Source organism: Leptodactylus fuscus, chromosome 10, assembly GCF_031893055.1.
Source record: "Leptodactylus fuscus isolate aLepFus1 chromosome 10, aLepFus1.hap2, whole genome shotgun sequence".
Classification (NCBI taxonomy): Eukaryota; Metazoa; Chordata; class Amphibia; order Anura; family Leptodactylidae; genus Leptodactylus; species Leptodactylus fuscus.
The window spans coordinates 45,721,981-45,794,069 of NC_134274.1; the positions used below are offsets into that span (position 1 = coordinate 45,721,981).

Consider the following 72,089-nt stretch of genomic DNA (forward strand, 5'->3'; position numbering starts at 1 on the left):
GAGTTTTCAATCTTTTGTACGTGGTCTTTTCTAAGGCTCGGGATCTCTAAATGGATGCTACAAAATAAAAGTGAACCTGACACGACGACCAGGTGGCCTTTGTCTGAAAATGTTATTTCTGAACGATAAATGCTGAAAAAATGTCTTGCTAACCTTTATTGTTGGAGCAATATATCAACACTACAAGGAAAACCATGACTAGGAAATACGGCTGCTTTCTAGGAACTGGACCCCACCTGCCCATGCGTTGTGTCTGGAAAGCAGCTCAACTCCATGGAAGTGACTGGGGCAATCCTGAAGAACCACAGATATGTCTCAACCTTTTAGGGTAAGTTCATACGGGGTTTTTTGGTCCGGAATCTGAGGCGGAGGCATCCAGTTGAGCACTCCACTCCGGATTAGGCCCAATGAATGAATGAATGAATGAATTGAGAGGCAAAACAGCCTGAAGAATGAACATCTCGCTTTTTTTTCCGGGAGCTGGAAACCAGAACTCCCCTACCAAGAACCGGACCTAACACATCGTTAATGAAATTTTGGAAGAATGCTGGGGCATTCATTAGACCGAACGGCATGACAAGAGTCTCAAAATGCCCCTCAGGGGTATTAAAGGCGGTTTTCTATTCATCCCCTTCCTTGATTCTCAAAAGGTTATGGGCCCCCCTCAGATCAATCTTTGATAACCATTTGGCCCCCACAACTTGGTTAAACAAGTCCGGTATCAAGGGCAGGGGATAAGTGTTCCTTACTGTAATTTTATTTATCTCCCGGAAGTCTAAACATGAACGTATACCTCCGTCCTCTTTACAAAGAAAAACCCTAGCGCCACGGGAGATTTTGAGGGTCTAATGTGACCGGTTTCAAGACTTTTGGTTATATAATCCTTTAATGCCTCGCGTTCAGGTATAGACAAGTTAAAGAGGCGACTCTTGGGCATAGACGCCCCAGGAATAAATTCTATGGAACATCCATACTCCCGATGAGGCGGTAAGGTCTTTGATTCAGATTCACTAAAAACATCATGAAAATCAGATATTTCAGCAGGTAAGGTACAATCAGTTAATGTGGCAATCATGGCGCCACCACACTCTAACACATTCTTTGCCCCAGGACAAAACAACATTATTGGGCCAATCAACCAAAGGATTATGCTTCCTCAGCCAGGGAAGCCCAAAAACAATACTGGCAGGCAAATTAGGCAAAATAAACAGTTCAATCTTTTCTTGGTGATCAGGCTTTAAACATAAATCAAAATCAGCAACCGAATGGGTAATGGCATTAAGACCCAATGGAGAATTGTCAATTGCGGACACTGGAATAGGCTTGGGGAAAGCGACCATAAGATCCTTAATCTTATTATTCAACCCAGTCAGAAAAAAACTTTTTTAGTGATGACGAATTCCAAGTGGTATCTGCTGACCACCTACGGAACTCCAAGCAATAGGTTTCAGCGTCCATCTTTCCTTGACACAAGGACCACAGCATAGATTCTGTTGTAGACTCCCGATCAGGGTCCTCATATAAAAGGCCAAGAGCCCTGAAAAATTCCTCCACAGACTGTAGGCAAGGAGCAGAGGCTGGCAAAGAAATGCCCAAGTCTGTGTGGAACCCCTAAGCAGAGACATGATAATGCCAACCTGTTGTGATGCATCACCAGAGGACTGAGGCCTGACCTGAAATACAATTTGCATGCATGCTCAAAATGAAAAAAAATCCTGCCGGTCCCCGGTAAAAGGTTCCGACAGGCCCACCTTAGGGTCCGTTGTCCGTGGAATGACTACAGGCATGGCTTCCATACGCTTGTCCATTTCAATGACCTTCACAGTTAGTCTCTGCATCTGTGTCACCAGATCTTCCAGGGATGCGATGATACAACGGACAGATGGGTATTTTTTGGGCCGGTTTTACTGTTACGTTCGTGTCTATGCCCAGACCCAGAACCTGTACTGCAGTCTGCACCGCTAAGGGAACAGGAGAAGGAGACTTTCCCTGACGCTACGGCGGCTAGCTAGGCCCTGCCTGCGGGTGGTGGTCAGCTGTTCCCAAGCTAGTAGCAAAAAATATAAAAAAAGCGCAGGGCACTCTCCAAACAATGGGTTCTTTAAAAGCAGAGGGCTTTATTTCATCTTTTAAAAAACATCCAGTGCATAGGGATAGAGTAGATGGTATAACAAACAGATCAAGCGACGATCGTTTCATGCAGTAAGCATTTCATCAGGCTTACTGCATAAAATGATCGTTGCTTGATCTGTTTGTTATACCATCTACTCTATCCCTATGCACTGGATGTTTTTTGAAAGATGAAATAAAGCCCTCTGCTTTTAAAGAACCTGTTTGGTGAGTGCCCTGCGCTTTTTTTCTATTTTATGCTACTTTTTGTATGGACTTCTTATGCAGAGAGCACCATTTGGCAAGCTTGTTAGCTTTTATATTTGACAACGTGGTTACCCGTACTTTGTGCTCCACCTCATTGCATCTGTTTTTCTCAGGAACAAAGAACTTTGTGTGTTGGGTAGTGCCGCTTTTTATCTACTTTTTTCTATTTGTTCCCAAGCTAGCCTTGGCCCCGACAACTCCTGGCTCTCTAACACGAAGGCCTAGCCGACAGATAGGGCAAGAGCTACAAGAGAGCTAGGGACTGGGGATACTAAGGTGGCCACCCCTACAGAAACCAAGGTGCAGCTGCAGACAAAACAAACAGGATGGGAAGTGCTGGACAACAGACACGCAGCACAACACAATACTCAACAAGAGAATGAGGAGAGGGATAGTGGAGAGGTGAGGAAAGGGTTAACACAGGACTGGGGCAAAACAAACTGGAACCCAAACCTCAGAAATAACCAGATAGTGCCAGGCAAACAGAACTGAAGGCCAGGGTAGAGTAGAAGTGTGGAGGGACAAACCAGACTCACAGAAAAGGCAACACTCACACCACTTCCAAGTCAGTTGTAATTCCACAAAACAATATTCCTCCCAGAGCCACAAATTCCAGTTGGTAACAACAAAAACCGGCAACTAGCAAAGCCAGCCCTCCTCCTTATAAAGGCCCCAGGATAGTCCCATAGGATAATGGTAACAACCAACACCTGAGGTTCGATCCAAAAACCCTCAAGTAAATTCTGAAGACTGCTACTCAATTCCCAAACAGATGGCCCAATGGCAAGGAAACTACCAGAAGACCCCAGACCACCAGATCAAAACCCCAACCAAACACCACCAGAAAAGCACACAATTTTTATACAAGTCTTCGGGTCGTGACAATTGTCATGCCATTATATGCAGAAATTGCAGTCAATTTCTTAAATATTTAATAGTTAAAACTGCAGTTCTCCTGGCAGTGTATAATCATGGACCTGCTGTATCTTGGTCATGGCTATGTATAGTTAACCGCTAGTTAGTATTTAACCACTGATGTTAGAGAACAGTGTGGGGAAATGTAGATGTCTCTAGCTTACTGTAAGGGGAAGCCTGTTAAAGGGGTATCCCCAACTCGCCTGTTCACCAACTTGCAGGTTGTATGCTCTGTTCACTTCCTGGTTTTCTCGGTAAATTGGTGGGTGGGGTTTCACTTGCTCTGCTAGCTTTCTTCATAGCGGTATATGTTTGCAGTCATTAATGAAGGATGGTTGTAAATAAATTAGCACAGTATCACTGGAAGATGCAGAATATGAAGCTGATGTAGCAGAGCTGGATTTCATAGGTGATGAGTATCACAAACTTACATGCTACAGGACCAAGAGTCAGTTTGCAATAAACTCAGTTTTAGGTCTGTGCTACATACATAGGTAACAGACTCCCTGTCTCAGCTCATATCAGCAAAATTCAATTAGCCGACCTGATAACTGGAAGAGGGAGATAAACAGCTTAGAAATAGCAGCTCATTCCAAGCACTCAGCTCTCCCTCTCTCCTGAGAACAGTGAGCTACGTCACTTGTCCTGGACGGAGAGATAAAGAGCTCAGAAATACAAGCATGGAGCACTCAGGTCCCCCTCCCCTTCCTGAGAGCAGGGAGCTACATCACTTGTCCTGGGCGGAGAGATAAGATCATTTCCAGGTCCGTGGTTATGGAAACACAGTGTAAACAATGAAGTGAATAATCTCAGATAGTGGCCAAACAAAGCAGTTTTGCTGAAGCAATGTATTTAGGAAAAGTGTTAAATCCGCATAAGCTATCAGTATAGATAGGATCCTTGAGATGGGCCAACCCCTTTAACCTTCAGTGACTTGGTGTTTACATCTCTATACAGTGGCGTAACTACCGTAGTAGCCGCTGCCATAGGGCTCGGGACATTAGGAGCCCGGTGACAGCCGCTAACATTGCTATCATTATACTCGGGGGTCTTTTCGGAGCCCTGAGTATAATGATCGGCGGCCCGGGAGAGGTAAGCAGGGCCGGCGTTAGGTAGGGCAAACTTGGCTATTGCCCAGGGCCCCAGCATTAATATAGGGAAAGTATATGTCCGAAGCTGCAGCAACGGCTGATACACAGGAGTCGATGCAGGAGCTGCAGATCTGGCTCCACTCAACGCTCTCAGGACGCTTTCTCTCCCCCTCCCCTCCCTTTCTCTGGCTGTCCTCTGTCCACCAATGAGAGGGCTGAGGAGAGCCCGGGAGGCGGGGCTTATCCCTATATAGAAAATGGCCCCCTGCCGAGCTCCTGCCATCCTGCAGACAAGAGAAGCAGCAGAAGAAACTCCAGGTAAGTGAAACTAAAAAAAGAAAACACAGGTACACAGGACATACTGGGGTTACTATGTTTAGTAATATCAGGCATTTGGGGTTATTAGCTTTGTTTTAGCAACTCCATGTGCCTCATATTAATACTAATTAACCCCATCATGTCCCTCACATTAACCCCTGTGTGCCTCACCATAAGAGTTATTAATATGTAAGACATATGGGGGTAATAATAATGAAGACTTTTTATCCACAATTGTCCTGGTATAGTGGTCTGTGGGTGATGTGACAGTATTTAGTCCTGTAGGAGCCACTGAGGGACATAATAGTGTGTGCAGGGGCCTCTAAGGGACATAATACTGTTTGCAGGCACCACTATGGGGGATAATACTGTGTGCAGGGGCCACTATGGGGGATAATACTGTGTGCAGAGGCCACTATGGGGGATAATACTGTGTGCAGGTGCCACTATGGGGGATAATACTGTGTGGAGGGGCCACTGAGGGACATAATACTGTGTGCAGGGGACTCTGAGGGACATAATAGTGTGTGGACGGGCCACTATGGGGCATAATAGAGCGTGCAGGAATGCATAGGAGGGGCTTGGTCGAGTTCTTCAGTGTCGGGGGAGGGGGGATCCCATGTCAAAAGTTCGCCATGGGGCCCCACCATTCTTAGTTATGCCACTGTCTCTATATAATACTTCTGAGGCCTTTTGAAAGTTGTTTACATGGAAACATGGTTCGCATGCGCCAATTTTTCTTGAAAAGAACGGATTAGTCTGTAACCAGGCTTTGTGTGCCTTTATTTGATAGGCAAAACAACATTGATGCTAAGACTAAACTCATCTCTTTAACTAAATCATCTCTTGCAAATTCATTAATGGAGAGGTTCACTTCCTTTTTTCTCTTTGCACTGCGAATGTTTTCTCCTCATGGTCAATAACCACACAACTATGTGTTATTAGTTTAGTTGGATTGATATTGTCTATAATTTCAAATGAGATAACTATCAGGCCATATTTAATTAGTAATAAATTGTTATAAGAGTTATTGTGGAACAGTGTAAGTCAATGTAATCCTATGATGAGTAGATAGACTAGATGATATTTCTCATCTAAACTTGTTTTTTTCCCGATGAAATTCATCTCCTTGGAATCTGGCTTCGGATCAGTCTGTCATGATAGTTTACTTTAATGTACTCATTAAATTAGTACTGACATTTGAACAGCTTGCCTGACCCTGACTTACATAATAAACACTTTGGGTGAAGGAAGAGAACGACTGTTTTGATGTAATGTACAAAGTTTGCTACTCAAAATTTGACATTTTTAATCTTTGGCATTGCTGACTCACGCGCTCAGACATATGTATCCATTGGCAACTGTAAGAACACGCCAAGTGTCAGTTCTGCCATTTGCTCTGCATTGCAGCTGCTTCTACATTTCCACTATTTTAGATATGTATTGTATACCATAAATGATGTTTTTTTTTTTTTTTTTTAAGTATGTAGACCTTGACATTTCATAACTGTGTAATTCTAGATTGAAAGTCACTTAAAATCATGGACTCCATTGTTCTAGTTTTGTTTTGACTACAGAACAGTGCCATGAAATGGCATGTCCACTAAGGGCTTGCAAGTACTTAAGACGTCTTTCATCGCTTTCATTATTTCCGAGAAACCAAATGACTCTTGTGTTGTTTGGAAATACAATTTACATTGGGCTGTGAACAGTGTCCATTGTTCATGATTGTGTCTATTATTGTTTTATTATATGCAAATCTTATACTGTGGCTTTAAGAAATTTCCCTGAGAACGGGAATGGGTATCGATATTAAAAAATAATACTGTTCCTCATCTCCCCTAATAGTCAGATCAAACCTTTTTGATGTTAAATGTTTGCTGCACTGACTATTTTGTGTCACTTTAAGCATTTGCTGCTGAATCATTGCATTTTCTGATACAAGGGCAGTGCAATGATTCTTTCAAATGGGCAGGACCCATTTGCTGTGTGGAGGGTAGTGAAAATTTTGCACCACTGAAAAGGTGTCCTTAGTATACTACAGCCCAGGGCTGTGGCCTGACCTCGGATGGAGTGAGATGCACAGCTCTCCTGCTCCATTTCCCCATCGACGCCTGTGGACCTTCAGACTGCTCCATTCATTGCCATGGGCAAAAGAATTGTTAAAAAGGTGCCTCCTGGCCCCCCGATTGACCTGAATGGGCCACCATTGAGGGATATTTGGCTCCACCACCCTCCCTGCCGGACTGGGTCTCCCTGCCTGCACTTTCTATCTCAGTCAGAGCACTGCTCCCACGTGCACCTAGTTAGCTCCTGGGTATCCGCGGACTCCTCCATCCCGGAAACTATTAACAACTCCTCAATCAGGTGGATTACCGCTGGCATCACCTTCTCTTTCGGCCTCTGGACCACCTGTTGCTTCCAGCTCCCACTCCTCGGACCTCTCCATAGCTCCCTAAGTTAGTGCCTTTCCTCCTGCACACCATGTCTCCCTGCCAAATAATGTGCTTGTTTCAACACAACCCCTTCTCCTGCCTTCTGTTGCTACTCCCCAGCCACTCAAACTGAAGGGGACATTGATTCAGAGAACTCTGATTCTGGGGTTCCCTCTGCACAAACGCCCCATATGCTGAGTAACCACTATTCCCCAGCAACTTCACCCTCCACCAAGTTCTCAGGACTGTGCTCCTAGCATTTTTCCAACACCACTGCCATGGTCAGATTTATTTTCTCATCTGCCCACAAAGTGGGATTTCAAATCCCTCGTTGCATTAGTCACAGAGACATTCCACGCAGAGATCTCAGTCCTGTGCTAAGATTGGCACTCCATAGCTTCTAGAGTATGACCATCACCATACCAGGGCTTATATTACGTGTCTCCATGGTACTGCTGCTGACCAGTCTTCATACGCAACACCACCTGGAGGATCTTGATAATAGGGGCCAGCACAATAACATCTGCATTAAAGGCCTCCCAGAGATCACTCACTATAAGGATTGGTACTCTACTATGGAATTCATATTCAACTCTATCTATGAGAAACCCTCGACTTATAAAATCAAATTGGACAGAGCTCCTCGCGCCCCTCGCCCTAAACGTCCCTCCGCTCCACATGATATTATTTGCTGTATTCACGACTTCACTTTGAAGGAAGCTATCATGAATAAGGTTTGGAGGCTCAGAGACTTTGACTAACCTGCAGATTTACCACCAAGTTTGTCGTAACCATCAGATCCCCCTTGGGCTTCCTGTTTGCTCTCATTATCCGCAATGATGAACGCTTTGCCATACTTCATTCCTACGTGGATCTAACCTCCTTCTGCGATCTCCTGGAAATCCCTTTACTCGAACTGACCGACTGGGAACTTTCTACTCCACTTCTGCCTCCACCCCTGATGTGGCATCCACAGAGGTCTAATACAGTGGCTCTCAGAACCCTCGCCTGGAGGGCAATCCTTGGGGATCTCTTGTAGCTCTACTGCCCTCTCTGACTGTGCCGTGTATTCCATTGTCCTTATGTTTCACCATGCCTTTTCCTTTTCTTACAGGACCACAGGTTATTTTCTCGGCTTTAAATGTTTGACTATTGTGCGGGATGGAGCGGAGCTCACTTAACTCAATTTCCAATGATCTTTTCTTACTTTTTCCTCCCATTGGTTTACTGCCGCTCCACATCTATCCCCCTGGTCACCTGCCTCATAGTAGGGGTCATTACATTGCATTTCTCACATTTTGTAGTGTTTTATGGGATTTATGTTTATGGGATTTCCCAAGTACAATACATAGTACTGTATATTGTATTTTGGGATATGCTAACGAAAGGCTAAAACCTGCTTACATGAACTCCTATAGAACCTATATTGAATAGACTTGTTTTTTTACAAGGTAACTCAATGCTGTCCTACAAGTATCATTGAAGCCAGATATCTACTAAGAATACATGCAAACTCTGTTCCGTCCGTATTATTAGATACTAACTGTGCTCGCTACGATAATAACACGGTATGGGCTTTGTTTTTCCATCACATTAAAATAGTTGTCCTCTGATGTAAAGAGCTCAATGTCAGACCAGAACACTGAAAGAATTTGATTTCTTCATCATTGTACTCAATGGGAGTCACATTGGGAATATAGAATTTTAATAGAAAACCTTCACAGACGTACAACATACACATCTATAACATATTCATAGCTAGTGTTCATTCAGAAGTTAATGATGTATCTTTGTTCATAGACGTTATTCAGAATAAAATAGGAAATACTGCAAAAAGAAAAAAAAAAGTGATACATATCACATTCTACAATAATCGGCCATAGTAAAAGACATATCTGGTGCGCTGTCATTCACTGTAATCTACCTAACCTTACAAATACTTACTATAGTAGCTACAATACCAACTTTGTATCTATGAAATCTTTGGTGAATTACTTTAGTGCGAATGACTTTTAATGGTTTGTCCACCCATGGGCACCTTTTTACAGCTGATACCTCTGTAGAATTTGTATAAAGTTATTACACTGCATATGCATTGCTTTATATATGTTGCACTGAGTTATATACTGTGCTATAGCCCAGAGCTCAATTCACTATTCTGCTAGTTCTTATTTAACATAGATTTCTCCGCATCCGATTACTGTGTAGTCTCTAATGTAAAGATATCAGCTCTCAGAATGCAAAGCAACAGAGCAAGTCCATAGAGAATTTAGCTCCAAAGTCAAAAGGCTTATGAATGCAGCAACAATGCAACCTATATGTCAGGGACAAGATAAGCAGTGCACTTAGAGATGAGCGAACACTGTTCGGATCAGCCAATCCGAACAGCACGCACCCATAGAAATGAATGGAAGCACCTGTGACGCTGACTTTGCCGGCGTCCGGCCGGCGTCACAGGTGCTTCCATTCATTTCTATGGGTGCATGCTGTTCTTATCGGCTGATCCGAACAGTGTTCACTCATCTCTAAGTGCAATGTGTTTTCAAAGCTACCTACCATGTTGTGTACCTATCCATGTAGAACTGTTAAAGGTTGGGCACAGACCTAAGTAAAGGTGTTCCGACATGTAAGGCCTCGTTCACATCTACGTTGGTATTCCGTCCAGGGTAGTCCGCATGAGGACCCCCCAAATGGAATACTGAATGCAACTGCAAGCAATGTGCCAGTGAAAGCACACGGACCCCATAGTTTATAATGGGGTCCATGTGCTTGCCACCAGATCTCCGCAGGGATCATGCGGACAGGAAAATAATTCACAATTACTTTCCTGTCCGCACGATTCGTGCGGGCAGCGTGCCGTCAGCACATGGACCCCATTATAGTCTATGGGGTCTGTGTGCTTTTACTACACAGCACTTGCAGTTGCGTTCGGTATTCCCGGACAAAATACCAACACAGATGTGAACGAAGAGTCAGAGCGAGTCTGGGATTAGAGGACTATTTTACATGCCTGGGAAGCTACTGTTACTCCTTGACGAATTATGTCAAAGTAAAGGAGGGTCAATCAAGTTGAATGTCAGCATTGGCATCAGTTTAATCCCCTCCTCTATTAGCAACACATGCACACTCAAGTGTCTGTATGTGTGTGGGGGGAAGGTAAGAGGAGCAGCTGTCATCTGAATTAGTGTTTGGCCGAGAGCTATTGAAGGCGTATGAGAACCTGAAGTCGAAAACTAGCTATACATTTTCAGCAGATGATGTCTGAACGCTTCCCTATGGACAGAGCAAACACAAGCGCTTAATGAAGATAGTGGGATAAACCAATGTGAACGGAGGATCAGGTATGTTGAAAATAAACATGTCCAACACTTCTTTGGTTGAGATTCCACCATACGCAGTTAGGGTTCGTTCACATCTGCGTTTGGATTCCGTCTGGGGGAGTCCGCATGGGGACCCACCAAACGGAATACCAAGTGCAGTAAAAGCGCATGGACCCCATAGACTATAATGGGGTCCGTGTGCTTACCACCAGATCTCCGCAGGCATCGTGTGGACAGGAAAGTAGTTCACCATCTACTTTCCTGTCCACAAGATTCGTGCAGGCAGTGCGTGGCAAGCACACAGGCCCCATTATAGTCTATGGGGTCCGTGTACTTTAACAGCACAGCGGTTGCAATTGCGTTTGTATTCCAGTCAGGGGGTCTCCCCAGAATCTCCCCCGGACAGAATACAAAAGCAGATGTGAACGAAAGCTTAGCTAGTAAATAAATTACCAGATAATAAATAGCTAGTAATAAAGTTTTACTTTTATGTGTCTGGGCACCTTAGCAGTAACTGCGTGTTTATTTTGTTTCTTGAAGTCCTTTCCCACATTATCATACTCTGCAGATTGCACTATCAGGTTGCCTGCAAACCATCTGCATACCTTTACTGCAATGGTTACAGGAAGTTCCATCTGTATCCAACAAGCTTATCCTCCATATTCCAAAGAATTGATAGTGGTCCTTACTAAAGATGAGTGTAGAGCCTCAATATTCGACTACGCAATCAAATATCGAATCCCATTATAGTCTATGGGAAAAAAATGCTGTGGTCCGATGGAGACTGCTGTGGTCCGATCTTAGACTCCACCTCCTCACAGACAAGCCTCCGGCAGAACCAGCGTTTATTGGCTGAACGCTGTACACTGGCCAATCAATGCTGGTCAATGCATTCCTATGAGGAAAAAGTAAGCTCCCTCGTAACAGCAAGCTGCCAGCTCTCCTGACTAGCAAGGACAAGCCTGCTGCAGAACCAGCGTTGATTTGCCGAATGCTGTACAATGTATAGCATTCGGCCAATCAACGCTGGTTCTGAATCAAATATTTACTGCGAATAGCTAGTAGTATTCGATTGAATACGGGTATTTCGAATACCGTAGTATTTGATCGAATACCTACTTGATTGAATACTACTCATTCATCTCTAGTCCTTACTAAAAGAGCATGAGACTCATTGGTATGAGAAAGCAGAACAATAAAAATGAAAATGATATGTTGTGTAATGTGAAAGTGGCTTAGTGAAGACACCGACATATCTACCTGTGTATGTGCCTTCTGTTTGATACAGATGAGCTGCGTACTGCTAGATTTTACATTGTCTATTGGAAAGCTAATGGAATCTGACCATTTAGAAAAGACAACGTAAAAGCACATACATGGCACGTAAAATTGCAACAAAATGGCTGTAATCATATACATATCATATGACAAAATAAAGACAATAATAAAGAAAAAGTAATACAATAATAGAATATCCATTAAATCGATACAGTTCACGTCTTTTTTTTTTTACTGCAGTCAATGGAATATTCTTATGACAAAAATGTCTACCCACAATTCTGTAACTGATTCATTTCCTTACTAGATCTCTATAGACACTAGCGCACCTTTTGTCTTCCGCCAAGCCTCAAATTCCTAAATTCACTTATGACAAAATTTCTTAATTAAATCAGTAAAATCAAGAGACAAACTGGAGACTACGAGCAGGCACAAATCTCTACATAATGAAAACTGTACACATTCATAGGAAACATTTATATAATACGCCATCGAAATGATGGGATATCAATTCAGCAATTTCCGTGAATGATTCCTCTTACATAGGAGGATATAATGGTTCCCTTTTAACTATAAATATATCAGACAAAAACACACTTGTATTATACGCCAACGAAAGGATGGGCTATCAGTTCGGCAATTTGCTTGAATGATTCCTCTTACTTGTTACGATGTAATGATTCCCTTTTAACTATAAATATATCAGACAAAGACGCACTTGTAAAAAAAAAAAAAAATCTACTACAAAAAAACTTGTTAAACATTGTAAGCATATCATAAAGCATCCTCCAAATCCTCAAGTGAGTTCATTACATGTACAAAAAATATTACAAAAGTGAAAGGATTGATCTGGCTTGGAGAAATGAGCGTGGTTTCTTCTTCTTAAAGTGAATGTCCATAATAAAACACCAAGGTTTTTCCAAATTGTTTCTTATATCTTTCTGAAGCTTCACATAGCCGTGTATGGATAACTGTGTGGCTACCTGAATCCACCACTATAAGGAGATAAGGAGCTAACTGGATACTAGTATACAACGACATTAATAATACGATAGTTCTGCCTATAGTAAGGGCTCAGGCTAGTGCTGAAATGCTCATATACATGTGTAAATGTATGTGTTAGGACGGGCCGGGGCCTCCGCTGTGCTGCGCAGAGGAGCCCGGTCCGAACACTGTCTAGCACTGCAGTCACTGCTGGTTTTGGCTCTAGAGTAGTCCGAAGGCCTCCACTTGAGTGTGCGGAGGTTCCAGTTTCTCCCTAGTGCCGGGACCAGCACTTCTGGGTCTGCGGTGGGCTTGAGGCTATTTAGGCCTCATTCTGGTTTCTGCCTGCCTGGTTATTCGTTAGCCCCATGGTATCAGCTCCCTTGCGACAAACCTCTCCTGCTTCCTTACTGCTACCTGTCACCTGTCTCCTGCCTCCTATCCCTGCTCTTGGATTCCATGGATTATTTGACCTGGCTTGCTTTACAGACCTCTCCTCCGTGATCCTGATTTGGCACCTTCCTGACCTCCTGTGTATGACCTTTGGCTTTGTCCTGACCTTCCTTTTGGATCGTGATTTGGCTACTCCATTGACCTCCTGTGTATGACCTGGCTTCCCTGACTATGCTTCTGCTACCACGTAACTTCCAGTTATCGACGCAGCTTGCTTGACCACGGATTTGCTCCTTGGGTATCTGAGTGTATTTCCTGGATTACCCCCTGCTCATCTGCGACTCCATTCTTTCCCGCTGTCTTGGACTTCACTCTAAGGTTAGTGTCTGGGTCCTTCTGGATCCTCCTACTTGGGGTTCGCTGGCTGTGTGTTGCTCTTTGGGCAGTTGCACATCCCCAAATCCACCATCAGGAGCTCTGGTGATAAACTCCGGGGCCTGGTTCTGCCAGGTTAGGAAAGCATAGCACACCCAGGATTGTTTTTGCCTCAGCGCTTGGGGATTCTAGTTGCCCAGGACTTAGAGTTATTTGTTGCATCAGGTTCCTAACAGTATGTAGTGCATGTATGTACATTACAAACTGGAAAATATTGTGGATGTACTATCCCACAATCACACAACACATGGCTAGGGTTTCACCACTGGTGGTTACACCAATGTACAGGATTTGGAGGTGTCTTATCAGGAAATGAAAGTTTACCCATTCTAAAGATATATTAAGAAGTCAACAAAAATGGTGGACATTCATTTTAAGCATTTAGAATTTTCCTCTAATTGTAGATCTGAAATGAACAAATTCAGTTTTCAACATGTTTTTCTCGTTTTTACAACCTTACTCTGGTACCTAACCAGCATTCCTGAAGAACCAATAAGATATATGTCAAACAGGTAGGACGTTCCTTGTTCTAAGCCGCCGATTGTTTCTGTAGTCACTGCTCTCTGCACATTGAGTTCATGGAAATATTTGCACAAAACTTTCTCTGATTTTGGCCGGGATTCTGGCCCGGAGCAATTGTCAACGATGGACATTTCTCTCCAGACTTGGTCTTCTTCAAGTTTCTTCTTGTAGACACAGTACATGTTCCTTTCTTGGGTACCAAGCCAGGCGATGGTTATTGAGTTACATGTTCTCAGTTTGTTGAAAGACTTGATTTTTAGACTATTTGGAAAAAAAGGGAATACAGATTTGTGCATGTGGGATGACGCTTGAATCATTGCAGATGTATTTGCCCCTGGTTCTGCTGGTTTAAAAACAGCCAAGTATTTATCCATGAATTTCCCTTTAAGAGTAATATGTCTTAAGCCGTGAATAGTTTCTGAAACCAATAATTTGCCTTTTTTTGATATCAGAGCTCGCAGTTGTCCTCGGCATACTTGTATGGTAAAGTGAACCTTTTTATGTAGTGCCTCATATTGAAAGCTATATGCTTTTGGTCTTTTACCATCAAATTTAATTTGCACGATTTTGCCATCCTTTAGGGGTATGTCTTTAGGTTTAGGTTCCAACCATGTTCTTGCAAAGGTGCCAGTATAGGCAGCACTGGCATTCGTTAAGAGGTTAACCACAAATACATCAAAGTAATATTGGGTGTTTGAACTCAAATTTGACACTGTGTAGGTATTTTTGTTGCCGATGCATATCTGTCTAACCTCTATATTGCTGGTTTTGTGGATGATATGTAGATCGCTGTTCGAAAGAAGCATAACGCGTTGATTTTCATCAAGATACTTTGAGATCGGAAAACTTGATAATTTCGGCCATTTCCTGCCGGCAGACCGAACAGCGGTATCAGCGGCACACATACTTTTATAATTATGCTTTTCATTTACTAGAATACAATATTCTGTGTGGTCTTTCTCCTTCATTGCTGATGGACTTGGCTTCCAGACCAATGAAACAGAGTTATGGTTGACTGCTGTGACATCAATCCGAGGATCTCCTGGAAGTTCTGGGAAAAGATTTCCGTGCGCTAAGTCGGTTGTGAGGTATACTGAGATGTGAGTGTCTCTCTCAGTTGATAAGAATTCAAGGACAAAGAGTGAAGAATATGAAAAAGTCCCAATGTAGTTTTCTACAGAATTTCCTTTGTAGTGGAAAAGTGTAGACACGGTCTTGTAGTAGGACTGGGACTTGAAGTTATCAAAGGGTCGATATTTTGCTGAAAAATATTAACATAAGAATTAGAAAAGGTTATTAATCTGCAAAACTGACAAAAAAAAAAAAAAATTATCTATAGTTACTTAAAGGGATTCTACCATTAAAATCAATTTTTTTTCTTGGTGACACGTAGGAATAGCCTTAAGAAAGGCCATTCTTCTATCTTTAGATATCTTCTCCGTGATGCCCTTCTGTAGAAATCCTGGGCAGGCTCCAGCGCTCAAAAAGCACTGGGGGTGTCCCCAATGCTACGAGAGAACTCTTCAGTGCCACCTCAATCTTCTTCAGAAACGGCCTCTTCACGCATCTTCTTCTGGTGCGAGTGGTCAAACTTCTAGGCTTCGGTCCTAGGGCAGAGCCAACTGCACGTGCCCACAGGCCACAAGAAAATAGCCACTTACTTACTGTGTAAGCGGACATTTTTCTTGTGGCCGCGGGCATGCGCAGTCGGCTCTGTCCGAGGCCTAGAAGTTTGACCACCTGTGCCGGAAGAAGATGCGTGAAGAGGCCGTTCCTGAAGAAGATGGAGGTGGTGCTGGAGAGTTCTCTCTCAGCATTGGGGACGCCCCCAGTGCTGTTTGAGCGCTGGGGCCTTCCCCCAGTGCTGCAAGAGAACTCATTTGCATACCAACGAAAACCAGGATTTTTACCGAACGGTGACACAGAGAAGACATCTAAAGGTAGGAGAACAATAGCCTTTGTTAAGGCTATTCCTATGCGTCAACGAGAAAAATTTGATTGTAATGGTAGAATCCCTTTAAGTCATGCTCAATTTTTGACCATATTCTTGGAATCCACTGGATGAGCAGTGGTGCAACAATTCAGGATACAATAGGTAAGTTATGAATATTTATTATTATATGTCATTTTGCTACTTGGAAAAATTTTGATTGAACTTGGAAAATATCTTTATATTTTTTAAACAATGCATACGAGTTCATAGCAACATCTCCACTGTTTGTCTTCATTTATGGTTTGCATCTATAGTCTAACCCAAAGAAAATAGAATACTGTGAAAACATGATCTTGAAAAAAAAATGCCATAATAGTGCAACATCTACCTAAAACCACTACCGTGTACACTATATCCCACGTATTACAAGGTTACATAAGCACATTGTTACCTGCTGCTTTACCATGGAATGCATGTGATGCTTTGTAATGTAAAATGCTCCATTCAATTGGAACATCGCAGGGCGTCACAGTCACTGAGAAATGAGGGCTAGAGTTTTCTCCCAGTGTAAAATAGTACCTGAAAAAAACATAGACCATTAATGAGACATCTCTATAGAAAATATAGTATACAAGAGTATTACATAAACCCCCTCCACAGTCACAATACACAGTATTGTAATAGTATTCCATAGGTTCATCCTCCATCTATACCATTGCTTCGTAACCTATTCAAATGAAATACTCTCTAGAGAAAAAGTCCTAACCCCATAAGTAGTAAAATCTTATAAATGACATATGTAATGGCATAGTTATGCAATGACCCTCAAAGTGCCCCCATGTGTAAAATAATGGCCTCTATCTTCATGTCAAACATAATGGCCCCAACAGCGCCCCCTACATGAAACATAATGACCACCACAGTGCCACCATATACAACATAATGGCGCCCACAGTGTCCTCCCATGTAACATAATGGCTCTCAGGGCAGGTTCACATATGCGCCCATACACGCTTTATGCAATCCTGCTGGGTTTCCGTCTTCTGCCCCAAGAAACTGTACAGTTTTGTACCTGTCCGCGGCGAAACCATTTTTTTTTCACCGGACACAAAGTCTTGCATGTCCAATTTTGTGTTCGGTTAAAAAAAACGGTTTCACCGCAGACAGGAACAAAATGCTCACGGGTCCTCACTTTTCAAATCCATTCACTTGAATGGGTTTGAAAACAGACTGCCGGGTTTCCATCTCCTGTCCAGTTTCTCAGCAGACAGAAACCCAGCAGGATTGCTTAAAGGACGCACAGGCGCAGATGTGAACCTGCCCTCACATGAAACATAATGGCACCCACAGTTCCCCATGTGTAATATAATGGCACCCACTGTGCCCCCATCTGCAACATATTTGATCCCACAGTGCTCCCAGTTGTACTCTAACGGCCCTCTCGGTGCCTTCACGTGTATCATAAAGGCCCCCATAATACCCCCGCACCCAGAGATTTCTATATTACATGCTGCACTGAATGTAGGTCTTCCCTTCTTAAGACAGACACCCATGCATGGTCTTAATTTAAAAGTGCAAAGAGCACTTCCATCCGTACAAGCTGAGAACCACAGAATATTTGCATATCCAATATCTATTCAGTTTATATTGCCTTAATAAATTTTGCATATAATTCATAAAAGTGTGTCAGGGTCTGGGGTTGCTAGGTGGGGTGGTATAGACACACAAGTCCAGTTTCTTTAGTCCAAAACAAAAGTATAGTTTATATTCACTCAAAAAAGTAGTGCAGCAACAAAAGGAAATAATACAAAAATAAATACCTGCCCGGCTAGGCTCTAACTAAACATAGAATAGGTTACCTCACCTAGAATAACAGAAATCAAAAGCCAGTAGAATAATTCAGGAGACAGCTCCAAAAATATGACCTCTCTGTAGGGAGGAGCAACTTCTTAAGCCTCCTTGATGAGCAGACTCTCAACAGCTGAGTCGCTGCCGAAACATCCTCAAAGTATGGACTGGAGGGGGGTGGAATGACAGGTCCCACTACCAACCTACCTGCCATTCCTAAAAATCCAGCCCAATACTGAGTATTTACCAAAATGCTCAGCAGACGAAAGTTGTCTGCTGAGAACAAACATTCCTTCTGGAGTTTTCTCATCCCACCCACCTTAGTAGTCTGGGTGACATGTACACCCCCTCCATTACCTGACCAGCCATCGGCTTACAAGTGTAATAGGCTATTTGCAAAATAAACTCATAAGAAAAGGCAGACTGTAGGGGATTGGCCCCAGTGTAGACCTTCGGCTCAAATTATAATCTCAAACCCATTATAATCCTCTCAAATGCCATGAGTATTCCTTGCACAGTGACATCACTGTGTGTATTGTTCTTATATTATAATACTGTGCTTATTATTCCTGTGCTGTGACATTGCTGTGCATTATTTTTTTGTTATAATACTGTGTTCATTCTAGTTTTTATCAGACCTGCGTATGTTATCCTTGAATTATAATACTGTGAGTATTTTTACTGTCATTCTAAACCAAAGTTTATACACTGTATACATGGCTGAAGTCATAAGGTACCTGATTTTACTTTAAAGGCATACAAGTGAAAAGTATGATATGATGGATGTGAGATTTCATTACATATCATGAAAAGCCATCTGGTAGGAAAGACATGTGGCAGCATTTACAGGTATTGTATATGAAACGATATATATCCAACTTCTAAAGTAACAGGAGCCTTTACCTTGATGTCTAGTACTAAAACGTTTTCCATCTATATAATAATGTAATATTATATAATAACCTCATCATTCTAATAAAGTAAGAATTTATAGATTTCTATATGAAACACGTTTGCTGTAAAGGAGCAGAGCTAGGATCGGTTGTAGATCAGCCTAAAGACTGTAGAATTGCAGAAATGAATGCGCACTTTAGACCAACGCCACATGCCATAACGTAGATGCCCGTGTGGACTTCTAAATGCCATAGTTATTAATTTATACAGATTGCAGGTTACAGTAAAGTAACGGTTCATAATTACAATGAAGTATGTCATAGATAGGAGAGTAGAATCCCTATGAGATAAAGGCCAATTACCCCGTATTATGGAAACATTTTCTTCCCAAAGCCATATATGGCAACTAGCATACATCTTAGGAACAAGATGGCAAGGGGGAGGAGCGGGGGCGCACGGCGGATTATAATCAACAGCAATTGGCTAAATATAAGCGGCTCAATGCCAACGCCAACCCGCAGACGAAGTCGCTGGTACATGCTAGTATAATATAAATAAAATGGTCATGATTAGAGATGAGTGAGTATTATTCGAAAAGGCCGTTTCGAATAGCACACACCCATAGGAATGAAAGGAAGCAGCCGGAACGCAGACTTTGCCGGCGGCCGGCCGGCCGCTTAACCCCCTGCGTGCCGGCTATGGCCATTCATTCCTATGGGTGCGTGCTATTTGGCGTTTCGAATAGTACTCGCTCATCTCTAGTCATGATTGTCTACTTTTTGAACAGAAGACATGCATGCAGGACTTTTTCTTCTATCATAAAAGTAATAAATATGAAGAAAGATCGATCCATCATGTTATTTAACATGAGTGTGAATGCAAGCAAACACTAGACGGAGGTTAATTCAATGTTTAATGTCCGTTGTTCTCATCCTATGATGGATGAGACTAAAGGACATTAATATAAGTATTGTGAACATACCCTTACAGGTCTTGATGTTGAAAGTTCTCTAGCTGTCCCTTTCTTAGACCAGATAACCCCACATTTGACAACCTGACTTTAAAATCCACCAATAATTACCCTTGTTCCTATCCTTTGTACATGCTATAGTTTAGATATGTCCGTCTTATATAGAAGTGTCCAATGTTGTACACAATACTCCATGTGTGATCCGACTAGTGATTTGTGTAAAGGAAAAAATTATGTTTCACTTTCCTACAGGAAACCACTAGGTCTCTGCAGCTAAGTAGTCTCTATTAGCAAGAGTCTACATGTGGACGCACCAAAGACACTGATTTGTGGAAACTGTGGATAAATTATAGTCACATGGGTAGAGGTCAGGGCATGCAGAGTACTATCACAATGGGAGACAGGCAGAGGTTAGAATGGCAGCAAATTAGACACAGTCAATTGCACAGAGTAGTGGCACTACCGTCCCTTTAAACAAAGCCTACCACCTCCCCTAAGCATCTTCTCAGCACTATATGACAAAGTCTTGCTGGGGGGAGTACCAACCAGGGATAGGAATAGACTTGGCAGGCTGGTTAGAAGGGCCAGCTCTGTCCTGGGAAGCCCCCTGGATCCAGTACAGGTGGTGGTGACAGAAGGATACTGTCCGTGGTGAGCTCAATGCTGAAGAACAACTCCCATCCTGTGTATGAGGCTGTGATAGCACTGGGTAGTACTGTCAGGGACCGACTGCTTCACCGCAAGTGTGAGAAGGAGCGCTATCGGAGATCCTTCCTCCCAACCGCCGTCAGGCTGTATAATCAACATCAGGCTAAATGGAGATCACTCTGCACAGAGAACTAATTGATCCTGAAGTTGTGATATCCCTCCTACTATTTTTTTCCTTTAGCTTTTATCTGATATTTTTTGTCCATTGTATTCTTGCATTATTATTGTATTATCTATGTTGCTGTAACACACTGAATTTCCCCATGATGGGACTATTAAAGGATTATCTTATTTTATATGAAACAAAGGTATGTTGTTTATCACTGTAATGTGTTCTGTAACTTGGTGGTGGACATTGACTAAGCTTTTGGGAGGTGCTAGATTCGCTTTAAGAAGCTGAAAGCATAGCCAGCAGAGGAGAGAGAACTGATGAGAGCAGATGGGGTTTACACATGGATACTATACATAGAGGGGAGAAGAAGAGCACCTCAAATGGGAATGCTATAAACTGGGAAAGTGAGCAAAGAGTTAAAGTAACCACATTAGACATGGGACTAAAAATTAAAGGGGTTTTCTCATATTCCTCTCTCACTAGTTTGCCTGCTTTCTCTTCTTCTCACTGCCTTTACCATGAAAGATTTATCTTTACTAGATACCTAATAGAAATGCAGATCGAATAAGATGCACAGTAAATGCATATTACATTATACAGATTTGGAGAGAAAAAAAACAAACTTACATGTTGCAGTCTCACTTGTAGTAAACTCAATGCTATCTTTGTGTTTGCATAGACAGATAACATAGCTATTTGAGCATTTATCAGCAAACTGCAATTATCTGACCTGATTGTCCTGCTGGCAGTGATGTACATAATAGGAGAGAACTCAGCTCCCCCAGAGAACAGTGACTAATCCTCCCTGACCTGTTGTACAGGACAGGGTACAAGGAAATGCTGTGTATGCAATGGGAAGAATAATTTCACATAGAGCAGGCAAACAAAGCAGTTTTTCCAAAACAATGTACTGTATATAGGAAGATTCTTGAATTAGCATAAGCTAGAAGTATAGATGGGATCCTTGAGATTGAATACTACACAGAGAGGTGAAAACTGCCGACAGGGTGATCTTCTGAGCAGTCACTCATTTTACACCATTCTGAGCCATGCAACTGGTTAGACAACCTCTTTCAGCTCATTTATTCACATTTAGCACCTGAATATTTAGCAGATGGAAATCATCTTAATCTCAAACAGTTTATGAATGAAAATTACAATACTGGAAAGTCTGAATGAGGCTACAATATGAAGTACTAAAGCAATGACGTCACTGAATTGTATGCTGCTATATAAAAACTAAATATATGCAGATGTAGTTCAATGGTTAACTGGCTGTAAAGCATAAATTGCTGAAAGCATTGCTGGAGACTGGCACAGATCCCAGAGTTTGCTTCTTCTAGTGGACTTGGGATAACTTCCTCAACTTTCCGAAATAAAAAAGGAGAGAAAGTGTTTAAACACCATTGTAAACATCTTACCCTGGTATGGCTTGGCTGAGCATACATGTGTTCGTGTGAGGAGAGGGAGTCAGCCACTGCCAGACTAGTCTGGCTTATCTACCATGAGAACATAATGACTGTATACATTGAAATCCAACTGCCCAACCCATCTCTCTCACAACATCTGGCACTAGCTGGAGTGTCTGGAGTCCCATACATATAGGATGGTCAGTGCCTCCAAAATTGATAGGTCTGGCCAACATTTATCTAATATGTCCGACCTATGTAACCAGCATTTATATCATAGAACAAAGAGTTTTATGGAGAAATAGGAGCACTATGGAGCTGGAAGTACTCTGAGTTTTATGGGGTTTCTGTAAGTGCTGTTTTGTAAGATAAGATAAGATAAAATAAAATATTCCTTTAATAGTCCCACCATGTGGAAATTTCAGTATGTCACAGCAGCATAGTAATACAGATACAGGATAATAAACAGAACTATATTACAGAAGGAAACACAAATAAGCTGAGAAAAATACTAGGAGTCCATAGCAGCTAGGAAGTAAAGAAATAAAGAAGACATTAGGATCATTTAGTTCTCTGTACGGAGTGATCTTCGTTTAACCTAATATGGATTATGCAGTCTGACAGCAGTTGGGAGGAAGGACCTCCGATAGTGCTCCGTCTCATATTTGGGGTGAAGCAGTGCCATCAAGGTCTCATACATGGGGTGGGATTTGTTCTCCTGCATGGAACTCACCACGGACAGTGTCCTTCTGTCACCCACCACCTTTACTGGGTCCAGGGGACTCCCCAGCACAGAGCTGGCCCTTCTGATCAGCCTGTCAAGTCTATTTCTGTCCCTGGTTGATATGCTACTCCCCCAGCAGGCCACAAAGAAAAAGATGGCTGAAGCAACCACAGAGTTGAAAAAGGCCCTAAGAAGTGGCCCCTGGACTCCAAAGGCCTTCAGACTTCTGAGCAGGTAGAGCCTGCTGTGCCCTTTTCTGTGCAGCACATCCAGGTGATCGGCCCAGTCCAGTTTATTGTTGAGGAGCACACCCAGGTACTTATAGGTCTTGACTACCTCGATGCATGACCCTTGGATCTCCACCGGGATCGGAGCGCTTCTGTTTACTAAAGTCCACCACCATCTCCTTGGTCTTCCCAGCATTAATGCTGAGGTGGTTCCCCTGGCATCATTGCAGAGTCATCGGAGTACTTCTGTAAGTAACAGCTAGATGAGTTGTGCCTAAAGTCAGCAGTGTACAGTGTGAAGAGAAATGGGGCAAGACTGTACCTTGTGGTACCCCCGTACTACAGATCACAGCTATATTTTGCCCTAGGTGAGAATACCTACTTAATACAATATCCAAATGGAGCAAGCTACAAGGTTTTTTAGGCGTTATGCACAGAAAAATACTGTACAGGACTAAAGACTATTATAGATCCTGTATTACAGAAGAGGACACTACAGAACAATAAACACCATGGACCACTACTACTAACTTATATAATACTTCCATTAAAATGATTTTTTAAAATATTTTGTTATCATCATGGTAAATGCTAGAGATGAGCGAGTAGTACTCGATCGAGTAGGTATTCGATCAAATACTACGGTATTCGAAATACTTGTACTCGACTGAGTACCACTCGCTGTTCGAATGTAAAAGTTCGATGCAGAACCAGCATTTATTGGCCGAATGCTATAAAGTCGGCCAATCAACGCTGGTTCTTCTTTTACCTTTAGAAGTCTTCTCCGTGCAGCTTCCCCACGGCGTCTTCCGGCTCTGAATTCACTCTGCCAGGCATCGGGCCTGGGCAGAGCCGACTGCGCTTGTCTGCTTGTAGTGCGGGCATGCGCAGTCGGCTCTGCCCAGGCCCGATGCCTGGCAGAGTGAATTCAGAGCCGGAAGATGCTGCGGGGACGCTGCAAGGAGAAGACTGCTCGGAGGATCCAGCCCGACCCTCACTCGTGGACTTGGTAAGTATAATTTGATCGAATGTTGCCTACCCCTGAAACGAGCATTTTCCCCCCATAGACTATAACGGGGTTCGATATTTGATTCGAGTAGTCGAATATTGAGGGGCTACTCGAAACGAATATCGAACCTCGAACATTTTACTGTTCGCTCATCTCTAGTAAATGCCTATTTTTTCTACACCACCTTTTTGGCATCATCTTATTTTACCCATTTTCTGCATTTAGACTAAAGTGTTTTGACAATCCTTACAAACCGGGTATCCATTCCACTGAATGGAAATCTAGAACAAAGAGCAGCTTTAGTTTCCACACTCCTAAAGTAACCATGACAGGGATAAAAAAAAATAAATCACATTGTAAGAAATACAATATAGGAAAAGAGACCAAGCAACCCCAGAAGAAGCTGGTACTGACGGATCTGTAATAAAAACACTTTCAAGGGTAAGGACACGGTGGGGAATATTTACTTTGTTAATCCAGAACATTTTCTAGTCTATATATACGGACAAGTTCCGTCAGATGCTGTTTCTAATATCGTGGAAAGTCTTCTTCGTTGACAATGTCCATACATTTCTCAAAGCTCTTTCAACAATGTCAACCTCACATGAGACCCACTTGTGATAAATGGAGGCAGCATCAAACAATGGATGTATCTTGGATATCCAGGGGTCTGTTTTTTCTCTCAAGCTGAATTTCGCATGAATTGGTTCCATATTTAGTGGAAAGTTTATGTCCCCGTTAATATGATACACTGATAAATGAGACATAAGAAGGGCCAGGTTCATTGTTTTGGGGGGGAATAACACAATGCCAAGACGACTAACACAAAACAGCTACAGAAAAATCTTCTTTCTTAAAAATATTATAAGAGTTTTTGGAAAAAAAAAAATCAATCCATAGAGCTAATATTCTTACCTAAGTCTCTAAATTTGGAGAACACAATGTCAACTCTATTACAGTGGTAAAACAAGACTTTATAACATCTGAAACTTATCAATTATAACTCGGTCTGATGGCTAAGATGTTCTGCTTTTCGTTAAAATGCTAATGGATATGGCAAGGAGAGGGTTAAGGGGGGCAATGGATCTGTCAAGTCTCAAAGGTAGAGTACAGTAAGAGCTAAAAACAGAGGCGACACAACAAAGAGAAGGCGGAAGACTGGAATGATGTGTGTAGTGTTACAGAAAAATTAGCTGTAGAGGTATAATGCCATTAATAGAACCATGTGATACTCTGTAAGCCCCCGGACCCAAATAGGGTGTATTGTTACAGTACACAAATATCCATACACGCAGTTAGTACCTTGGTATACTGTGTGTACAACACATTGGCCAGATAACACTTGCCACTATAACAGTGCCAACCACCATGCCCTGTATAAAAATATCATATAAAAATACTAGCATATAGAGGAGTAAATGCTACACATAATAAAGGAATAATAGCTCCACATATAATGTACTCTAAATAGTACTGCTACAGAAATGCATACTAGGCTGGCCCTGTCATTTCTAAATCTGTCTTATGCCCAGTTCACACTAGCTTATGTGTTCCGTCCGGAAGGAGTCCGCATGAGGACCCCCCGGATGGAATACAAGCCCAACTGCAAGCGCTGTGCAGTTAAAGTGCACGGACGCCATAGACTGTAATGGGGTCCATGTGCTTGCCGCGCACTGCCCACAAGAATCATTCGGCAAGCACACGGACTTCATTATAGTCTATGAGGTCCGTGCGCTTTAACTGTACAGTGCTTGCAGTTGCGCTTGTATTCCATCTGGAAGTCCTCATGCGGACTCCTTCCGGACGGAACACATGAGCTAGTGTGAACAGACCCTAAGGCTTCATGTAGCAAGCCACAGCCAAAAGCGCTGTGGAAAATACGGATCATGTCCACACAGTTTACCTCTGTGGACTTCCAGTCCTTATTGTACCTATACCGAAAATACCAGCATTTCCGTAGGTATAATTGAAATGCTGTGATTTACAAAAATTGCAAATGTTTTTGAAATTGCTAAATTTTGCAATGTGGGGATGGGATTAGCCAGAATCCCATCCACTTTGCAGGTATTGTAAAAAGCTGCATCCAAATTATAGCATTTTCACAACAAGGGGTCCCGGCCTAATACACTCGTACACTAGTGAAAGGGATTTACCCCCAGCAGATGAAACATTTTTCCATCTATGTGCATGTGTAGCTAGAATTTTTTTTTTTTTTTTTTTTTTTTTTTTTAATGTAGATTGTGAGCCCCACATAGGGCTCACAATGTACATTTTTCCCTATCAGTATGTCTTTTTGAAATATGGGATGGAAATCCATGCAAACACGGGGAGAACATACAAACTCCTTGCAGATGATTTTATGCCCTTGGCGGGATTTTAACACCAGGACTCCAGCGCTGCAAGGCTGCAGTGCTAACCACTGAGCCACCGTGTGGCCCCTGTAGCTAGAAATTTTTCATTACATCAAGGCCGGGTTCAGGGTATTATGGAGCGAAACTTAAAATAAAATTGGGCAAATTTTTTTCTGAAACCATGTATTGAAATGACAGCTGAGCTAAACACAAGGTCCTCTTACCTCTTTGTGATATCCTTCAGCAGGTAGATTGTGGTTTCTCTGCCATCTGGTAGAACAAGCGAATGATAAGGATTGAAATAAAGCTTTCGATAATCATCAGATGGTGGAAAGTTGGAATGAGACATGCATCCAGCCAGAAGAACAGCGAGGTGAACACCCCAAACGAACTTGTATGCTTCTATACCTATTGGAAATTAGATTTAGTAAGACGATTCAAGATTATCTGGTTAAAATTAGAAAAAAATGTGGAAAAAAAAAAATCATTTGTACTAAAAATTGTAGGTGACTGTAGTTTTCCATACAAATGGCGCTGTACAATCCTGATGTATCCCGATTCGTTTGGTATATGGTTGACCTTTAATATCTGTAGGCTCTCATTTCTTGGGAGATTTTCCTGGCATATATATAGTAAGATTATATTGTGTCCTATGCTAAATACTTTTTAAAGGAGAAATCCAAGAGGATCTAAATATTGTTTGAGCGAGTAGTATTTGATCGAATACCTAGCTGGCATAGGAATGCGTGTAATTGGCCGAACACCAAGGGGTTAAACGCTTTGAATATTCAGTGCATTTAACCCCTTGGTGTTCGGCCGCTTACACGCATTCCTATGGCAGTGAGGTATATCATCGAATACTTTGTAGCAGTCACCTTATTTACATAACAGACAGGATTACAATAGAAGATAACACTTCTATACAGATGACACCTCTGACCAATAACTGCATCCACTACTGACACTACTATCCTGATGAAGGGACCTTTATAGTAGTCCCGAAAGCTCGATATGTCATCAAAAAACTTTTTAAGTTAGCCATTAAAAAAGGTATCAACTACTGAGGACTTCTCTCAAAAACTTTCTTTCATTTCATATCCACTGGCTAACACGGTACAAGGACATATTATTTCTTCCACTACTGACAATGCATGATGTCACAGTTTCTCTACTCTGCACAGAACAAACATGTCTAAGGATCTAGATCTCAATAAGTTGGCTCCAATCTATTGCTTCCTAAAGCCATGAGACTGCTGTAAAGCATATCACTGCTGGTAACACAGTAAAGGAGAAGCTCTGGCAAGGTAGCAGCTCCCCCAATCATGTATAGACAGCCAAACTTCCCTAACTAAACCAATAGCATTAAATGCTTTGAGACATCAAGTGAAGGCATTGAGCAGTTCCCCATATCGCAGGAATAAACTTGTAAATTCTAATAAATCTCTCTCAAATTATGAGCCAGCGCAACTACCACCTTCTTTAGTCTGATCTAGAGGAGCTTAGCCAATAATTTTGGTATCAAGATTCAATATCAAAATAGATCTGTATAAATTTGATAGAGTCTCCTCAATAAGCCAAGTATAGATGGGAGGCGTGCCCTGGAGTCATGGGTGCCATTGGAAAGGATGGGCGCCAACAAAACACTTTGCATAGGCTAGTGTATTTACAAGCCAGTGTACGTGATGACAGTAAGTCTTGCTACAGCTATGGTACAGCTGAAAAATCGGGGGAAGCAATAATATAATCATAACCAAATCAGAATTTGTTGTGACCACCCTTGGAGGAGAAGTCCAGGAAGTAATGATACGACCCCCACAGAGCCACAACTTCAATAGCATCAAGTCTGTCTGGGACTAGATAGAAGGATTTGAGCAAGCTATGCCCACAGACCAGAAAAAATTCCTGCAAAATTGTGGGAAGTGTACCTAGAATTGATACTGTGTTAGTTGCCAAAAACCGGACGATTTACATCATTGACGTACATCACTGGTTCCTTACCATTGACCACTTGGGATGCGGATTGATCTCATTGGTCACATGGGGCACAGCATGAGACGGCATGACACCAGCGATGGACAACAGAGCACCAGGGACAGATGAGTTTGCTTTTTTTTGTTGCAGCTCCCCCCTGCCTCTACAAGTCCTGGACAATCCCTCTGACACATCTATTTCTAAATACAATCTTACTTTACAGCATTTGTTCCACAACTGCCTATATATTCTGCACAGAACAGTAAATACATAGATAGATATATTAAAGTCAAGTTTGACATTGAGGAGATCTGAATGCCTGTATCATCCTGGCAATGAAATGGAATATCCCCAGTTTTAACCTCATTCCTTTCTATTGATTGTGTATACATAGTAAGGATCTAAATGTATGTTCTTAAGTATCTGTTTCCAGTGTTCTCATCATTCCAGGCTTTCCATCTACAATGTCCTTTCCTACACGAGGACATATGACCTTTCCTGGATCAAGTAATCGTTAGTCTGACTCCAATACTTCCAATCCAATTTTTACAAGCAGCTCTGTTAGAAAAGGTTAACAAGACCTAGGTCAATGTAATTTACAGTCCATTGTGGTGGTGTTTCCAGGACACATGTTCCTGTTTACATTCTGTTGCATTTCATCTGTCTCTGCTCCTACGTTCCCATCTGTCAGAGATTGCATTCTCCAGGAATAGCATTGTTTGCCTGTATCGGATGTGTTTTTGTAATACAACCTTAAGACTGTAATACAATGTGTCACTTTACTGATGAAGATGAAATACCAGTCTCATAACAGAGGCAGAAGTGTAATACCCATTGATTTGGTAGTTGGTATGAATACCTAATTTTTGGAGGAAATGTCCTATTTACATTTAGGACTCCAAATAATCTATTCCTTTACATTAGAAGTCTTTCAATCTTTCATCTAACAGATCCACAGAACACCAAGAAATGTCCACACGGTTTTGGTCTCCTAAATTACTTCATCCATGTCTTATTTTCTGAGAGTGAATGGAAGATCTAGTAGTTCTCGCTATAGTCTGCCTAGGCAAGGCGCCATGCCTACAACTTTGCTCCATGCGTAGTGGCATACTTCTACTGAAGACATTTGTGAGTATATATGTCACGCACAGAACAGGACTGGAGAAATGTAATTATGGCTTCTACAGTGTTCCTAGAAGTATTACATAAGATGTCAGCCCATAGCTATTCCTCCTGACCTCCCAATGGTCAAATTGCATGTGTTTCCAGTAGAAAGAGGGGAAATCAGCGGCTGCCTCTCGTCAGTGTTGTACTAAGGTTCCTTGGCACCACCAGACAAACTGATCCTGAAGATGAACCATTTAACAATCCCTAAGAAATGGAACATAGCATCCTTCAAATGTGGGCATCTTCTGCCGGACCATTATTGTGTCTATTAGAGAATCATCTAGTATTTTGGTGACAACACTTATCTCTAAAGAATATATGGATCTGGCATATTCTAAATCAACATGCCTGGCCCTTTTTCCCCGAACATTGGGATAGAGTCATGACAACCCGATAAACATTAGCTGGTTGAACGAAATTTGTGAAGTTGGCCAACTATCATTCAATATGTAAGGTCAGTTTTACTTGAAGATCTTTGTCTCTGATTTTTTTTTTAACACACTTATACACACTGGTCTATTCATATGGAACAGGGGTAAATTTTGGGTCCTCTTAAACTCCAGGGCCTGTAAACCCTATAGTTACACCCCTGCACTACCTTAGGCAACATTGTCAATACATTTTGTGACAGCTAGTTTATTGCAGGCAATCTATACACATTCAATTCAACTTTGGAAAGTTGCGGTGCCAACACAATGGTGATGTGATGTTTTTCAAAGCAACATGATCTTAAAGGGAGTCTCTTGAACCCGTTAATAGCTACCCAGCCCTGCAGCTAGCTAGCCTAGGGTTACCTGGATGGAGCAATATTCCTTTTAATGAATCAGTGCTTCTGTTGCAGAGATATCGCTGTTTTTGTCAATATGCAACTGTGTTCTGAGGCTGTTGCCATTGTTCCAAGTAGGCATGAAGCAACACCTTCATTGCTTCATTTACCTATTGCCAAAAACTCTGATATCTTGGCAATGGAGGCACAAGAAAAAAAAAAACACTGTTTGACGCAGGTGACCCCAACATATATCTACAAGACTGGGCTGATATGTTGGATTCTATTGACAGACTCCCTTTATGCAATCTGCAGGACCCCATATAATGTAATAATTTGTATGTTTTTTTTTATGTAGATTGCCAGCCCCATAAAGGGATCACAATGTACTTTTTTTTTTTCCTATCAGCATGTCTTTGTAGAATGGGAGTAAATCCATGCAAACACAGGGAGAACATACAAACTCCTTGCAGATATTGTTCCTGGTGGGATTCAAACCCAAGACTCCAGCACTGCAAGCCCACAGTGCCAACCACTGAGCCACCGTGTTGCCCCAATTTGTATATTATTGTTATACTAGCTTTTACCCGCGACTTCGTCTGCGGTGATTTGAGAATTGGGCGGACACAGACGTGTGAAACTGTAAAAGTGTATTAAAAAGTTTGGTGGGCTAGCAAATGTGATGTGATGTGTTATATTGTGTATGTCGTGATACAGACAATGTGATGTGTTGTATTGTGTATGTCGTGATACAGACAATGTGATGTGTTGTATTGTGTCAGACAATGTGATGTGTTGTATTGTGTCAGACAATGTGATGTGTTGTATTGTGTCAGACAATGTGATGTGTTGTATTGTGTATGTAGTGATACAGACAATGTGATGTGTTGTATTGTGTAAGTATAGTGGAAAGCTATATGTAAATGTGAGTGAGTAGAGTGAGGGCTACTCCTGAGGTGACAGTAAGGAGTGTGCAGGCAGGTTGAGGCAGGAAATGCCATGTAGTGTGTGTGAGTCTATAGCTGGGGCTAGGAGTCCTGCTTTTGTGAGTCTCCTGCTAGGAAGCCATGTTGTTTAGTGGCACCAAAAGTAGCCTGTGACTCAATCCTAAGGGAAAACTATGTTTGTGGAAAATTGCACGCAAATCCGTCCAGGTGTTTTAGCGTGATTGAGGAACAAACATCCAAACTCACAAACATCCAAACACACAAACTTTCACATTTATAATATTACTAGGATTTGTGTACCTTCTACTTTCTGAAAGTTTTTTGCTTTTCTATATAAGTTTGAAGTAGGTAAGAAATGAATCTATGAGCAGATCACAGACTGGTTTGGGAGAAGGACACAAAGAAGACATTTAATGAATATAGATATTATTTAGCTACATTAAAACAATGAGACAAACGAGAAAAAAACATATAGGGCACCTTTAGGTTAAGACTACAAAGGATTAACCCTAGCAGGCACTCACGGACATATGTATCCCATACTGTAGTTGAATTATACAACCACGTGCAACTTTACCATTTCATTTTTATCCACCTACATGAAATGTTGCTGTAAAAATCCCGAGCACATGAAAGGCTTACATTATCCTTTGATGAAAAAAGTTGTTCAAATTCTACAAATCTCATAAAATCCAATCTAGCTGAGTAAAGAAAAACATTGAATCTCAGCTGAACTCACTATAGCTCACACGTTTGTACTACGTCTTGTACATTGTTACATTGTTACCTTTTAGCAGAAGGTATATATTGTACAGAGAGAACTGATGGTATACTTTCTAAACAGTGCCATTGAATAGGTTGGTGCTATTATAAGTTGTAATCACGTGTCACTGATGTAACGCCTGTACAGCAATGTGTTCATGGATATGACTAATGAAAGCAACATGAAAAATTGAAACTTTTATCACTTAGCCCACCAAAGGTAGAATGCGTCAGGTTCATATAAAGTCTACTCTATACAGTATGTAAAGGGACATCAATATCACAGCTCATATATATATATATATATATATATATATATATATATATATATATACACACATATACATACATACACACACACACACACACACGTACGTGTATATATAACTATGTAGCAATGCTAAACTCATTAGAACCTTCAGGACAGAAACATTCTGAGAATCCTTCAAAGACACAAACAATTGCTAAGTTTATCACAGAAAACACATGCATACTGATGTCACTAAGAGCTGTCCCAGATGAAAAACTCAGCTCTGCGTCATCTAACAAACTCAGTACTGCTACATCTTCTTACTGCTGACACCTCTGTACATAAACAATGCACAGCTACTTTTATGGAAATGTCAGATCCTTTGAGATCTCATCTTGCTATAAGTAGTCATCACATATACAATATCATCACATGTCATAATATTATAGGATATTGTACCTACCTCCCATTGTGGACTACCTCTCAGTCTGTGGTTTGCTCCTTGCTACATTCAGCGCTGCTCATTCTTTTAGGAGTAGGTCACATGGAACAGTCTATAAGACAGCCACCTTTTCATGATGATAGCACTTTAAGACTCCTTCAGTTTGAAAGATGTCTCTTCCTAGATATCAAGCTTTGTGCCTAGAGCATGAATGGCTTGTGAGATTCCCCTGTGGTCTAAGACTCAGTATCCCCTGTTAGTTAGCGACTCGCTTCCCTCCTCTACACTGTATTAAAGAGTTGCTTGTTGGCAGATTTGCAGATGGATAAGGGCTTGAATGAGAGACAGAGAGGGAGAGAAGGGGGAGCACCCACTTAACTCTTCTGGAGCTCTACACAATAGATATGGAGGGTACCCTGCCCCATAATATCAATAATCTGGTATTACTGTGAGTGCAGTGAGACATAGTAGATCATGTTTAATACCCTAGAGTGCTGAGATTGACCCTCCTCCCCTCCTTCACAATCTCATTAAAACATGTGATATCTAAAAAGGAATGTGTTGGCTGAATACATTTAAGTAAGTGGTTCCTGCCAGAAGAGGAGCGCAGAATATATTTACATTAAATGAAAAGCATTCCCAATGAAGTGTCCTTACAATTTATGTTGGTGGAATCCCACAGGTTAGCCCATGTCACTGCAATGAAGATGGGTTAGTCTAGCTAAAGGGTTAACGTCTTGCATTATTCTGTATATTCTATGTACCGGAGCAGTCCTTTATGTAATGTATTTAGATGCTTATAGTGTCTACTACGCTTTGATAAATTATAGGTTATTGATTTCATAAGACATACATTGTACCTGCAGGTCAGGATGCCTTTTAGTGAGCTGACATTTGAGTCATATGGTGCTTTCGCTGGCAGAGATGTGTGTTGACCTTCAGATGGAATATGGCAATGAATTATTAGATTGTAGACATAAGCATAAAGCGCCGTGAGTTAATATAATGGTGATGAGAACTTTGTTTCATTCAGTTTTATATTTATAGGCTCTTACATGCAAAGTGAAGCACAAACTTGGAGCTACCTTATCACTTTATTTAAAAAGGGACATCCAAGGGTCATTGGTATACATAGGAAGCAAAGGCTAGCCTTATGGGTCCAAACCCACAGAACAGCTACTGTAGCATAAATTGATGAAAAAGGTAATAATTTCTATGATAGAAGTGTGCCAGTGTACTATGTATGGTGGTACTATGCAGCCAGTGGGCAAGAGGGCCAATGCTGACCCCTGCCCACCAATGCTAGATCCTATAATGGGCATATGAGCATTGGAACTGGACCATGAAGCAATGGAAGAAGGTAGATGGCAAGGTGCATCATTCGCCTGGGGAAGAGATTGCACAGGATACATTAAGGTCAGAATGCAGGCTACTGTATGGGGGCATTCACACGGAGGACAGTTGGCGCTGATTCTGGCACGATAACTCGCGGGAGAATCAGCGCTGAAAAAAAGACTCCTATTGACTTCAATGGGTTCCATTTTCCGTGGAAACCATTGAAATCAATGGGAAAAAAAGCCTCCCATCGTGCCAGAATCAGCGCCAACTTCCTCCATGTGAATGCCCCCTTAGATACACTATAGGAAACTTTGTATCCTGGCATCATCGTAATAATAATAATAATACATTTTATCTATATAGCACCAACATATTTCGCAGCACTGTACAATTTGTAAGCTTCAAATACAGACAAAAAAATATACATTACAAAGAAATAGTCACTAGAGATGAGCGAGTACTGTTCGGATCAGCCGATCCGAACAGCACGCTCCATAGAAATGAATGGATGCACCTGGTACTTCCGCTTTGATGGTGGCCGGCCGCTTAACCCCCCGCGTGCTGGCCACGTCCATTCATTTCTATGCGAGCATGCTGTTCGGATCGGCTGATCCAAACAGTACTTGCTCATCTCTAATAGTCACTTCACACAATGAGGGCCTGCTCGCAAGAGCTTACAATCTGTGAGGTAGAGGGGGTAGCAGGGGATTCAAGAAGATGTTTCTTTGACACATACCACCTAGCCAAATATTACTGCAGACCACATACCCCCCTTCATGACAGTGGTATTCGCCAATGGTAGTGGACTTTTTCCGCAGAATAATGTTCCTAACCACACTGCAAACATAATTTAGCAAAACCGGGATTTCTATGGAACGGAGGCGTGGAGAAGACATCTAAAGGTAGGAGAAGAATAGCCTTTCTTAACCTTTTCGCTGCCAAGGGTCTCTGGAAATTTTGCACCTCCAGTAGCCAGAACAATTTTCACAGTTTTGAGATGGACAAATCAAACCTAAATTGCAACATTAAAAAAGCATCCAACCCCCCCATACCTATATATTTTCTTAAAGTAGACACCTGCAGCATTGCCAGAATGCCACTTGGTACTGTATACGAACAGGCACCTTCATGCAATTTTGATTTAAAGTGAATGTTTTATGAAAAAATGCAAATAAATGTATATTAGTTGTTAAAAGCGGAAACCAAACAAAAACTTAAATGCACCAAACCTCCTAAAAATAAGAGTTCAACATGTGCAGAGTTCATACATATCACTATGGCCTGAACCCGCATGCACGTGTCTTCAGAAAATCGCTAGAACTGGAAGGAACAAAATTCTACTTTGAAGCTGGAAATGTTAAAAAAGTATCATCCTATAAAATGTAGGGATTACACACCATGAAAAGTAAGTGAACCCCTAAACCCTATATATTTTTTGAAAATATTACAAATATAATATTTACAAATGTCTTAATGGGTCATCGATAGCCACATCCACCTTCATGCAACTTTGCGACCAACACAAATAATTTTTTGAAAAAATACGCTAAAACACATATTTGCACCTAAAACTCATGTTCAATCTCACATTCATATACAACATACTTTTAAAATAATAGCTTATGGTGTATACAATGTGTATATATACTATATGTACTGCAAACATCAAGTACAACAAGAGCTCGGACTCCCAAAAACACGAATACAGAAGACAAGCAGGATTTTGCTGTTGTTCACTAATATGTTAAAAAGCTATACTGCACCTACCAAACTGCGACTGTGATACCAAAATCTAACTTTTTTCAGAGTACACAGCATACCGTATATAAAAACACAATTTAATAGTTTATATATACAATCACCTTCATTCAACTTTGCCGCAAACAGAGATTGCTAGCAAAAATGGCGCAAAAATTCAAATTTGCCACTAAAGTGCGGCTCAAGAAATCCCTTTCTGCAAACATAATGTACTGTCCATAAAACTGCAATATGTGAGGAGTTCATACATACCACACATGTATATATTTACAGGGGCAGGTGTTAAAGAATCGCCAAAATCGCAGAAATGCGCCATCCCATTTTGTGCATGCAAATTAAATAGGACGTTACATAAAAATGTTATTTTCCATCCCCCTATAATAATTTTAGCAATCTATACGTTCATCTCTAGTGATAATCGTTATTACTATTATTTTAGTGTGCAACGGATATCACTAGAGACGTATTTTACTGTAGAAAGCTCAGGTATAGACAGGACAGGGATTGGGTGAAATGTAAACTTTATTTGCGACTTTATGTATATGTTGTGTAAGTGTTTGGTGCGACTTTTTTTTTTTTTGACTTGCGACCTGGACAATGGTAAACGTCTGGGTCACAGCGCCAATAAACTTCCTGGTTATGTTCAGGAGGTATAACATAAAAATACCCCACTAGAAAAGCTCAGGGGGAATTACATAATAACTGTATGTGACAATCAGAGACAAATGTATAGTATATGCTCTGATTGGCAGGAGAAGGGTTAATAGGGACAAGAGAGTCCCTGCCACCCCCCTCCTGCTATCACATACAAGTTATGCAGAGAGTCTGATCGTTTCTCTGTCTCTCTCTCTGCTGGGCTGCTCCGTGTCCCTCTCCCTTTCCTTTTATAGATTGCAAATTGCTTGCTTAGACAGGAGGGGGGACACTTTGGAGCTCTATATCTTTGGACTGCATCAACATATCTTGATGCTTTCAATTGCATTTTAAAGGGGAGAATCTCATCTTTAAAATGATATCAAGAACTCGATGATTGGATGTACAGTTTTGGAGAAATTCACTGTTGAAACGCTGTCGGGAATTGAGATCTGCAGTTGGATCTCAATGCCAAATAGTGTTTTCAACAGTGAATGGCTCCAAGACTGTAAGTAAAATCATCAAGTCCCTGGTATCATTTTAAAGATGAGAGTCTCTTCTTTAAAATGCATTTTTAAAGCATCAAGATATGTTGATGCAGTCCAGACATATCGGCATTAGTAGGGAGGACGTACTAAGTACGTCCTCCGCTACTGAAGTGCCACCTTGGGAGCACGTACAGTGTACGTGCCTGGCAGTGAAAGGGTTAAGGCTATTGCTACGTGTTGGGGACAAAAATAGCATTTTAATGATAGGATCTAGAGATGAGTGAGTAGTATTCGATCGAGTAGGTATTTGATTGAATACTACAGTATTCAAAATCAAATACTACTAACTATTCGCAGTAAATATTCTATTCAGAACCAGCGTTGATTGGCCGAATACTATACACTGTATAGCATTTGGCAAATCAACACTGGTTCTGCAGCAGGCTCATCCTTGCTAGTCAGGAAAGCTGGCAGCTTGCTGTTACGAGGGAGCTGACTTTTTTCATAGGAATGCATTGACCAGTGTTGATCGGCCAGTGTACAGCATTCGGCCAATCAACGCTGGTTCTGCCGGAGGCTCGTCTGTGAGTTGGTGGAGTCTAATATCGGACCACAGCAGTCTCCATTGTGGTCCGATCTTAGACTCCGCCTCCTAATAGCCAAGCCTCTGGCAGAACCAGCGTTGATTGGCCGAATGCTGTACACTTGCCAATCAACGCTGGTCAATGCATTTCTATGAGAAAAAGTCAGCTCCCTCGTAACCACAAGATGCCTGCTCTCCCAACTAGCAAAAACGAGCCTACGGCAGAACCAGCATTAATTTGCCGCAGGCTCGTCTTATATTAACTATAATGGGGTCCGTGCGCTTTAACTGCACAGCGCTCCTCCTAAACACTCTCCTCCTGCTACTTGTGGACTTCATGGCTCTCCTTTAGTCGAATAGTGGTTTCCCCTGAAACGAACATTTTTTCCCATAGACTATAATGGGATTCAATATTCGATCGAATAGTCGAATATTGAGGCTCTAGTCGAAACGAATATCGAATCTCAAATATTTCACTGTTCGCTCATCTCTAATAGGATGCCTTTAAGCACTGTGTATGATCAAAGGGCTGAAGGCAAAAACACTGATAAAGACAACTAAACTATTTTATTCTCAGGTTTTGGTTCTCATTTTAAAAATAGACTGACAAACCTTAAAATTTAATTCTGTGAAATAAGAAGACTATTGATACGTAATACACTTCAACAATCTTTCTTCAATTCTACACCAGAAAGAAAATAAATGAGTCCAGTACTGTCATGCCATTCATTCTTACTAAATCTAAGAAATTGTTATTCCATCTGCTACACATTTTTTTTTCCATTTTTTTTTTTTTTTTTTTTTTTTTTTAAAAACCTCTTGGGAGAACGTATAATACCCCCGAGTTATAACAATGGTAAGTAGATTGTTGGCCACATGTGGAGAGAAAACATTAGCTGATTGGAAATATAATCCCCTTCACTGGCATAACCTGATAAAACCATATGCATATAGAAAAACATGGCTACATCTCTTTCATATGTAAATCATTTCCAGATTAGGGAAGAAAATAAAATCAAATCTCCTTTGTCTAGCATGTATGCATAACGAAAAGGATGTATTACACAATTGTACAGCTACATAGGAGCTTATAGTATAATGGTGCTGAAAACAAAATAAGAAAGGAGCTGAAACCCAATATAGTGACACCGCACCTACACATTACACCTACAGGAGCTTATGTAACATCCCATTCTAAATCCAAAGGAATTAATATGGAACTGGTCCCCACTTTGCAGCTGAAACATCTTTCACTCTCCTGGCATAACTTTGTACAAGAGTTTGGAGTCTATATTGGGGAATTTTTTTTTTTCCTTTTCATCCAGAAGGACATTTGTGAAGTGTGACAATTGGGGGTAGTTTAGCATCAAAGGTAGCAGTTTCCTGGACTTAACAGAGGTGTTGGTGGCGCTGTGTGCTAAATAAACAGCAGATCAGGTAATGGCAATCCAAAATAAGTGACTTTATTCAGCTTATAGCAGAACAAAAATAACAAACAGCCTACCCACACACAGGGTATACCTCACTTCTGGAACCCTGTCTAATCTGCCAAAGGCAAGATACTTTTCTGAGGTTTCTGAGGTTTCTTCTCACCAGTCTGGCTCTCACTGAGCTTAGCCAAGTCCCTTTTGGATTCCAGTCCTCTTGGGACAGACCTCCTGTCCGTCTCCAACTGGTCCACAATTCTCCTGCAGGTCACCAGCAGCACTCTCTCAATAGAGTTGGGCTCCTTCTGGAATCCAGTCTTCTTGGGACAGACCAACTGTCTGTCTCCAACTGGTCCACTGTACATCTGCTCCTGCAGTTCACCAGCAGCGCACTCCTGCTGTTTGCACTCCCTCTGGAGTTGAGTCCCTTTTCCCAGGTATGGGTGTGGTCAAGGTCTTTCTTAACCCTGATTTGTGTCGCTCTCCAGCGCCGTCTAGGATCACACCTTCACAGGAGTTAGACACACAAACTCCATTCTAGTTCATTCCAAAGGTGCTCTATAGGGTTGAGGTCAGGGCTCTGTCCAAGCCAGCCAAGTTCTTCCACACCGAACTTACCCAACAATGCCTTTTTGGACTTTGCTTTGTGCACTAGGGCATAGTCAATGTTGGAAGATAAGGGACATTCCCTAAACTATTCCAACAAAGTTGGAAGCATACATTTCTCCAAAATGTCTTGGTATGCTGAAACATTAAAATTTCTCTTGACTACAACTAAGGTTAAACCCTGAAAAAACGCTTTTGTGCTTTACCCAGGTTGCTTCTGCATTGAGGTGAGGCATGGGTGAGGCAGCATATGTCAGTGTCCCTAGGGGTACAGCGGTGAGTGGGTTGGATGCAGACAGTGAGTAACTGAACCGCAACCTGCACATTCCCCTGTTGCCCCCATGCCACCCCCATAACATTAGAGATGCCTCTGGACGACTCCAAATTCCTCCCTTCCCTCCCCTTTACTTCTATAATCAGGAACTTTTCTTGAAAACAGGATGTGTGAATCCTCTATTCTGCTCACAGGTCCCAGTGATACCATGAAGCTGGAGTCATGTTTCTGGGGATCAGTCATGTCCTCCTCCTCTTCCCAATCCTGTGACGAGTTGTGAGACAACTGGCTGGATCAGGAGCCTTCTCTATGTGCCCTATAGATTTTTAAGTGCTGCCCTCCGGCTATGCCCCTCAACCTGTCACCTATTAGAAATGGAAATAATCCGTACATTAATTCATCTTTGTAGGATTTCAAACAAGAATTTTTCAGGAACATGCAGAAAATGCTACAGACTTATAAACAGTAAGGACAATATTATCGGTTCTTCACTTTAATTACCATTTCTAGGTTTTCGTTTTGTAACTTGGCCATATATTCAGTTTTTGTCATGTAAATCTTTAGATTTCATTTCATTATTCCTGATGGTTGGGTTTTTCTTTGACATGAAAGAACATGTTTCACACCAACTGAAACTATCTGTAAAAAAAGAAAATTCTATTTAATGTGTTTGATTTTTTTTGTGCCCCCATCAGATGTAGTCATTGGCAATATGTGGAATATTTTTGCAACTCATCAAGCATATCCCGGGTTCTAGATCAAGGCAATGATCAATCGTAAATGTTGATTTTAATATAGTGCTGTCCAGAAAAGCAACCTTGACAGAACAACCATGAAAGGTAAAGATCGTCTGATATCATCAGCATATAAGATAAGATAATCTTTTAATAATCCCACCATGGGGAAATTCAGTCTATTACAGCAGCATAGATAATACAATATGAATACAACATACAAAAAAGTTCATATAAAAAGATAAAGGAAAGAAGATAGTAGGAGGAATATCACAACTTCAGGATCATTTAGTTCTCTGTGCGGAGTGATCTGCGCTTAGCCCTATGTAGATTTTATTGCCTGACCACAGCGAGGAGGAAAGACTTCTGATAACGCTCCTTCTCACATTTGGGGTGAAGCAGTCGGTCACTGACAGTGCTGCCCTGTGCCATCACGGTCTCATATATGGGATGGGAGTTATTCTCTAGTATGGAGCTCACCATGGACTGTATCCTTCTGTCACCCACCACCAATACTGGATCCAGGGGGTTCCCTAGGACAGAGCTGGGCCTTCTAATCACCCTGTAAAGTCTTTTTCTGTCCTTGGTTGGTATGCTTCTCCCCCAGTAGGCCACACCGAAGAAGATGGCTGATGCTACCACACAGTTGAAAAAGACCCTAAGAAGTGCCCCCTAGACTCCAAAACCCTCAGCCTTCTGAGCAGGTAGAGTCTGCTGTGACCCTTTCTGTGCAGAGCATCCAGGTGATCTGCCCAGTCCAGCTTATTATTGAGGAGCACACCCAGGTACTTATAGGTCTTGACTATCTCAATGCCCATCCCCTGAATGTCCACCGGTTTTGGAGCACTACTCCACTTACTAAGTCCACCACCATCTCCTTGGTCTTCCCAGCATTAATCCTGTGGTGGTTTCCACTGGCACAATTCCACAAAGTCCTAGTTTAATTCTCTGTACTCCCTGTCATCTCCATCTGTGATGAGGCCTAGTATTGCAAAGTAGTTGGAATACTTTTGTAAATAGCAAGTAGATTTGTTGCAGCTAAAGTCAGCAGTGTACAGTGTGAAGAAGAAAGGGGCAAGAACTGTTATATAATGTAAAGTTAGACTGATCAGCAAATGTAGCAAAGGTAACAATGGGAAATAGAACCCTACTGTTTCACAACTTTGTATTAAAGGGGATTTCCAGAATTTTTTTTTTAAAGTGTGTTAGTGCTATTAATGGGTTAAAAGTACACCCATAAAACTTTAGCAGTATTTTCAGTGATTTGTAGGTGTCTGTGGGAGCTCCTGGTATCTTCTGCATTTGTTTACTAGGTGTTAGCTTACTACTATGTAACTTCCTGTGTACCTTCCACACTACCTCAATATCATTGCTACCCCTTTTCTTTCACTCTGTTACACCCCTTTCCCTGTCTCCCTAGCTAAGCTATCCCGCCCACTACTAAGCCCCCCGACTCCCTCCCTAGCTAAGCTATCCTGCCCACTGCAAGCCCACCACCCCCTGCCCCATCACATCGTCCTTACCTAGATTCCGATCTGGGAGACGACTCCTCCTTTCCTCTTCACAGTGTGCAGGCTGGTGATGCTGCACACAAACCAGTTGTAAGACATTAAAGTATCTCTGGGAGGCCACCAACCCTTCAAAAAAAAAAAAAAAAAAAAAAAAAAATGAATGGCCATGTAGCCCTTATACTGCTCTGTGTGTATTAAAGGGGTATTCTCACGTCGCATACTCACCAGTCTTCGTTGCTGTAAATTCTTCTGTCTTCCGGCTTTGTTGCGTCATTGGTGGGCGGGGTTACATATGCAAAGCCAGCGGCGAGATGCCGCTGGCCCTGCGTGCACACTCATAGCTAGTGAGACCAGTGTAGCCTTCACAGGCGGATGCCGGGGAGTGTAGACGCCGGCACAGATGCCTGCAACATCGCTATGTGCCTGCCCTGCATGAAGCCAGCAGCGGCAGGAGCTCCTGTTATTCCGCTCCTCCGCCTCCCCCTCCCCTCTGGAATAACACCATTGCTTCTGCCGCTGCTGGCTTCATGCAGGGCAGGCACATAGTGATGCTGCAGGCATCTGTGCCGGCGTCTACACTCCCCGGCATCCGCTGTAATAGAGAGGCGGATGCCGGGGAGTGTAGACGCCGGCACAGTCTGTATTGGCGGTCCCTTCCTCCCAAAGGGTAAACTACCCCCCCAGGCTCGCTCCTGTGTACTTTGCCCCTCCTCCCTCCCCCTCAGAGCAGCAGATACATCACTTGACTTATGACCAGATAAGTCAAGGGATGTGTAAAAAAAAAAAAAAAAGTAAGATAGTGGACAAACAAAGCAGTTTTGATGAAGCAATGTATTTAGGAAAAGTCTTACATCCACATTATCAAGCAGTATAGATAGGATCCTTGTGATGGGACAATCCCTTTAAGTACTATCCCCTATAATAGCTCTTTTATGGGATTAGACCAAATAGTCAAGCCATCTCTCCCAAGGTGAAATAAGACTTGGACATCCATGACACTTGCTTGTTCAGTGATTGTTCTTCCTTGGGCCGGTTTTGGTAGGCATTAGTCACTGCAATACTGGGAACACCCACAAGACCTGCCATTTTGGAGATGGTGTAAAGAAAAGAAAAAAAAATCTCAGTTTTGAAACAGGCCACCAAAATAATACAGGTCCAGTAAAATACCATTTTTATTGGACTGAGCATTATGGGGGATTAACCCATTTTTCTGTTAACACAGATGTTCTAAATCGTTCAACCAGAATTTGGTCATTGTTAATATTGAGATTTGAACATTTGCCCCCTTTTCCTGCTTCTAGCATGTCAACTTCAAGTTTCGTGCTGCTGCAGGGTATTTACTAGTGTTGAGCGAGTAGTATTTGATCGAATACCTCGCGGGCATAGAAATGCATGTAATCTGCTGAACGTCAAGGGGTTAAACGCATTGAATATTCAAAGCGTTTAACTCCTTGGTGTTCGGTCGATTACACGCATTCCTATGCCGGCAAGGTATTCGATTGAATATTACTAGAGATGAGCGAACACTAAAATGTTCGAGGTTCGAAATTCGATTCGAACAGCCGCTCACTGTTCGAGTGTTCGAATGGGTTTCGAACCCCATTATAGTCTATGGGGAACATAAACTCGTTAAGGGGGAAATCCAAATTCGTGTCTGGAGGGTCACCAAGTCCACTATGACACCCCAGGAAATGATACCAACACCCTGGAATGACACTGGGACAGCAGGGGAAGCATGTCTGGGGGCATAAAAGTCACTTTATTTCATGGAAATCCCTGTCAGTTTGCGATTTTCGCAAGCTAACTTTTCCCCATAGAAATGCATTGGCCAGTGCTGATTGGCCAGAGTACGGAACTCGACCAATCAGCGCTGGCTCTGCTGGAGGAGGCGGAGTCTAAGATCGCTCCACACCAGTCTCCATTCAGGTCCGACCTTAGACTCCGCCTCCTCCAGCAGAGCCAGCGCTGATTGGCCGAAGGCTGGCCAATGCATTCCTATGCGAATGCAGACTTAGCAGTGCTGAGTCAGTTTTGCTCAACTACACATCTGATGCACACTCGGCACTGCTACATCAGATGTAGCAATCTGATGTAGCAGAGCCGAGGGTGCACTAGAACCCCTGTGCAAACTCAGTTCACGCTAATAGAATGCATTGGCCAGCGCTGATTGGCCAATGCATTCTATTAGCCCGATGAAGTAGAGCTGAATGTGTGTGCTAAGCACACACATTCAGCACTGCTTCATCAAGCCAATACAATGCATTAGCCAGTGCTGATTGGCCAGAGTACGGAATTCGGCCAATCAGCGCTGGCCAATGCATTCTATTAGCCCGATGAAGTAGAGCTGAATGTGTGTGCTAAGCACACACATTCAGCACTGCTTCATCAAGCCAATACAATGCATTAGCCAGTGCTGATTGGCCAGAGTACGGAATTCGGCCAATCAGCGCTGGCCAATGCATTCTATTAGCCCGATGAAGTAGAGCTGAATGTGTGTGCTAAGCACACACATTCAGCACTGCTTCATCAAGCCAATACAATGCATTAGCCAGTGCTGATTGGCCAGAGTACGGAATTCGGCCAATCAGCGCTGGCTCTGCTGGAGGAGGCGGAGTCTAAGATCGCTCCACACCAGTCTCCATTCAGGTCCGACCTTAGACTCCGCCTCCTCCGGCAGAGCCAGCGCTGATTGGCCGAAGGCTGGCCAATGCATTCCTATGCGAATGCAGACTTAGCAGTGCTGAGTCAGTTTTGCTCAACTACACATCTGATGTACACTCGGCACTGCTACATCAGATGTAGCAATCTGATGTAGCAGAGCCGAGGGTGCACTAGAACCCCTGTGCAAACTCAGTTCACGCTAATAGAATGCATTGGCCAGCGCTGATTGGCCAATGCATTCTATTAGCCCGATGAAGTAGAGCTGAATGTGTGTGCTAAGCACACACATTCAGCACTGCTTCATCAAGCCAATACAATGCATTAGCCAGTGCTGATTGGCCAGAGTACGGAATTCGGCCAATCAGCGCTGGCTCTGCTGGAGGAGGCGGAGTCTAAGGTCGGACCTGAATGGAGACTGGTGTGGAGCGATCTTAGACTCCACCTCCTCCAGCAGAGCCAGCGCTGATTGGCCGAATTCCGTACTCTGGCCAATCAGCACTGGCTAATGCATTGTATTGGCGTGATGAAGCAGTGCTGAATGTGTGTGCTTAGCACACACATTCAGCTCTACTTCATCGGGCTAATAGAATGCATTGGCCAATCAGCGCTGGCCAATGCATTCTATTAGCTTGATGAAGCAGAGTGTGCACAAGGGTTCAAGCGCACCCTCGGCTCTGATGTAGCAGAGCCGAGGCTGCACAAGGGTTCAAGCGCACCCTCGGCTCTGATGTAGGAGAGCCGAGGGTGCACTTGAACCCTTGTGCACCCTCAGCTCTGCTACATCAGAGCCGAGGGTGCGCTTGAACCCTTGTGCACACTCTGCTTCATCAAGCTAATAGAATGCATTGGCCAGCGCTGATTGGCCAATGTATTCTATTAGCCTGATGAAGTAGAGCTGAATGTGTGTGCTAAGCACACACATTCAGCTCTACTTCATCGGGCTAATAGAATGCATTGGCCAGCGCTGATTGGCCAGAGTACGGAACTCGACCAATCAGCGCTGGCTCTGCTGGAGGAGGCGGAGTCTAAGATCGCTCCACACCAGTCTCCATTCAGGTCCGACCTTAGACTCCGCCTCCTCCAGCAGAGCCAGCGCTGATTGGCCGAATTCCGTACTCTGGCCAATCAGCACTGGCTAATGCATTGTATTGGCGTGATGAAGCAGTGCTGAATGTGTGTGCTTAGCACACACATTCAGCTCTACTTCATCGGGCTAATAGAATGCATTGGCCAATCAGCGCTGGCCAATGCATTCTATTAGCGTGAACTGAGTTTGCACAGGGGTTCTAGTGCACCCTCGGCTCTGCTACATCAGATTGCTACATCTGATGTAGCAGTGCCGAGTGTGCATCAGATGTGTAGTTGAGCAAAACTGACTCAGCACTGCTAAGTCTCTGCATTCGCATAGGAATGCATTGGCCAGCCTTCGGCCAATCAGCGCTGGCTCTGCCGGAGGAGGCGGAGTCTAAGGTCGGACCTGAATGGAGACTGGTGTGGAGCGATCTTAGACTCCGCCTCCTCCAGCAGAGCCAGCGCTGATTGGTCGAGTTCCGTACTCTGGCCAATCAGCGCTGGCCAATGCATTCTATTAGCCCGATGAAGTAGAGCTGAATGTGTGTGCTTAGCACACACATTCAGCTCTACTTCATCAGGCTAATAGAATACATTGGCCAATCAGCGCTGGCCAATGCATTCTATTAGCTTGATGAAGCAGAGTGTGCACAAGGGTTCAAGCGCACCCTCGGCTCTGATGTAGCAGAGCTGAGGGTGCACAAGGGTTCAAGTGCACCCTCGGCTCTCCTACATCAGAGCCGAGGGTGCGCTTGAACCCTTGTGCAGCCTCGGCTCTGCTACATCAGAGCCGAGGGTGCGCTTGAACCCTTGTGCACACTCTGCTTCATCAAGCTAATAGAATACATTGGCCAGCACTGATTGGCCAGAGTACGGAATTCGGCCAATCAGCGCTGGCCAATGCATCCCTATGGGAAAAAGTTTATCTCACAAAAATCACAATTACACACCCGATAGAGCCCCAAAAAGTTATTTTTAATAACATTCCCCCCTAAATAAAGGTTATCCCTAGCTATCCCTGCCTGTACAGCTATCCCTGTCTCATAGTCACAAAGTTCACATTCTCATATGACCCGGATTTGAAATCCACTATTCGTCTAAAATGGAGGTCACCTGATTTCGGCAGCCAATGACTTTTTCCAATTTTTTTCAATGCCCCCAGTGTCGTAGTTCCTGTCCCACCTCCCCTGCGCTGTTATTGGTGCAAAAAAGGCGCCAGGGAAGGTGGGAGGGGAATCGAATTTTGGCGCACTTTACCACGTGGTGTTCGATTCGATTCGAACATGGCGAACACCCTGATATCCGATCGAACATGTGTTCGATAGAACACTGTTCGCTCATCTCTAAATATTACTCGCTCAACACTAGTATTTACATATTTGGGTTTCCAGATGTCGTTTTTAAGCCAAAAAGCAAGGGTGGAGTAGACCTAATGAAGATTCCGGGCCCCATTGTAAAATCTGTTATGGGGCCACTACTTACCATATGTCGTCTATAATAATGTTTTGTTACATTTTAGAGAGGCCTTTGGGCCCCCTCAGGCTCCAGGGCCTGGAATCGATTGCTACACCTGTATCCCCTATAGTTATGCCCCTTGTGATGAAACAAGGGATTTATTTCAGAAGGTCCAATGTTCTTATATCCTAAAAGAATCAAGTTCTATTCCGGAAATGTTATTGTAAATGCTCTATCAATAGTTGGAAGAAAATAGCGTTCTCTGTGCTATAAATTATGTATATGTGAGCTCTGTTTATCAAAATGGCAGAAAACCGATGTACCCAGTGTTATCTGCCTCGGCTCATATTTAATAGCTCCCTTATTGGACGCATTTATTTTTCATGAAATCATTATAACCAGTTGGGCTCATCCTAAATCAATATTGGCTGGCATTAAAATCTCATAGGAAATGCATAACTTGGATTTGATTCCCCAGTTATTCTAAAAGGAGCGATTTAACATAACGCCAAACACGAACTGTCTGCATCTGTAAAAAAGCAAAAAGTCACAAGTATTTATAGAGATCTCATTCTGATCATCTTGGCAGCTGTAATATTTTATTCAGTTTATGAAAATTGATATCTAAACTTTTACCCCCTTTTCCGTTACAATTGCTTTCGACCCCAGTGGGAACAATATGATTTATACTTTATATCGTTTCAGTTTAAGAAGAATGTTCCCTTTCCATAAAAAGTGTGATATATTCTCATTTTCAAAGTATTATTATTACCCATGTAATACAGGCTCACCATGGGATGGCTGTCCAGGGGGGGAATTTATCAAGTCAATTCCACAATTTTTAAGTGTAATCTGCACCTTTTTGATCTATTTCCAAGTATCCCCAGATTCATCTTCTATTTGCACATTGCTCAGGATTTAGCATTTTTGTTTGTGACAGTCGGTGCAACTTAAAGGGGCTCTAGCAGTAAAATTATGCCCTATGAGCCCCACATATGCCTGAATAGCCTTTATTTTAACCCCCCCCCCCTTCATTTTAAAATGATACCATAAAAACAAATATGCAAATTATACTTACCATGCACGGTGGGCGGTCGTGCACTGTCCAATGTCATCTACTGTCACGGCTTCCTCTTCTTTCTTCTTCTAGCGACGTCTGTTACAGTTCTGTATATATATATATATATATATATATATATATATATATAATAATTAACACAAACAGAACCGCTAAACTGCAGAGCACTGCAGCGAGATCCACAAGCCCCGATGGGCAGCCGTATGTCTGAATGCGCACTACCAGTTAACTACACTGGCAGTGGTGTTTGTGCGGTTCTAATGTGAACTGACTGAAACAAACTCTCACCAGTTAACTTCACTGGGAAAGTCCACCTGGCTGGATGAAGCCAATTGAGGCCTAGCAATAGAGATCTGCAAACCTTCAGCAGAGAGCTAGATTCAAGCACCTGCTTCACAGGAAAGGCTGCCAGGGGTTAAACGTCACCTCTGTCAGCAACACCAAGGACTCCACAACAGCTTGGAGCCACAATACAAATGGACACTACAATAGGCCCTACAGATTCCCACTGGCAGAGCCAAGGAATCCTAACTAGATCCCTAGCACTGACAACCTGCCATTAACAGGAACCTAGCCCTGATCTCCTGACTCAAGTATTTGTAGTCAAAGTGTGAGCACCAGGTGGGCGTCGGCTCACACTATATCGAGGCAAGTCCCTGCCCAACAGGGCGGTGGCCATAACCTCACCGATCATGCTCAGTATGGGCAAAATGGGACTTGAACTCTGAGCGGCTCCAAAAGGTCCGAGCATGCTCAGTGGGCTGAAAGCCGGACTTAGATTCCAGACACCTCACTGCACAACGCCGATGGTGAGGGATGGATTGGCCCACAGGTGGCGCTATGCGCTGGACGGGAAGTCTGTGGGACCCGATCCTAACAACGTCTTCCTGTTCTGGCTCTTCCCCACCATTATCTTCTGTTCTTTCGGCGGGTTTGGTTCAAATCCCACGCGTGCGCAGTAGCTCTCCCTTCGGAGTGCTACTGGGCACGCTCCGGGGCCATTTCTGTAATAGTTCTTAGTTCCCCTTAGAAATACACTTGCGAACCTCTTCATTCCAGAACAACAGAAGATCAAGGCGTGGAAGAGCCAGGACAGAAGGGAGTCACTGGAAGAAGAAAGAAGAGGAAGGCATGACAGCAAGATGACGTCCGACAGTGCTCGACCGCCCACCGTGCACGGGTAAGTATCATTTGCATATTCGTTTCTAAGGTATTATTTTAGGCATATGTGGGGGCTCATACAGCATAGTTTTGCTGATAGAGCCCCTTTAAATGGGATTGATTTTATGTATTTAAAAAACAGTATATATTAATAAACATATATAACAAATTTAGAATTAAAAAATACAGAAGAGCTGTGGAAGGACAGGTTGATGAATAATTTGCACAAAATTTAGCATGTAATGGGCATCTTTTTGATAAATTTTGTCATGTCATTAACATGTTAAAAAAATTGTGTACTTGACTTGATACGTTCCCTACACGTGTCATTTCGGCGCTGGTTTCCATTTGCGTAAGTTGCTAAGTCAGTATTTGGATGGAAACAAATTGTCTGTTGGATTTTCTTACCCTGGCAAATAAAAAGACTTCAGAAACATATTCATGGGAAAAATTGCTGTGATTTACAATCTGTAGGCTCAGCTTGCTGTGATTCGAAGGGTTCCCTAATCTGTAGTTTCATTAAAGGATACAGATGTAGCACCAGACCGATAACCGGCAAAATGCTCTTACAAAGGGGTTGGCCTACGTTTAATGACCCATGCTGATCGATATGGTCCAATTGATCACAAGAATGGGGATTTTGTTCCCTCATTCAAATGGAGAGGCAGACCGAAAATGTGTAACACCACTCCATTTATTCTATACGACCATACATAGCAGTGCCGTAGAGCCAACCGCATCAGCATATAGTCTCACAAGGGAGAGACGCCATGGAGAGCAATCTTCTGCCTGCAATATCCTTCAGCATGACTGGTTTGGCAGTGGGTCAGTAATGGTGTAGGGTGGCATTTCTTTGAAGGGTCACACAGCCCTCCATGTGCTCACCAGAGGTAACCTTACTGCCATTAGGTACCAAGATGAGATCCTCAGACCCCTTGTGAGACCATATGCTGGTTGGCCCTGGGTTCCTCCTAATGCAGGACAATGCCAGACCTTATGTGGCTGGAGTGTGTCAGCAGTTTTTGCAAGATTAAAGAATTGGGCCCACCTGTTCCCCAGACCTGAATCCGATTGAGCACACCTGGGACATCATGTCTCGCTCCATCCACCAATGTCACATTGCACCACAGACTGTCCAGGAGTTGGCAGATGCTTTAGTCCAGATCTGGGAGGAGATCCCTCAGGAGTCCATCCACAACTTCATCAGGAGCATGCCCAGGCATTGTAGGGAGGTCGCACAGGCACGTGGAGGCCACACACACTACTCAGCCTCATTTTGACATGTTTTCAGGACATTACATCAAAGTCGGATCAGCTGTACAGAACAAAGTATTCAATGAGAATATTTCATTTATTCAGATCTAGGATGTGTTATTTGAGTGTTCGTTTATTTTTTTGAGCAGTGTACATAAATGGCACAAGTGTGCCTTGTTATCGGCTGTTTGTGGAGCTGGATTCAGGTTGGCTGATCATCTGCGTGGACATTTCTGTTGATGCTCCTCAGTTTGCAATTCTGCTGGCTGTACAAAGCTTGATGTAAAGACAATAGTTCTTTAATGGTGTGATTTCCCATTAAAGAATTGTTGGAGATTTCAGACACAGCAGAATTGTTTTATGGACTGTAATGCAAGCTGTATCTCAGAATAGGTACAAGATAAGAATGCAGATTAATTGTTTAACCTGATTAAAGGGGCTCTCTGGGCTAAAAACATTGAAGACCTAAATGCTAAATATAGGTCATCACTATCAGTTTGGTGAGGATCTGACACCCGGCATCTTCATAAATCAGCTGTTCTCAGCAGTTTATACACAGAAAATGCAGTAGGAGGCATACAGCTCTGTTCCCTCTGTAGTGGCTGAACCAAGTTACTAAAGTGACTGAGAGCAGATCTGCAGGTACCTTTTCTGACCACAGCACAGAGAATGGAGCTGTCCACTTCCTGCTTCAATCTCAAAGTATAAACTGACTGGTGGGGGTGCTGGGGGTCAAACCCTCAGCAAACTAATATTGATTACTTTTCCTTAGGATATTTTTAGACTAGAAAACCCATTTAATTCTACATATAAAGTTTGGAAGAGATTTTGGTGGTGGTAGACTCTCTACAATTGCAATTGCTCCATCTTCCGTAATACCACAAATAATGCACAGATTAAACCAGATTGAAGAAATATTGTTTACCAAATTTTGCACCAAATTTTATAAGTGGAGAACCATTATTTAAGATGAAGATAATATTATATAATATTATATATAATATATATTATATAATTTAGCAAATTTAGCAACGTACGATTATGGCATATTCTTAGATCTTCTGTTTAAATCAGTTTCTAGACTTCAGTGCGATACAGAGCGGTCCTTTATTTTCAGAAAATCTGTCGGACTGTCCATTACTCTTATTAGTAATGGTCCCTAAAGGAGTTGGACAGAAGTTTATATTTGACTGATCCTTAGGATAAGTGAAGAATTTGGTATTGGTGACACCTTGTACTTGAATGAGGGCTGAGCAAAGGCTACTATATGGCTACTACATAGTATACGGAATTGTCTGTTTCCAACTCTTTACATGGTGGCTGAGGAGCTGATTGCCAGGGCTTCTGGGTATTGAATTGATAAATTCAGACAACTCTTAAGATATTATTTACTCACCTAACTGTGGTATATTGGTGATGGAGTCTGATGAGGTCTAAACTGGAATATACTGAGTGGTTGGCATAGCTTGATGTCATTGTATACTGAGTTACTCATCAAACACTACAAATGCGTTGTGTATTCTTACCCAATATCAAACATATCTGCGTTCTATTGTAGCTTTCACCAAGGCCTGAGAGCTGACGACTAGAGGACGGCTCCACCGCTAATTAATTTCCTAACCTTTCACTATTTCCACCATAGATGAAAGACTAATGAAAACAAAAAAAGGAAGCGAGTAGCAAAACCTATTGTGACAACCACAGCTCGTATCAATCTCTTAGCACAAGGAATTAGCCTGAAAAACTGCTTGATGCCATAGGCACTTTGAGAAAGTAATGTTGCCAGTTACATATTAATGGGAAGCATGACCTGCAACAATGTTCCAAAGGAGACTGATGTTCATTGAACCAGAAGGAAATACACAGTCGTTCTAACCATGGAAGTCATACATCCCACCCAGCAGCAAAACATTAAGTGGCCTATCTGGACTTCAAAGAAATTCCCAGAAGGAAATTACCGCAAAAATATGAGACAGGATTTTAATTAGTCACCGAGCGCTACAGTAATTTGGACATTTGGAAGGTCTTGTAGGAAATTTGATCGCTATTTGACATTTTAGGGAAAGCACTTCTAATCCCACCAGATTCACATAACCTCACAGTTGAGCAGACCAAGAATTTTACGTGCTATATATTTCAGGTATGAGCACTTCTGTCATTCCTAATAATTATACTTATATGTATATCTGAGACCCAGATCTGACACCAAGTGGATTTTACAGCTTCCCATGAAAAGTGTTCACAGGCCGATAAACCCATAACTATTTAATCTGACAGGAAACATTAAAAATAAGTGCTATTTGATACGTGAAAAATTGGCTTTATTTTTCTTAATATATTCTGTAACCGGTAACTTATACATAAGATTATTACAAAGAATAGCAAAGGGAGCGGCTGAATGTTTTCCTGTACAATAGTTAACCCCACATTCGATAAGTGTAACATTATGTGCACGCACCATAACAGTCACTAAAGTGTGCACTCTCATCAGTACTCTTACATAGGAGAGATGTATAACACCGGCTGTAAATGTGACCTCCATTAGTCAATAAAAGTTCCTATAATATACGCATAAAGATATTGGCGGCACATATAGTACAGAAGGCACTAATCTGGGTACTGGTTCATGCCCTCATACTCATAGGGAATCAGATTTAATTTATAAAGGACACAGAGCTAGGCAGTCTTAGGGTAAGTTCGCACAGCGATTTTTGGATGGGAACCTGAGGTTCCGGACCAACAATCGGATAGCCGCGACTGAAAGCTGATGCACTGCAGCGGAAGCCAGCCGCGCACTCCGCTCTGGATTAGGCCCAATGAATGGGCCTAGTCGGAGGAGGGAGTGTCTTCAGGCCGACTCACAAGGCAACTCGGCCTGAAAAATGAGCTTGTGTTGAGAATGTTTTTGGTCAGGATTTTGAGGCAGATACGGCCTCAAAATCCTGACTAAAAAAACTACGTGTGAACTTAGCCTTCTAGTACAGGCATCCTTCAATATGACAGTGAGCACAAGACTGAACAGGTACCAGACAACATAGCGCCATGGACAGGGGAGAACAGTGTGTGCGGCACTGTGTACTGTCAGATTCTGGGTGCTGGAAAAGGGTCCGAGCCCAATAATTCCTATCATATGGAAGTCAACACTCACAAACAGAAGAATGAAAATATTAGTTTATTTGCAATAATCCACAGATAGCGATAGGAGTGACATTTTGGCCTTTGATTGTCACGTTTTCTAGAGCCATTTGTTCGTGGCTAACCACCTTCCCCAGTGCTAAGTACCTTTGTGACATGACAACTGAGTCTGATTGAGTCAATCGATCACTCCATTGAGTTCTGTGAACAAAACCTCCCAATCATTGCAAATAAAGTCTATTTGTGTCCATCTCTTGTAAGATGTTCCTTCTGGTATGTGTTCCCTCTCATATATGCTTTTAGAAATTGACACCTCCCCTGGCCTCCACATGGGGCGCTCCAATTCCTGAACAACCCTTTTAAAATAGGTGGTCCCCAAGCGGACTTCCCGAACAGAATACCGAATGCAGATGTGACCCGGGTCTGAGGCACCAATGACCTAACCTACTTCTGATACTGTAACACTAAAACTCCTGAATTTAGTAAACCAGTGGGACAGTGATCTCACCCTCACCCCTGCATGGCTTTGACCTGATCTGCTATATTCACTTCTCTATAATCTGCAAGTGCTTGATGAATTATTATTTACCCCCGTACATATGTATGGAGATTATCCTCCTTTTATAAAATGGGTAACTCAATGGATGCAAATCTGGATTTAGTAAAGCAGAGGACAATGAAATCGGGCCTAATCCTGAATGACATGATCTGCTATTGGCAAATGGAGCAGCATTATTTTGATTAATGAGAGCGTCCATGGTTAAAATATACATGGACACGGAAGGATAGCCAGATTTACAGCTGGGAAACATTAGGAGATTAAACCATAGTGGCATGCTATATCCTCTCAGCTCCACTGATCTCATCCATGTTTTATAGTGCTTGAGATAATCTCTACTGGATAGCAAAACTGTATTGTTTAACCTGTCTTGCAAATGGCATTTATCTGACAGAATAGCTTGGTCTTCATGATTTCCTTCTCCTTCAAGCTCTGCTCTGATATATAAATACATATATATAGTGTATTTGGTTTAATATACATTCAGCCATAACATCAAAATACATCAATATAGAAATACTGTATCTAGACATCAAGTGAACAGACAGAAGCATTGTTTGCAGGAAAAATGAGCAAACATAAAGATCTGATGAACTGATATGGTTAGATGACGGGGTCTTTTCGGGCCGGGCCCGACATAAAACATAACATAAAAAACACTGTTACTTACCTCTCCACGATCCGTGCAGACTTCGGCGTAGTCTGACGTCTCATGACCCCGTCATGTGACGTCTGACGTCATTGAAGATCGACTACTTCGTAGGCCGACAGCGTAGGAGACGGGAGATAGGCGAGTAACAAAGGTTTTTTTTTGTTTTTTTTTTATGTTTTTTTTCCCCCTGGGTCTCCGATTATTATACTCTGGGGTCTAAAAAGACCCCAGAGTATAATAATTGTTTATGGGTGTCCACAGTGGGATATAATACTGTGTGTAGGGGCCACTAAGGGACATAATACTGTGGGCAGGGGCCACTATGGGGTATAATACTGTGTGCAGGGCTCACTAAGGGGCATAATAGAGCGCGCAGGAATGCATGGGGGGGGGGGGGGTCGGTCGAGGTCTTCGGCGTCGGTCGGGTGGCGCCATGTCAAACGTTGACCACGGGGCCCCACCATTCCTAGTTACGGCACTGGTTCCTGGTATGAGTAATTAGTATCTACCTTGAAGGTAAGTTCACACCGAGCCTTTTGGTCAAGATTTTGAGGCCATATCCGCCTCAAAATCCTGACCAAAAAGACGGTTCCTAACCAAAAAGACGGGAGCCGTTCAGAAGCGAGGTGCTCATTCTTCATGCCGTTTTGCCTTGCAATTCGGCCTGAAGACACTCCCTCCTCCGGACTAGGCCTATTCATTGGGCCTAATCCGGAGCAGAGTGCACGGCTGGATGCCGATGCAGTGCACCAGCTTTCAGTCATGGCTACCCAGTTTTTAGTCTGGAGCCTGAGGCGACCTTTTACAATAGGAGGAGGGATATTCTTGGCTTTTCTGTCCTTTTATGTTTCAGCTCTAGACTGGCACATACACAGGCCATATTGATTTGAAAATGAATTGCTATCAGAGACAGTCTCGGCGTCTACTGACTGACTGCAGTAATGTTTCATTATGCAACACCCTGTGTACACCCTGTCTCAGTCCTCAGCCCACATATGTCTCAAGAGGGATTTCAAGGGGGAGACTATTCCTGAGTGGTGGATGTTGGGAGTGCTAGTCACAGTGAAGGTGTCTTCAGACTCTCTCCCTCGGGTACAGCACAGTAATGGGGAACACACCTAGGCGGTTGTTGTACTGGACTGGCACCTTGTTCTGTGACTCTTCCCATTTACATGTAAGGACAAAACAAATGTGCAGTATACAACGTACGTATAACATGGCCGCACACATCATTAAACATAAGGGAGGGATATAACATGAAACCTCTATCAAGAGCCTCATTTATGGAAACCTAAAGGAGAGCAGAATACCTATTAATAAAAACATGTGAAACCACTAAATGAAAACTTACCATTATATTAAGTATTATGCTTTGGGTGAAAGGGAATGGAAAGGTGAATGCCTGACCTTCAACAGATTTCATGTGTTCTGCAGAATAAATGACTGACACAAGCTATGCCCTGTAATTCTGAATACGGGTCATAAACGCATAATATGCCGATGAGTGTCATGAGACAGAACTACAATTGTATCTCTATTACCATCAGGATGAGTTTACAATGAACAGACATGAGGGAAAGGAAACCTAAGTTTGACATGTCCACAGCTTACATCTGGTAATAATGTTTTCCTTGCTAAGTGAATGAATATGCAGAATTAGTCAAGAAGATTGACTCGATATTTTCAAGATTTTTTAGGCTCCTAACCAAAAATGTTTATATTTTTAAGAATTTAAGCTGACTGTGCCGCAATACAAACTCTTCTCCGCTGCTCGCATCTGTGTTACTGATTAACCTCATCATTGTAAAAGTTACCTCTCCAAAATACCGCCATACTTCAGCACATTCCTTGTGTAACCCTGTGCATCCCCTATATATACACAGATGGATTAGTGCCCAGTACGTTAATGTCCTTCTAGAAATAGCTAGTAGTAAAATCAAAGCATTCTAAGGGGGCTCTATACTATTTTATCTGAAATTATGTAATAGGTAAATAATATCAAAATCATATTGTAACAGTTCTGTGTATATATATATATATATATATATATATATATATATATATAGAAAATAAACTGTAACTACAGACCCGTTAGTCTGCAAGGCACTGCAGCGAGGCCCACAGGCCTAGATGGGCGGCTGTAAGTCTGAACAGCGTGCTACCAGTTAATCTGCACTGGCAGTCATGTGGCGCGGTACACAATGTGAACAAGCTGCAACAACACCCTGTCAGTTAACCTCAATGGACAGGTGCACAGTACAGCTGAAACAGCAAGGCTGCCAAGGGTTAACCTTCACCCCTGGTCAGCAACAAAAGATGCTCCTTCGACAGCTAGGAGCTACAAAGTGAGTAGACAGTTAAATGGGCTACTGATTCCCACTGGCAGGGCCAAGGAATCCTACCTAGATCCCTAGAGACTGCTCCTACCATTAACTGGAACCTGGCCCTAACCTCATGTCTTAAGGTACTTAGTCAAAGTGTGAGAACTGGGTGGGCGTCGGCTCACACCATATAAAGGCTAGTCCCCGCCCAACAGTAGTAGTTAAGTAGACATCTACTTCTAGTTGTAATCAGAAATCCGTCTCGAGAAGCAGACACGGTAAGGCCGGGTTCACACGGAGTATTCTCGTCATTTGGTACATAGACTCCGCTATTTTGCAGCCGTGATTTTGCGGCGGCCGCAAAATAGTGCTGCGTGTACAGTACTGGCTCCCATTGAAAACAATGGGAGCGTATACGGCCCGCAAATCCTCCCGCGGGGTCTACGTACCAAATGACAAGCCAGAATACTCCGTGTGAACCCGCCCTAAGACAGATTGACTTTTTTTTCTCTTTGCAAAACGGCATACAGATATAGCAGAGAGGAGAGCTTTCAGTTCTGAGCAGACATCCAAGTCGACTTTAAAGGGATCCTATCATTGGATACCCTTTTTTTGACTAACACGTAGGAATAGCCTTAAGAAAGGCTATTCTTCTCCTACCTTTAGAAGTCTTCTCTGCACCGCCATTCGGTAGATATCCAGTTTTTCTTCAGTATGCAAATCAGTTCTCTCGCAGCACTGGGGGCATCCCTAATGCTGTGAGAGAACTCTTCAGCGCCACCTCTATCTTCTTCAGGAATGCCCTCTCCCTGTGTCTTCTTCCATCCTGGGTTTCAATCTTGTAGGCATGCGCAGTCGACTCAGGCAGAGCTGACTGCGCATGCCCAGGCCACAAAAAATTGGCGGCTTACACAGCTTACTGTATAAGCAGCTACAGGTATGCTGGTGTAAGTGGCCATTTTCTTGTGGCCTGGGCATGCGCAGTCGTCTCTGCCCGAGGCCTACAAGATTGAAACCCAGGATGGAAGAAGACACAGGGAGAGGGCGTTCCAGAAGAAGATAGAGGCATCGCTAGAGAGTTCTCTTGCAGCAATGGGGACTCCCCCAGTGCTGCGAGATAACTGATTTGCATACTGAAGAGAACCTAGATTTCTACCGAACGGCAGCGTGGTGAAGACATCTAAAGGTAGAAGAAGAATAGCCTTTCTTAAGTCTATTCCTACGTGGTAGGCAGAAAAAAAGGGTATCCAATGATGGGATCCCTTTAAGCAAGAGAAATTTTGTATAGTGCTAGAAGATGTCCCTTTCAAATAGATGGCTGGAGTACAATACAATTGAGCCAATCTGACTGTATATACAAAAGGTATTAGCAGAAAAACATTAAATAGACAATCAGTAGTGAGAAAGCTATAGGCACAAGATGACAGATAGGCTTTAATTCCAGAACACGGCAGTTCCTTTATTGCGTTTTGTATTGTTCAAGTTATAAAAGGTGGATCGAAAAAATTCCTCACCAATGTCTAAGACTTTAGAAGAGTAAATTCAAGTGTAGGTACAATGCATAAAGTTTACAGAGAATAACAGTATAAAAAACCCCACATAATAGAGTATATAAAAAAGGACCACAGAAGTAGAATTTAAGAAGGTAACATGTTGTAAAGAGACCCTGTATATAACTTGATATATAGAAGTATGACTGCTCGGAACAACAGATGGCAACCACAGATGGAACATCCTGATGATATTAGAGAAGTTCTAATGTGCCATATCCATTCATTCAGAAAGATGCCGGCAGTAAAGCTTCTGCTACATAGTGGCCCTGGAGAGGTAGCAGTTACAATGTGAATTTGGTGAAGACGTCCTCGTGTCCTGTTACAATGACTATTTACTCCAGCTTTAGAATGGGTTGTGGTGATAGATTTGGAAACGTAAGTCACGAAGACATATGCACCAATGTTTTCTATACTCCTACAATGAGATGCTTCATATAGCGACAGATGGAAACTGCTCCTTGAGTCAGGTCTTATCATCCTGAGTTATATATATACACTATCAGACAGCGGTGAAAGCCCTCGGTGCTCTTCCTCCGTGTAGACTCTTATGCTTGTGTTTATTGTGAACAAAACATTTATGACATTGCCTTCCTTTTATCATCTGCAACATTAAACTGACTACAAGAAGAACAGACAATTTTATTTATCACACAGTAGATCACCCTTTACGGTTTTTATTCTTCCACTCAATATAAGAAATGGCTAACTGATTCCTTTTTGGAAATGTGGGTCAACTGGAGCTAGAGGCAAGGCATTACTATGATCCCCACGTAGTTCGTGTCATGAAGGTGCCATGTATTGTCACAAAGAATATAAGATCATTAAATCACTATGACTGACATCTGAGGCTCTCGCTAACACTTTGCAAGAAAGAATGTAGTATTAGGCCTCACGTACCCGACTGTAGTTCATCTCCATAATTGCTGGAAAAATATTTGGACCCATTCATTTCTATGGGCCCATAACAAACGACTGGAGTTTTTGTGCAATATACAAGGAGCCTAAATTATTAAGCATGTCCTATTCTTGGCTGCATTTACAAGTATTCTTTGCGGATCTTTGATGGCAGATGATCTACCGAGATGTTTTTTCCAAATTGCAGATCAGTATTTGCAGACTGTAAAAACCACTATGGTCGTATGCAGGAGGCCTCAGGGCTCGATCACATCTGTGTCCGGGGACTCCGTTATCTGCCCGAAACTGGGCAGGAAATGGAAAACTGCAGTCATTTTTCGAACCCATTCAAATGAACGGGTTTGAAAAGTGTCCGGCCGTGAGCACCTGTGAGCGTCTTCTGGTCTGCACAGCGAAACCATTTTTTTTTAATCAGACACAAAGTCGGACATGCAGGACTTTGTGTCCCATTTAAAAAAAAGTTTTGCCGCGAGAGCATAAAACGCTCACCGGCGCTCACGGCCGGACACAGTCTGTCAGGTTTCCGCCTTTTGTCTGCAGAAGACGGAAACCTGAGAACGGAGACCAAGGCGCGGGTGAACCCAGCGTCAGTATTACCCAGCAGCCATTTAAGTTGGACGCAGTAACCATAGATTTATAACAGGGTATGACATCAGTAAAGACGTACTGTAAGAAAGAATGGCTGGTTTATGTCGATTTTCATCTTCTTTGAAGCTAGAGCTCGATAAATACATAAATGCGTGAAAACAGACCTCAATGCGTTTCTTAGTCTTCCTCACCTCTTCAGGTCACTTCTTGAGGAAGCCTAAGGGTGAAATGCAGGTGTGTTTTCAGGCATACTTTTTTGTGTGTATCGGGCCTCTAGCTTTGATTACTTTATAGCTACAGGTAATTAATATCATGTTTACTCGCCCAGCTATTTTTTGGCATACCACTTCATTCATGTAGGTTATATGCTTATTATATGTTTAGAATATGGTATTGCAGTCTGTTTAGGTAGTAGGCCCTGGAGAGGCTTATGGGCCTACACCATGGAGCCATGGAAAAGGGTTGCTGACAGTGTCATAAGTAAAGTCTTATGGGCCCGGGTGTAATCTCTTGTCCGGGGCCCCCTACCTCACCCCTACAGTGAATTCTTGATAGTGATGGTTACGGGAGCTAACAAGTTTAATCAACCTTAGTGTGGTTATTGTAATCTTTTGGTCTCCTTGGCTTATGTGCCAGATGGAAGCTGCAATCTCAAGACTGATGCCAGTGCTTATGGGCCCCCTTAGGCTCCTGGGTCCCGATGCGACTGCACCCCCCAAGTTACACCCCTGGTTGCTGAGTCAGGGCCATATCAATAGGGGTTGCAACGATAGCAGTCACTACAGGACTCTGGACCCCCAAAATATTACTCTATTCTGAATGGCACCTGGTAGGTAGGGACTGTAAGCTGATGGCTGGCCAGGTAATGGAGGGGGTGTACATCTCACCCAGACTACTAAGGTGGGTGAGATGAGAATACTCCAGGAATGTTTGTTCTCAGCAGACAACTTTTGTCTGCTGAGCATTTTGGTAAATGCTCAGTACTGGGCTGGATTTTTAGGAATGACAGGTAGGCTTGGTAGTGGGACCTGTCATTCCACCCCCCTCCAGTCCACACTTTGGGGATGTTCCAGCAGCAACTCAGCTGCAGAGAATCTTCTCGTCAAGGAGGCTTAACAAGCCAGCTCCAGCAGCAACACTTTGGTAGAGCTTGGCTGGAGTGCCAAATAGAGAGGTCGTTTTTTTGGACCTGTGTCCTGAATTGTTCAACTGGCTTTGGATTTCTGTTATTCTAGGTGAGGTAACCTATTCTATGTTTAGTTAGCGCCTAGCCGGGCAGGTATTTATTTTTGTATTGTTTCCTTTTGTTGCTGCACTACCTTGAGTGAAAATAAAACTCTACTATTGTTTTGGACTAAAGAAATTGGACTTGTGTGTCTATTGCACCCCACCTAGCAACCCCAGACCCTGACAGGACCCATTACAAAATCTGCTTTGTGACCAAGAAGCTTCAAGTTGCTCCTGTGCTGTGAAACCCACTTCTGTTTAAACATAAAAGGGTCTATCTTATCAAATACTCTATATAACTCTATATTAACTATACAGCAGCAGAATTCTTGCAGTTTGTACAAAAACAGCTCTTTCTAATCCTCCACAAGTCTATACCGGTATTTATACATTATTCCTCAATTGTCAGATTATTTTTAGCAGTCAGGCTTTGAAATAGATTCATCTCATCACTAAGTCTCTTTGCTGTCTAGGTCTCCTTTTATACTGCCACCTGTACTGTCACTTATTCTCACATATGAAGAAAGAACTAAGGCTCTGGCATTCTTGTTTCATAAAAGCACTCTTTACATTTCGCTTTTTGGGTAGAATCACATAGGAAAGGAAATCATATCTTGACCCACATTAGTGGAATGTCCAAGTGGAATTCCACAAACAAACATATACAATTGTCCCAACAAGGATTATTATAAAACAGTAAATATATATATATATATATATATATATATATATATATATATATATATGAGATATAGATGACATAAGGTCACATTATCACTAGAGATGAGCGAGTAGTATTCGATCGAATACTACGGTATTCGAAATACTCATACTCGATCGAGTACCACTCGCTATTCGAATGGAAAAATTCGATGCAGAACCAGCGTTGATTGGCCAAATGCTATACAGTCAGCCAATCAACGCTGGTTCTTCTCCTACCTTTAGAAGTCTTCTCCTCACAGTGTCCCCGCGGCATCTTCCGGCTCTGAATTCACTCTGCCAGGCATCGGGCCTGGACAGAGCCGACGGCGCATGCCCGCGCTACAAGAAAATGGCCGCTTTGACTGTAAGCGGCCATTTTCTTGTAGCGCGGGCATGCGCAGTCGGCTCTGCCCAGGCCCGATGCCTGGCAGAGTGAATTCAAATCCGGAAGATGCCGTGGGGACGCTGCACGGAGAAGACTTCTTGGAGGATCCAGCCCGACCCTCACTCGTGGACTTGGTAAGTATAATTTGATCGAATGTTGCCTACCCCTGAAACGAGCATTTTTCCCCCCATAGACTATAATAGGGTTCGATATTCAATTCGAATAGTCAAATATTGAGGGGCTACTCGAAACGAATATCGAGTATTTAACTACTCGCTCATCTCTAATTATAACATGAACCTCTTTGAGGATATATAATATGAAAAAAAGGGTAAAGGTAAAGTAGCAGTTCTTCAATACCATCCTCAGGTTTCACTTTATGGCTAAAGTACCATGTAATGGGCCATAGCAAAAAAGCGCTATGGGAAAAACTGCGGCGGCTAAGTATTGTGTTTTTTTCCACAGCACTTTGACCAGAAAATACGCAGAGGTTTCCTTTGCGTTAAGATTTTATATTAGGTCTCACAAAATATTATGCACGTGGATGACTTAGCTGCGCAGGACTATATGATCAGCCGTTGAGTGGGTGAGATCTGCCTGCCCAGAGCCTCAGTCCACTTAACTATGTATTTGTTGCTGAGGCGGAGGTAAAATCCTCCAGGGAGGAAAGTAATCGATATATATGTGAAATCAGGCCAAATTGTGGAGGTGCCAGCTCGGCATATCCTCACCCAACAAAGTGGTTATGAAATGAACTATTTGCTGGTAGTAGAACCATTCAGTAGGAAGGTGGTGATAACATTATGGGTAGCCACACTGTCTTGGGACAGCTGATTTCAGGGGTCCTGGCTTTCAAACACCCACAGGTGTAATATTGATGGCTTATCCTAAAAATAAGTTTCACCCCGACCCCCCAGAACCATTACTGGTCCATAGCCTGCATGTCAGGGCAGATCTTGAGAGTGAGTGGAAGTGCCTGGGTCTGTCCTGGAGAGTTAGCCTGATTCTATACTAGTTAGTGCTCAGACGGGCAGGAGTTTTCTTTTGCCTTTTTCCTGATGTTAAGGCTGTATTTTATTTTGCTTATTTTTGTACCAGACGTAAAGGTTTATTTATTTTGCCGTTTTTGTTAAATAAACCTGTTTGCACCATTGCTGCTACCGAGCTACTTTCCCACAGTCTCTTTGCCCAACACTATCTCATCTTGTATCCAGGTTGGAGACAGCCCAACAGGGTATTAGATCCCACTTTCAACTGCCTAGTTTTCCCTAATAAACTTCTCTTTTTGCTCTAATATTGTAATCACTTACATATTTCATCATTATATTCACACATATAAAGTTTCATTTGATTCCATCAGTTCCTTCTAGGTACTTTTTTTTCTGCCGAGATTATTATATAGACCTATATACAACATCAATGTATCTAATATCTGAAAGGAAAAATGAATAAAGGAAGAATTTGAAACAATGAGGTCATACATTTCATTTTTGGTGGCATTGTTAAAAGATGAGGTGATGACTGATTTACTGCGGCATACTTTCTTTTGTTTCCTAACCTGCCTCCAAGAACGAGCTGTTTCATTCAGAACTGTCAAAGTTTAGTGCCAAAGGATTTCTACCCAGATGAGAATGGAAAATCCGTCCACCAATCAATCACCAACGTTAACACTCTGTAACCCAGGAGGAATGATAAATTAAGGGTCTTTCCAATAGTATAACACAAGACATATTGGTTGTGTCAACATATATTTACAGGAAATATACTTTAAAGATTGGAACACCATGCAATGCTTGCTCGCACTTAAGGGTCATGCACATGACCAAGGCATGTGCACAGAGCCTGAATCATAGAACATAGACCCTGTGCAGTAGTGTGCCAATGGCGAAAGCCCTCGTTCACATCTGCGTTTGGATTCCGTCCAGGGGAGTCCGCATGGGGACCCCCACCCTGAACGGATTATAAAACGCAATTGCAAGCGCTGGTGCAGTAAAAGCACACAGACCCCATAGACTATAATGGGATACGTGCTGGCCGCCAGATCTCTGCAGGCATCTTGCGGTCAGGAAAGTAGTTCCCAATCTACTTTACTGTCCATATCATTTGTGCGGGTAGTGGGCAGCAAGCACACGGACCCCATTATAATCTATGAGGTTTGTGTGCTTTTACAGCACAGTGCTTGCAATTGGGTTTGGAATTACGATCGGGGGGTCCCCATGCGGATTCCCCTGGACGGAATCCAAACGCGGATGTGAACAGGGCGAAACACTGCATCCATGTGCTGACTTACAGGTTCTGTGGAAGTATTTTCTCCAATGGTTTCCAAACTGCAGCAGATTCTCTTCCTCTGTGACAATACCCAGGTCTCACTGTGTAGTACCTCTCCAGTGCTTTGGATTCTCCAGGTCCCAATCTTCAATTCACACTCCCAATCGGTTATTCCATTATCTACTGCAAACTACCTTGGTGACTGCATTCAGTCCTCCTCTGCTTAAGCACTGTTAGGGTGCTTTCACATCATGTTTTTCGCGTCTGTTTAACTGATCAGTTAAACGGATCCGTTATTTTAATCAAAAAACTGATGCAAACTGATGTCAATTCAGGCATCAAAGACTGATCCATTAACGGATGTGCATCTATTTGCATCAGTTTACATCAGTTTTTTTGCTAAAAAGATCTGATCAGTTTTTTATGTTTGCCTTGTGAAACACTAATTAAAGTTCGTTGATGGTGGATGTGAGTTTGGCAGTTTTGACTTTTTTTTCCGCTATGGTGTTTGTAGAGCGGGCGTTTTCAGACACAGGGATGCCTAATGTGTAGGTGTTTCACAGTATTTAAGTATTGAATTTTTAATACTTTTTATTTTTTTTTTTGCATTTATTAGACCCCCTAAGGGTCCTGAACCCCAAAGGGGTCTGATCACTAATGTAATGCAGTATAATGCTAATGCATTACAAAAATCCAGCATTTCTATTGCAGGCTACATAGAAATGGGGCAGCGCTTCTGCGCACGTAAGTTTAGCAATCGGGATCGGAATTCCATTCCTGATCTTTTTTAGACGGGATCGGAACCCGATTGTGAAATTTCCTCGATCGCCTTTCGGGATCCGATCTTTTCCGATCTCGATCGCTCAACCCTAATTGTGATGTCTCTAGAACCCCTGGGTCCATCATGAACAAACTCTGGACAACCACTTTAACAGGTATAAGGATATTTTACAAAAGAGTAATAGACTGGCTCCTACCGGAGGAAGGCCCATCTCCTGGGAATTCAAGGGTCTCTTAGTCTTGTTCAGCAATCGAAAGAGACATGATTAACTTTTTTATCATAACTTCCAAAGAGTAAAAAGGAAAGAGCCATATGTACTGTGCAGGTGGCCCCATCATCAATTTATCTCCTTCTAAATGCATCCCCTGGTGTCTTGAACAGGGGAACAGAGGTCGGGGAAAAGAAGTGCTACAAATTGCTGTGACAGAAAACAGGTTGTCGTATTGTTATGTGAGTGTATGATTATACTAAAGGAATAAGAGAAAAAATACAGAAGATAAAGGTGAATAAAGCAACAATGATGAATAGTATCTCTTCTAAAAGTGCATTGCATTGTTTACTTCAGGCCATCGAGGCTTCCTCTTTTTCAATATAGTAAAGCGGTAATGGCTTTTACAGAGGTGTATGATCTATGAGATCAGGTTCCATTTGTCATTGTTGCTCGAGAGTCGTGTCTTGATACTCTGCGTTGAAATAAAATAGATATGTGGTGTCAGTGTTTGTTTATGGGGACAACCAATACATTGAGTATTGCAGTTCCATCAGAGGCAAACAGTTTTTCCTCTCTTGGATTTATATGGAATCAGACACGAAAAATTCTGTCATTTTAGATCAGAAACAGTGTTATGGAAATATTCTTTCCACGGGCTGCCGTGCGCATGAGGCCTAAGGATTTTTATTACGCGTGACATTTTTCATTTCTGTACTTTTTACAAGTGGAACATCAACAATCTAATAGTCTAGTACTTGCAAAAATATAATTCATTACACATTTCCCATTGTTAGAATGGTTTTCCAGGTACTATGGACACTAATTGGGTAAAAAAGTAGAGTTAAAAAAAAATTGCCATGAACAGCATGGATGAACAGCAATCTTCTACATTGTTTTCCTCATTTTCACTGCACCATAGCATTATATAGTTTGGTCAAGCTAGTGAGCAAAAAAATGATTTTCTCTTCTATTCGACAGGACAGCAGTAGTTGGAATCAGAGACCTTTCATTAGAGAATTGTAATGTCTCTGCACCACCTTCAGCTCTCACGCTGAAGCACAGGAGGCGTATCCAGTTTGATTCTTTGCTTAGTATTTTTTGTTGAGCAGTGTTCACACTGTGCAATCTCTGTAATTGATTTTTCCACCCCATCCGTCTGCCTTCACCTTCATTTCTCTCTGCTCCTCTAATAGTTAAGTTTAGCCTTGCCCTGTGCATAGCCTATTCAACTATCAACTCCATGGTGGGTTCTTCCTCCCTATTTATTCTTTACTCACATTTACATTGGTGCTTGCTATTGCCTTGTGCGTCCTGGCTTTTTGTTCTTGTATTCTGATTCTTAAAGGGGCTCTATCAGCAAAATCATGCTGATAGAACCCCACATATGCATGAATAGCCTTTAAAAAGGCTATTCAGGCACCGCTAATGTTATATTAAACTACCCCCCCATTTAAAATAAAACCCTAAAACAGAATGTGATAAACTTACCGAATGTGCACGGGGCACGAGCGCCGGAGGAAGACGGGACCCGAGGACATTGCAGGAAGAGGCGGCGTGGATGAAGAAGGAGGTGCACCCTGAATGCCCACCCCCCTTGCACGTTCGGTAAGTTTATCACATTCTGTTTTAGGGTTTTATTTTAAAACGGGGGGTAGTTTAATATAACTTTTACGGTGCCTGAATAGCCTTTTTAAAGGCTGTTCATGCATATGTGGGGCTCTATCAGCATGATTTTGCTGATAGAGCCCCTTTAACCTCTGGCTTTCCCTAATGACTACTCTTTTGGATATTGATTTTGACACTGCATTGCTCGACTGTTACTGACCCCTGGCTAGCTGACCTCCCTTGTTGTTGTTTGTCTTGTCCGCGTTTTGTGTGTCACGTATTTAGGAAGGGTTTTGTTGTCCATTTGTCGCCTATTACCTAGGGCTCACTGTCTCTTGTGCCCCTTCCTCCAGGGTTTCCAGCAGCTACTTGGAAATAGCTCCTATTGCAATTCCCTTACAAGAATGAAGACAGATGTCTGAAAAGGCATTAAGACAAATGAGACCATATATGTGGTAGAAAAAAACTTCCTTTAGCATGCTGAAAATATTTAAGATGCTATTGTTAGTGATACTTTTTTTTTTTTTTAAATGTAGATTGTGAGCCCCATATAGGGATCACAATGTACTTTTTTTTTTTTCCATTTAAGTATGTCTTTGTAGAATGGGAGGAAATCCACACAAACACGGGGAGAACATACAAACTCCTTGCAGATGTTGTTCCTGGTGGGATTCGAACCCAGGTCTCCAGTGCTGCAAGGCTGCTAACCACTGAGCCACTGTGTTGCCCCCGCTATTGTTAGTGATACTATGGAGGGCACTGTATAGTAAAATTATCGCAAAAAAAAAACAAAAAAAAAAAAAAAAACAGTCTTACTTGGGAGAACCTGATGGTTGCAGCACTATCTACTGCCAAAAATTTAGAAGCATGCAAGACTACCACAAAGTCAGGAATCAAACATGTATGGGTGTCTCCCTGGAAATTTAGTATTTTCTCAGCCTCCTAGTGACAGTCCTCTGAAGGTCCTCTGTCCTCTGAAAGTCCTTTGAAGGACACCAATTACAACTTTCAGAAACCTGATGGGATCCAATAAGAGTCATATAGATACAGATTGATGATGTGCAAAGTAGAATCAATACTGGTTGAGAAGGGTTACTATGTTTTATTAAAGAGGACCTTTCATTTCCTGGGGTACAGGCTGTTTCATATACCGCTAGAAAGCCGACAGTGCGCTAATTTCAGCGCACTGTCGGCTTTCCCATTATGCTGTGCCGTTACCAATTGCTCTTCACTGTCTGAAGGGCATTCCTGACAGTCTAGCTGGTAACATCCCTTCTGACAGTGCCGATTGTAGTGCTATACTGTGAGAGGGCGTTCCTTACCGCCCAGGGATGACGCTGAACGGTGAGAAACACCCATTCCCCTCCTGACAGTACTCGTCCATAGACTAGTACAGGAGGGGCATTCTACATCGCTCAGCATTATCGCTGGGCGGTAAAGAATGTCCCCTCACAGTATAGCGCTACACACAGTACTGTCATGAGGTGTGTTCCCAGTTAGACTGTTGGGAACACGCTTCTGACATTGAAGAGCTATCGGTAACGGCAACAATAGCACATAACGGGGAAGCTTAATTGCACTATAGCCAGTGGCGTAACTATCGTAGAGGCAGTGGAGGCGGCTGCCACAGGGCCCGGGCCATTAGGGGGCCCGGTCACAGCTGCTACCACTGCGTTTTTTAATTTATTTTTTTTTAATAGGCCGTTACAGGCCCTATTTTCTTGCCGATCCTGGCTGGGCTGGGATCGGTAAGTGACACCACGGGCCCCACAAATACTATCATTATACTCGGGGGTCTTTTCAGAGTATAATGATTGGAGGCCCAGGAGGGGTAAGGGAACGTAAAAAACACTGTTACTTACCTCTCCACGATCCTGCCAGGCCTCTGTCCTACGTGTCTGATGTCACATGAACCCAGCCTGCTTCCCGGGTCATGTGACGTCCGACGTCATAGAAGAGGGCCGACAGCGGACAAGACAGCGTAGCAGCCGGGGAAAGGTAAGAAACAGTAATTTATTATGTTTTTATTCCCCCGGGTCTCCAATTATTATACTCTGGGGTCTGAAAAGACCCCAGAGTATAATAATTGTTTATGGGTGTCCACTATGGGCTACAGGGGCCACTATGGGGGATAATACTGTGTGTAGGGGCCACTGTGGGGCATACTAGCATGTGCAGGGGACACTATGGGCTATAATACTGTGTGCAGAGGACACTGTGGGACATAATACTGTGTGCAGGGGCCACTATGGGGGATACTACTGTGTGCAGGGGACACTATGGGGGATAATACTGTGTGCAGGGGAAATTATGGGCCATAATACTGTGTACAGAGGACACTATGGGCTATAATACTGTGTGCAGGGGCCACTAAGGGACATAATACTGTGTGTAGGGCTTACTAAGGGACAAAATAGAGTGCGGAGGAGGGGGTTGGTCGAGGTCTTTGGCGTCGGTTGGGGGGGGGGCCATGTCAAAAGTTCGCCACGGGGCCCCGCCATTCCAAGTTACGCCACTGACTATAGCGGTATATAAAACCGCATTTGCCCGAGGACATGAAAGGTCCTCTTTTAGAAAATGTTGCCTCAAAACCCAGCCAGCACACTCCATCTCACTGATCAGAAGCCATAACCTAAAAACAGCTGTCTAGAGATCGGTTCCATTTTCTTTTGGAAGAGTTATTCTGACTTGGTTTTAATCCCACATTATTAGGTTTCAAGGAAACCAGGGACTAATCTATAGGGTGACACTAGGACAACCCCCTTTTTCCACCAAGGAGGACTTATTTTCATATTCCATACCTCAATAGGACATTGACACCTTGAAGGCATTTCATTACTTAGTATCCATGTCTGTTATGAATGATGGGTTATGTGAGTTTCTCATTCAACATTTGGAGTTTGCCCCATCTTATAACTTTTTCATGAAGTCCTTCTTTCTGCAGTTAAAGGGGATTGCATGGGGGTAGTTTGTGTCCCTACATTTGCAAATGTCTACCTAGGTCTACGGTAAAGGAAGACTTTCCTATACGATTCTTTCCTGTCTGAAGTCGTCTAAATTTGGGTCAGGTACATAGAATCTGTCAAGTTACATCCAAAGTATCTAACTGAGGGCACGCCAATAGAGCTTGCAGCTCTGAAAAAATACTGGAACTTGCTGGCAGATAACACACTAAGTTGCCATCATGTCCCACTAATATCCAGCTATTTGTGACATATTTGTGTCCTCTTTAAAGAGGACCTTTCACCACTTGGGGCACATGCGGTTTTATATACCGCTAGAAAGATAACAGTATGCTAAATTCAGCGCACTGTCGGCTTTCACGATCTGTGCCCCCAGTGAAGAGCTATCGGTGCCGCTACCGTAGCTCTTCACTGTCAGAAGGGTGTTTCTGAAAGTCAGTCAGCAGCGTCTATAGCGCTGTACTGTGAGAGCGGGGAGGAACGCCGCCCTCCCTTCTATGGACGCACACTATCAGGAGGGGAGGGGGTGTTCCTCCCCGCTCTCACAGTACAGCACTATAGGCACTACTGTGCTACTTCTGACAGTAAAGAGCTTCGGTACCGGCACAGATAGCTCTTCACCGGGGGGCACAGAATGGGAAACCCGACAGTGTGCTCTCTAGCGGTATATAAAACCGCATGCGCTTCAGGTGGTGAAAGGTCCTCTTTAAGCATGTGTGATAGCCAGTATAGTTATTTGGTTGCCCCCCTCTGTTTGGTGCCAGTTGCAGTCAGATTACAATAGGAAATCTATGTCCTGTCCTTTATTCCAAAGTAACTGCTCATGTAGTCTATGTATGTAGGGATACAGTTATTGTTCCAGGCTGTGAAGTTAGGGTCCCAACCAGTCTTGTAATATAGAGATGAACTTCACGCTTTTTAGTGTTTAATCAATCACCATTTATTTGTAAAGTCACGTTTTCGGTCCTTTAGACCTTCATCAGACTCTACATATAAAATATATAACACAACAGTGTTAAGCACACAATCACAAAATCTCCTTATCCATACACGTGAGTGGTAGCAAAACATAGTACAATATAATATGTTACATCACAGTGCACAAATTACGGTGAGGATTAAATGTATATACACAGTAGGAGTGAAGCCATGTTATGAATGTCTATGGATAAGGAGATTTTGTTGCGATTGTGTGCTTCCCAGCCTGGAACAATAACTGTATCCTTGCGTACATTGAAGCAACCTTTACAGTACAAGTTCCTCTGAGCCATGGAACAGCTTGTCTGTTCATACAACGGTGAGGAGATGGCGGGTATCTTGGCTGGGGTGACCTATAACAGGGACTTTTTGGAGTCTGCTCCAACTGAAGTCAAAACCAGAGACCTGGAATGAGACGCAAGGAAGCTTGTGAGTATGGAGCTCCATTGCGTTACCCTTGCGGAATATATTAAGAACGTGAGGATCCCTAGGGGCCTCAGAATGGGCATGATGCCCACCTTGTTCAAGGAGGACAAGGAGTACTGCAACCAATTTGAATGTATATAGGAACAAATGCTCTTTCGACCTTATGACATTCACTGTAACACATCTATAGTAAATATCTCAGTTTTACAGAAGCAGGTGGAAGGAGCTGAA

General features: G+C 42.7%; 1 protein-coding gene across 1 annotated transcript; it reads right to left on the reverse strand.

Moving 5' to 3' along the window:
- Positions 1 to 13,727: 13,727 nt before the first annotated feature.
- Positions 13,728 to 32,998, reverse strand: LOC142219034 (protein NDNF-like). The gene is made up of 4 exons (XM_075287984.1): positions 32,579 to 32,998; positions 26,477 to 26,660; positions 16,452 to 16,579; positions 13,728 to 15,328 (listed from the first exon to the last, which is right to left on the reverse strand). The coding sequence occupies exons 1-4, from the start codon at positions 32,583 to 32,585 to the stop codon at positions 13,974 to 13,976; spliced, it is 1,674 nt and encodes a 557-aa protein (XP_075144085.1). The 5' UTR covers positions 32,586 to 32,998; the 3' UTR covers positions 13,728 to 13,973.
- Between the last annotated feature and the right edge of the window lie 39,091 nt (positions 32,999 to 72,089).

What these genes read in the sequence shown, in the direction of transcription:
- LOC142219034 (XM_075287984.1), bottom strand. An exon ending in CTGAAGGATATCACAAAGAG is followed by an intron (nt 16,580 to 26,476) that starts GTAAGAGGACCT and finishes TGTTTTTTTCAG; the next exon opens with GTACTATTTTACACTGGGAG. An exon ending in ATTCCATGGTAAAGCAGCAG is followed by an intron (nt 15,329 to 16,451) that starts GTAACAATGTGC and finishes AATATTTTTCAG; the next exon opens with CAAAATATCGACCCTTTGAT.